Below are 72089 nucleotides of genomic sequence, written 5' to 3' on the forward strand. Positions count from 1 at the left end.
GGACTCATATCCACTTATTTCAGTGAGAGCGATTGGCCTACCAGGGTGCCACTTTCTGTTCTCATTTTCTGATGCCATCTGATTCACAAGGCAGAACTTACTCCTTAGGCTCTGCATGTAGAATGGTGATAGAAATGTAGCCGTGTTAGTCTGGTGTAGCTGAAACAAAATACAGGACTATGTAGCACTTTAAAGACTAACAAGATGGTTTATTAGATGATGAGCTTTCGTGGGCCAGACCCACTTCCTCAGATCAAGTAGTGGAAGAAAATAGTCACACTACTTGATCTGAGGAAGTGGGTCTGGCCCACAAAAGCTCATCATCTAATAAACCATCTTGTTAGTCTTTAAAGTGCTACATAGTCCTGTATTTTGTTCTTTAGGCTCTGTCTGCCAAACATGTTCCTAGTCTGTAAGACCCAAACAATATTTGTTTTCACTCCCAATGACTTGCATATCCTTCCAATTTTCCTGCCATTCTCCCTTCCCCCCCAAAATTGAGATATGTCAGGCTAGCATCCTACCATTGCTTCTCATATGGATACCAACTATTCTACTTTCTAGAGTTGTGGTACGAGATGCATATCTGATGCAAGAACATGAAATGACTTATTCAGCTGATAGCACAGGGGATAGCTGCCTAAGGGATAGCTGTGCTGGATGGAGAAATAATTTAAGAAATAAATTGCTTCAGCTCATATATTTTTACGAATCTCAGACTTTGTAGGGATTATGCACATACTGTAAACTCACTCGTTTTGTGTGGACTTTATTCCATCACATGTAAATGTAATAAAGTTCTAAATTCAACTTTTACTTTACATCCAAATGTTACTGCATTTTGTATGGTTAAGGGATCAGAGAGGTTACACTAAGATTCATCTCATTACAAAGGGGGGAATCTTGAAATAACTCCGTTCCTTATAATGCTTCAGGATTTTTTTTTGTACCAGTTTTGCTCCATTTCCTGCATTTAGGCTGAGCAAGCATTGAATTATCAGCACTTTTAAACAGCTTTGTAATGTAGGTACAAAGATCACCCCCTGACCTGCTCATTCAAAATTCCAGTGCTTAATACATTCGTTATGTGATTAGAGCTTTGTCATGCGAGCTTGTTTTGTGTCCAATTTTTAGACCTTTAATTTTTTGCTTGGAACGAGCATTTATCATGACCTTGAAAAGGCAACATCAGTTTTAAAACAAGGATGAAAATAATATTTCTAAAAAGTGTAAGACTAGAATAGTGTAAGAATTGTGAAAGGTTCACACTTATGCCCTGGAGACTCAGCTCTCACTCAGAAGAAAAGTGTGGGAGTCTGACAATTATTACTAAGGCAACCTCCAGGACAAAGCCATATATAGCCTTCTAAAAGTTTTCAGGTACTAGATACGCACAGATATGAATAGTAAATACTAGTTAGTCTGATTTTTCATATTTTGGAGTTGAGTTGATGCAGTGCCAGAATGTTCAGACAGAATGAAGAGTACATAGATTTCCTGAAGCTGGGTAAGCATTCCTGATCTCCTGTAGGGGTCAATTGCAGAAGAACTCTGTATGTGTGAAGTATAGGGCTGTAAGGCCTGCATTCTTTCCCCTTTCCCATTTACTCCTTCCCCCCCCCCCCCCCATTCCCTACTGATAAGCCAGAAGCAAGCCTCTAGGAACATATGCCATTGTAGCAAGGATGAATTGTAGATAAGGGAGGGAACATAACAATCTTGTTTACCTAAATGTCAAACAAAGTCAAAGGACAAGCAGTACAGCTGAGCCATACTATAACAAGCAATGAGTAACCCCTGGAAATTTCCAAACTGCCACAAACAAGGTAGAGACACAGTATTTAAAGCTGTACCAGAGCACAGCAATTTGGTTCTCACAGATGGGCTTTGGGTACAGGCGCCTTGGAAGCTGAGACAGTCTCCCACTTCATCCGCGGCTGAAATGGGTTCCCCGGCTATCAGAAGGGATGTAAGAAATGCCGCTTTTCCTATCATGTTGTTCTTTTAGTTAAGGGGCACAGCTGATAGCTGTCAGGAAATAAACTGCTTGTGTTTGACAGACACCTGTGTAGCATGTCTTTGTACTTTGAGAACCCAGTGCCGGACCTCAGACTTACTCTTGCCAGCAACACCTACTGCTGATTCTCCCAGGATCTATGGGGTTTGGAAGGAGAACAGCTATCTAAATGGTCTTGTGGAGGGGGACTAATATCCATGTGTAGACCAATCCATGGAAAACTCAGAAAAGGGGGAATATTGTGTTCCATCCATCCCCTATACTGTCTACCATGGTTATGGCTGCAAAATGGAGTGATCTGGGTCATAGACTAGTGCAGAGGGCTGAAAAAGTATAACCATGAACAAGAAGTAAAGTTGATGAGAGGCCAAGGCATAACATGTCAAATGGAGGAAGGATACACAGAGGCTGAAATTAGTGCTAGCTGTCAACTTCACTCTGGTAGGATGTATGTGGAAAAAAAAAGTAGGAGGTACTTCAGAGCATTGGAGGGCTCCAGAAGCAAAATACATTATGGAAAAAAATATTTAAGGTTTGATATTTGCAGACTGAGATATGTAATGCCCTGTGGCCAAGGTGGATGTGAGGTAAGTCAGTAGTCAAGTTTGTGTAGTATTCAAGTTTGTGGGGGGCAGTTTGGCTGCCAGCATGTCAATCCCTATCGAACACTGTCCAGGGCAATTCAGGAAGCTCCAATACAAGGTGCTGAGTCAGTAGATTGGGGAGATGAGGTCAGATAGAGTGACAAGTTGGGGTTAGGGAGGTAAAAAAGGTAGAGTCAGTCAAGATGGTCTGGGGAATACTGCAGACAGCTCTTTCTGTTGGGGGCTTTTGTATACTCAGGTACACAGTGAGAGTGCTGTCTATGTATCCAAGCAGGATTCTGGGGTGTAGCTGCTGTGGTCTCTGTCATTAAGGCTATCAGTCAAGGATGCCAGTTAAATGTATTGCTGTGGCTCATCAGCTAAAGCTACTGGTTGTGGGCCTGAGTTCAATACTGGAGTCCTGACATAGTGTCTGAAGATCATTGACTCTCTTAAGAGATTTTTTTCTTTAATGTCTGGAAAAAGGAATAAGAGCAGTATCTCCATTTTTATGTGGCTCATACCGTCTTAAATCTTTGTGTACTGCATGTGCTATCTAAAAATACAGAGAATAAGTATAGCTCAACTAAAAAATAATGAAGGGAACAGGAACATAATTATCAAGTATATATTTGTGGATCTACATACCAATGAAGGAGAGGACTAATTCCATCAAATATTCCATGCTGATCTCAGCAGTTGCTCATTTCCTCAAGTGCAATTTTACACTTGTATCATACTTTCCTGTATCACTTCCTGCTTTGTATCAGTCTTCATAAGATCACCAAAAAGTGAAAATAGATGGCACATCCTAATAGGATTTCTTCATCTCCTTGTCCATGCAGGCTTGTTCTATATAATATATCTTCGAGTTACTTAGTCTTGTTTCAAGTGAATGAAGAGAACAGGCTTCATCTACTTCCTCAGGGATACCAGATAATGTGGGAGATATCTCATCTCTATGTTATGAAGGAATAAATAGATGAAATTTGTTCTATCCTGCCATGAAGAAATTACCCATACTCTATAAAATTTACTCCCTACTTGGGGCTTTATTGATAACTTAAATAACAATAATAGAATATAAACCAAACTCATGTATTACTTGAGATTACAAGGATTATGAAAAAAGTTAACTGATGTTGCAATGATCTTGCATTTTCATATTGGAAGTATGATAATTGTACAAGAGTAGACACTGGCCTTGCATCATCCCTGATATACAGGATAACAGGTTTTCCCAATTGTTGCATTTTTTCACCATGCATACAATATTTCTATTTAATGTTTAAATGATCCTTGCACTGAATTCTAGGCTTAAACCCTTGCAGAGATAGGAACTCCATCCCACTATTAGACATAATGGTTGAGAAACAGTTTTTTGAGTCACTTTTATCTTCCCTTATGTTTTTCATTAAGTCCTGTTATTCTGTACACCATATGCTCAAAAAAATAGAGCCAAGCGTCTGTGCAGAATAAAACTCACCTTCAATGCAAATTAAAAATGTGACATCAAAGTTCAGCTCTGAAAGATTCATAAATGTAGAGGGAGTAGCAATTAACAATGTGACTGACATGGTTGGAATGCATCACTCACAAACAAATGGAAAATATGTTTTCCATAGTTTTGTACAATTGACTTCTTTTTATGGGTTTTCCCTCAAGGTGGTTCCTGTCTTCTTCAAACACTAAAGTTTAACTTCACAGAAAAAAAATATGTTTTGCTGTATTAGTGTTTTGTGTATTAGGATGTGTGTAGAAATGGTACATTAGCTCTAGGCCAGGGAGGTGGGGTAGGGGAGCAAGATAAGGCATGTGGTGGCCCATCTGGCCCACCAAGCCATTTGATCTGGCCTGTGGCCTGTCCTACTGCCCCCACACTCCTCAGGCCAGTCGAGACCAGGGGGTGGGGATAGCACGCAAAGTCTCCTCCCCTGCCAGGGTAGAGCGGCACCCGAGGGAACTGCCAGCTGTTCCAAACAGCTGGGGATTCCTGTGGTTGCTGTATGCGCCAAGCAGGGTGCAGCAGGGGTGAGAGATCTCACATGCTCCTCCCTGCCCCACGGAGGAGCACGCAACGTCTCCCCCCTCACAAGGGTCATGTGGTGCCTAGAAGGAACCACCCCTTCTGCTCAAGGCCCTGCCCCATACACATAAGACCCCACCCCTTCTGAGGCTGCTTTATGACCTCTATCAAAATTGGTGAAGTGGCCCCCCCTACAAAACTTATTACCCTCTACTACCCTAGGGCAAATATGTGAAAATGTCATCCTGAGCCAAACTAAAAAAATTCCGTTAAAATCAGAACAAAATCTCAGTTGTTGCATGTGAATATGCTGAAGGCCACAAATAATAGCATCATGCAGTTCCAGTGAAGGATTTCTCAAAAAGCAATTACTTACAATAAAAAATAGAAACAAAAGCACAATAAACTAGTACTTGCAATTGAAGATAGTTTGAACAGCTTCTCACTTATTCTAATCATTTTCAAATAACTATATGGAATAGTAAAAAAATGTTTTTAGAAAGATTTACCCTAAGCAGGAAAAACTTGCTGTTTATACATCTCCACTTCAGACCTGGCTAGTTTAATGTATCAAAAAATTCAAAGAAGAGCTCTGTGGTCAGCAGCTCTAAAATGTATGGGTGTATTCTTTTTGCCATTTTTTTCTGGGAGTGAAAGGAGGGGCCTGATGCTGACCTTGAACCAAGGATGAAGTTACTTCAAGTGTGAGATGAGAATCAGGGCCAGTGTCTTTTATTCCTCGATTGGCACAGGTTTTTTTTTTACTGCTAAAACATTCAGGTGTGTTTTTTGTTTGTTTGTTTTTTACTGTGGAATATGTTACAATCTGTTTAAATTTATTGTTAATACTGATACTGGCTTTTTTACTTGTGTGCACTTCAGAAATTTCAGATTATATGAACATGTGAAGATCTAACTTCATTTGCCAGGCTGTACAAAGTCAAATCCATGTGCTGTCTCTAGCTAAGCTAACAATAATAAGACATGTAATATAGTTTCTATAAAGGATCTCCATAGAGTTCCACATTCATAAGACTTTATGGTATAAATCTGCAAAATAATGGTCAAGTTGCTGGTTTCTTTTTATTGCAAACCTGCCTTTCTTATGTGGTGATTTGATATGGACTGCATTAGTTTTGACATTTTTACAAGATTTATGTCAATTGTCCCCTCTCTATTCTCTGTTTAGAGCACACATCTGGAGTATTGCAGAAGTTGGTACATGGAGCTGTGTCATAGCGCTTTCCCTCAGTAAATGTTCACTTGTGAACATTTGGAATCTCCTAGTATTTGAAAGAAAACAGTAGTTACCATTGAAAAGCATTGCCCATAGCTGCTGTGCCTTAGGGTACGTGTACATTGCAACACTATTTCGAAATAACTCATGCTATTCCAAAATAACTCCACATCTGTACAGCAGGCAGTTATTTTGAAATAGTGTCAAGATACTGTCAAGCTGGAAGACTTCTTATTCCAACTCCTGTAACCCACATTGTATGAAGAGTAAGGGAAGTCAGAGGAAGAGTGCTCTATTTCAAAATAAGTGCTTTGTAGACGCTCCCTATTTCAAAATAAGCTATTTTGAAATAAGATACGTAATTGATGTAGCTCAATTTGCGTAGCTTATTTTGAGTTAAGCCCTGCAGTGTAGTTGCACCCTAAAATACCACAATCTCTATGGGCTTAGAAAAGGACATGTATCTCATATTCCACTGCTGGTTGATGTTTTGATTGAAAATATTTACATAAAACCATCATAGGATTGCTCACTTACTTTGGGTGAAGGTCAGACCAACACAAGGCCTTTGAACAGAGGGTTAGTTTCACCTGCTGAACAAAAAATCTGGAAAATATCAGGAGCTTCTGCAAATCTGAAATCCCCTTTTTACCTGTATAAACTTTTTGACTCTGGAGACAGTATTTAAGATGGCAATCCTCATGTGGTCCCCCTCTTGTCATCCATTTACAGACAAACAGAGGCTAGGGACACCATTCCTACCCATCCAAGCTAACTAGTGGATTTTAGCTACATTTATAATACAGGCATTCAGAAAATATTTATGGGCCAGATTGCGCCTGGCTTTTATGTTGATATACAGGGAGGAGAATAACCTGGTATTATCTTGGCATTTGCATGGCCTGTGGAAGAGACAGGCTGTCTTTGCACTCAGGGGAACACTGGACCTGCTGCTTCCTGTTGCCAGGAGGCCGTCATACAATGTTAAGAAGATGCCATTCTCAGTACATGACCACATTGTTGAACCTACCAATTTATGAACAATGCTGCAAATTCTTGTGTTTCAGTAGATGGAGCTATTCATATTGACAGTCTCTATATATGGCTCTCTCTCTTTCTTTTTATATAGCACTGCTGCAACACCGAAGATTGGGAGAGGTCGGAGTGGGAAGGAAGCAGGGCCACAGAGCAGACCCAACACTTCAGCTGTGGTAAGGAACAACCATGCGCTTCCCCTATGTGTGGGGAGATCAGGGAGGATTTCAGGTTTTCAAGAGTAAGATGTGTTAATGTTGCCAACTCTCCAGGGTGTGTCCTGGAGTCTCCAGGAATTAAACATTATCATGTGATGAAATCTCCAGGAATACATCCAGCCTAAACTGGCAGCCCTAGGATGTCTCCCAGTACTCCACTTGAGGCAGCGCAACTCCAACCCTGCTCTGTGCTCTGAGCTGTGCCTATATAGCACAACTGAGCTGGAAATTATTGAATCCTACTTTTGAATCCTGGACAGCCCAGCCACATTGAGTACACAGCAATGCAAACTTTAATGTGATACTTGCAGAATGCTTTCATTCTGAACAACTGCAAGATTCTGGCATGGTGTCTGTGTTCAGAATTTGACAAGGAAAGACACTTTTTCAGATATTGATTACAATAATTCACTGTTGAGAACCTGGTACTGATGAACATCAATTCTATTGAAAGGCCTAATCCTCCAGGCCTGAGTTATATGAGAATTTTTCAGAGCAAGGAACTAAAAAATGGGCTCTTAGATTGTCAACATTTCAGGGCAGGGACTTTCATCTTCTTTGTGCTTTTACAAGCATACATTCATCAGTGAATTCATGTAATTTCTATATATTTCATTCTGAACCTTTTTTCATTCCTACGATCAGCTGTTTATTCATTCCAGGATTGTAGATGGGTCACATCAGCTTCTTTTAAGAAGCTGAAGTGCATGCACTGATGTCTGAATTAGCTGTCAGATCTAGATAAGAAGGTAATCCAGAGGAACATGACAGCAATTGATTTTAGATGCCTCTTTTTAATATACTATCCATGATACCTTACATCTACAGGTTCTCATTTTAAACCTTGAAGTTTAATCTCAGAGAGAGCTTTATTTAAGGCTCATTTTTTAAACTGAACAAGGTACTCTATTTTCCCTGAAGTTTAATGTGATAGTTGCTTTTTCCCCATATATTCCTGCTTCTCCACTGCATTTCAATGCTATATGTTCAGAAGCTTAATCCACAATAGCTATCGGTGCTATTCTCCCTACCCCCATATAACCTGTAGTTGTAGGTTTTTTTTTAGTTTTCTCTAATATTTTATTCAGTGTTATTGTGGACAGAACTCACTGCTGAGCAATAGTGACAGTGCTGAGGTCTTAGTTTCTGTCTTGAACTACTGCCTATTCTCCAGTGCCTGATGTGCTCGTTCAGCTATGTCTGTCAATGATGTGAATGAGGTAAGTGATGCAAAGTGCACTAATACATAAAAGCTTTGATGCTCAGTGCTTTTCCAGCATCTCACACTGTAATCATGTTATTACTTGGAATTATATTTTAATAATTATATTTTCACATTGTCAAAATGTGAAATGTAACTTGAGGGGAAAGATGGGATTTAATTTTTCCTTGTTAGTTGCCTTCAATTACACTGTATTGAAGTGCTTCTATCAATATTTTGTAGGCTTTGCTCCAGGAGTACATTTAGAATATTCTTGTGAGCACAAATAAAAATGAGCAATGGTAATTAAAATCCTCTTCTGGCCATGACATCTTTTATATATTTTCTCCAAGTTGATGCTTTAAATTCCTGTTAAGTTAAGAATGATTCAAAAAAAGCCTGTTTTCAATATGCTTTCAATTTTCACCTGTAATTGAGTCATCAATATTAGCAACCAGCTACAAAACCAATTTGGCTTATTGGGTTACTCATCTTCGCTCCTTATTTAATTATTGATTAATACTGCCACTGACAGTAAAAGGTTCTCTTCAAAGTGCAATTACTAGCTTGTAGCCATGTGTTACAATTGTCTTCAACATCATCTAAACCACAAATGTCGCTTATAATTAAAATGATAGGTTTGAGTGGGAGACTGACTTTGCAGAGAAGTAGGTGAAGCCTAATACATTAATATGTACGTAAAGGATCATTTGTATTGCAGACATTGTGATATTCTTTATTACTCCTAAAATGAACTCACCAGTTAAACTAATTACTTTGTTGCTTTTGCCATCTTCTGACCCTTTTTCATCATCTTCTCCATCCCTTGGGAAATATTGTTTCCTTTTCTAGAGCCCAGTGTTGCTAGAGTTTTAAGATCCCAGAATGGCTGTTTGACTTTTTTTCTTTGCAGTTTCTGCTATCATATTATATAGTTGTTTACATAAAATGAAGAAATTATGCAGTTCAAGGGACAGGAACATCTTATAATCAGATATCTTGTAGAGTGCAGAACTTTGGAAAGATAGATACTGGCTTTCAGTCTGGATAGAGGTCACATTCTTATATATAAAGAGGTACCAGCCACAAGCCAAACACTGTGAGCTGATAATAGACTGGTGTACTCCATGGTTTACTATTGAGAAAGCTCTGTTGTTTCCTGGAAAACTATCCTTTTGAGGGTTGGAAATTACTGCTTCCCTCACAGAAGGAGGAAAGTACTATATTGTAGGGAATGGAGTGACAGTTCTTGTTCCTCTCCACTATTTACATGGTCCTTTGAAATATAAGATCTTTTGCATCACAACCTACTTGGTCTTGTCAGTGATGACACCCATTTTGCCCTCTATCTGGGTCTCCTCTGGTTGATTACAGTCTTCCATGCTGCTTTTCAAAACAGAACACCCCCTCAAGCTGATCTATCATGCCACTGTCTTTTTATTCATATCCCACCTCATGACCTGTGTCTCCTACAAGAAAATAATCAATGAAAAATCACTGATAAGTGAGCATTTGGAGATAATTTACTCATACAAACCCTTTCCCTTATCCCAAAGAAACATCCTATTATGCTTCGCTTGGTATGTTTTTTTTTTTCAAATTATGAATCTTCAGGGATTATCTTCCTTCCTTCTGTACAAGACTTAGCACATTGTGCATGCTACTGCAATAATAATAATACTGCTGTTCAATTAGTAAGCAGTAACACTCCTGTGTAGGTCTCTTCAGTTTAATAGGAATGTTTTACCATTAAGAGAGAACAGTGGCATTCAGCAGAGGAATTAATGGCTTCTGGTGACTTTACGGGGCCTTGGTGTGAACTTGTGGGACCTGGAGAAAGGTATTTAAATTAGGCACTTTTAACTTTTTGTATTACCTCTTTTTTTATACATTCCTTTTCCTTCATCCACACCCTTTTTGTTTCTCCTTTTATACAGTCCCTCTTTCTCTGTCATGTATGCACACACACATTCACTTTCTCTTTTTTTGGAATCTCTTTTTCTAGCTTAAGTTCAGGGGTATTCTACTGAGGTAGTTTTACCAGACCTGTTTTACAATCATCTGCAAGTTGCTTGGTTTAGTTAGGTTTCACTGGATACTGCAGACTTCTCATTGAGGTGGCTATGTCATTTCAGAATTTTCACTTTCCATTTTCCCATAGTGAAATCTAAACAGCTATCCAGATCATCCAGTTGTCATTCAATGTCTTTGGTTTTACATTCTGCTGAGGTTAATATATTCAGCACGATATCATTGCACCACCTGTGGAACTCCTTGCTAGAGGATGTTGTGAAGGACAGGACTTTAACAGGGTTCAAAAAGAACTGGATAAATTCATGGAGCTCAGTGGTTATTGGCTAGGATGGGCAGGAACGGCGTCCATAGCCTCTGTTTGTCAGAAGATAGGAATGCATGACAGGGGGTGGGTCACTTGATGATTACCTGTTCTGTTCATTCCCTCTGGGACACCTGGCATTGGCTATTGTTAGAAGACAGGGCTAGATGGACCTTTAGTTTGACCCAGTATGGCCATTTTTATCTTTACAAATAATTTCCAACATTACTTTCACTAAGTGGTGAGGACAAAAATATGAGATGCATTTAGACCCATAAAACTACCTGGGTATGTCTACACTACCCCGCTAGTTCGAACTAGCGGGGTAATGTATGCATACCGCACTTGCTAATGAAGCCCGGGATTTGAATTTCCCGGGCTTCATTAGCATAAGCGGGGAGCCGCCATTTTTAAATCCCCGCTGCTTCGAACCCCGTGTAGCGCGGCTACACGGGGCTCGAACTAGGTAGTTCGGACTAGGGTCCTATTCCGAACTACCGTTACTCCTCGTGAAATGAGGTGTACCGGTAGTTCGGAATAGGCACCCTAGTCCGAACTACCTAGTTCGAGCCCCGTGTAGCCGCGCTACACGGGGTTCGAAGCAGCGGGGATTTAAAAATGGCGGCTCCCCGCTTATGCTAATGAAGCCCGGGAAATTCAAATCCCGGGCTTCATTAGCAAGTGCGGTATGCATACATTACCCTCCTAGTTCGAACTAGGAGGGTAGTGTAGACATACCCCCAGAGCTCCAAAGTGGGAGTAATGTATTTTAAAACCTTTTCTCTCTATTTTGTGATTTAATTAGACATGCTTCCTCTGCATGTAGGAATTTTGCTATATCAAATCAAACCAGTTCTGTACCTACCAATGGCCAGTAGTAGAAGCTTCAGAGGAAAGTACAAATTGCCCAAGAGGAATGATCGTGGAATACCATATTTAAAGGGAAGTTTCTTCCTAACTTCTGTCAGGGAAAGATTTATTTCTCTCCTGAAACATGAAGGTTAAATATCACTTTCTAACAGTGGATAATATTTTTGTTCATAGACCAAATGTGTTTCTGAATCTCATTCAGTTCTTGGTTTCTAATGTCTTGTGGCAATGAATTCCAGAAGTTAATTAAACATTGCCTATTTTTTTTAAAGTTACTTTAAATTAATTGGTTGTACAAATATAAGCATTCAGCTTGTCTTCTCTCTTCCATTCAGAACATCAGATCACTCTTTCTATTCTTATTTGTCTTTTTACCAAATAAGATAGAGATAATCTTTCTAACCTCTTGTCATTCAGGCAATGTCTAAACTACCAGAAGATTGACACTACTGCGGTCGATCCTCCAGGGTTCGATTTAGCAGGTCTAGTGAAGACCCGCTAATTTGAACTGAGAAGGCTCCCCCATTGGCACCGATAGTCCTATTCCTCATGAAGAGTAAGGGAAGCCAACAGGAGCATTTGCTCCTGTATACTTCTTGCTGAAAATGCAATTTAAGATAAATTGACTCCAGATATGTAATAAACATAGCTGGAGTTGCAGATCATAGAACATTAGAACTGGAAGGGACCTTGACAGGTCATCAAATCCAGTACCCTGCCCTAACAACAGAATCAACCAATGTCTAGACCATCCCTGATAAATGTCTATCAAACCTGCTCTTAAATATCTCCAGGGATGGAGATTCCACACCCTCCCTAGGCAATTTATTCCAGTGTTTAACCACCCTGACAGTTAGGAAGTTTTTCCTAATGTCCAACCTAAACCTCCCTTGCTGCAGTTTAAGCCCATTGCTTCTTGTCCTATCCTCAGAGGCCAAGGAGAACAATTTTTCTCCCTTCTCCTTGTGATATCATTTCAGGTACTTGAAAACTGCTATCATGTCCCTCTCAGTCTTCTCCTTTCCAAACTAAACAAGCCCAATTCTTTCAGTCTTCCTTTACAAGTCAAACTTCCCCATTAATGTAGACATGCATCAATAAGAAAGCTGAACTTTTTTGTTGTGACTGATTCTACTAGACTGGGAGTTTTCTTATGGATTTAATGCTGAGACCAATATAAAGTATCAAAACTGTGGGGAGAAAATGAAGGTTGCCCATTGTTTTATTTTCCTACTTTCATAATTGCTGTTGACTTTCTTTGAACAATTTCCATTAGGAACCCACATGCAGTTTTGCAGACAGATAACTGGAGCTCATAAAGGGCATATCTACACTAGGGCTACGTCTACACTGGCCCCATAAAACAGAATAGTCATGCAAAGCAGGTAAGTCAGAATAGGGAAATCCGCGGGGGATTTAAATATCCCCCGCGGATTTAAATAAACATGTCCGCCGCTTTTTTTCCGGCTTGGGGAAAAGCCGGAAAAAAGCATCTAGACTGGCGCGATTCTCTGGAATAAAGCCCTTTTCCGGAGGATCTCTTATTCCGGAGGACCGCGCCAGTCTAGACGCCTTTTTCCGGCTTTTCCCCAAGCCGGAAAAAAAGCGGTGGACATGTTTATTTAAATCCGCGGGGGATATTTAAATCCCCCGCGGATTTCCCTATTCTGACTTACCTGCTTTGCATGACTATTCCATTTTATGGGGCCAGTGTAGACGTAGCCTAGGAGTTTATTTCAAAATAACAATATTGGAAATAATAACTCCCGAAATAACAAGATCAAAATAGCATGTCCCCACTACGGGGGAGCCTTGAAATAAGTCCAAGGCAGGCTCCATTAACATGGACATGCTACCTCGACTTAGCATACTGGAGAGTAGCTAGTTCAAATTACACTGAGGAGTAGTTTTTTCAAAATAGCAGCAGCTGAGTGTCCACACTAAGGCTGTTTCAAAATAACTATTTTGAAATAAGTGTTATTCCCCAAAGAAAGCAGGAGTACAGATTTCAAAATAACCAGCCCTTTACTTTGAAATAACAGGCTTGGTAGTGTGGACGCTACACTTATTATTTTGAAATAACTTGCTACTGTAGAGCAGGACAGGGGGAGCTGGTGGAAAAGGTAGCTAGATTGGATATTTATGAGGGTGACGCAGTAGGCTATGGGAAGAGTCTTATTTTATAGCAGCACTCACCCAATACACAAAGCATTGTGTAATTGAATTTCAGCTCAGTCAGAATTCCCAGCATGTATGCAGACCAAGAAGGGAACTGTTCAGTCTCTCAATCTCCTAAGAAGCACGTCCTTTTCTACTTACAATGTCTAAGGAATTAAGTGCATTTTAACAGCGTGACTTCATCTGTATAATGCACTGTTATGGTATGGTCTTTAGAACAAATGAGAAGATTCATCTTAGGCAATCTTCAGGGTTCTTTACTGGCACGTTCACTTTTTTTTGTTTTTCAAACTGGAAACTGCCTTTGATATGAATGGGTTTATTTTTTTCTCATGAAACATTGAACTACCCTGAGAGACCATGGAGATTACAGTGGGTGAGAAGTGGGATATGAGTCAACAGAGTAACCTTGTAGCCAAGAAGGCTAACAGCATATTGGGGTGCATTAGTCAGAGCATTGCCAGCAGGTCTATGGAAGTGATTATTTCCCCATATTCAGCACTGGTGAGGCCACATCTGGAGTATTGTGTCCAGTTCTGGGCCCCCTGTTACAGAAAGGATGTGGACACATTAGAAAGAGTGCAGCGGAGGGCAACAAAAATGATTAGGGACCTGGAGCACTTGACTTATGAGGAGAAGCTGAGGGTTTTAGGCATATTTAGTCTATAGAACAGAAGACTGAGGAGGGATTAGATAGCATTCTACAACTACCTGAAAGGGGGTTCCAAAGAGGATGGAGAGAGACTGTTCTCAGTGGTGACAGATGACAGAATGAGGAGCAATGGTTTCAAGTTGCAGTGGGGGAAGGCTAGTTTGGATATTAGGAAAAACTGTTTCAGTAGGAGGGTGGTAAAGCAGTGGAATGGGTTACCTAGGGAGGTAGTGGAATCTCTATTCCTAGAAGTTTTAAGTCCCGGCTTGACAAAGCCCTGACTGGGATGATTTAGTTGGGATTGGTCCTAGCAGGGGGCTGGACTCAATGACCTCCTGAGGTCTCTTTCAACCCTATGATTCTATGATGTTATGTCAAAAGTGTTAACCTTAACTATACTATTTAAAATATTATATATTTTTTTTAAATCCAGAGTCCACCAACATGTAAGTGATTTGACTGAAAATATACATTTACCATAAGCCATTATTTTAAAGACCTGTGTGTAAAGGTACTGCAGTACAGGCAGTCCCCGGGTTACGTACAAGATAGGGACTGTAGGTTTGTTCTTAAGTTGAATTTGTATGTAAGTCGGAACTGGTACATATTGTAGGGGAAACTCTAGCCAAACATTTTTTTTAGTTTTGGATAGCATAGGGAAAGGTTAACTCCCCTCTAATGTTTGTTTTGCTGTCTGTTCCCCTGTTCAGAAGATTTCACATCTATTTCTGTCCCTGTGACAAACTCAGGACTAAAGGAGTAACTCATCAAATACCAAACAGCTCTGCACCATGCTTTGAGCTAATAGCTTTATTTCCACACACCACCCAGGGTTCCAGGAGGAGGGTCCTTTTTTTGCTAACACAATGAGGCCAGCACTTTGTTTGTTTTGGTGGAGTCTTTGTTTGCCCAGGGAGCCCAGCATGTATAGGGGGAGGAGGGGCGGAGAGGCTGCTTTTGTCTGCTGTTCTGCAGCCTGTTGCTCAGGGGAGGGGGCAGCCTGTTGCTGGCGGGGGGGGGGGGGGGAGGCGTGCAGGATGCGAGGCCGCGGGGGGGGGGGGGCAGCGGGCGTGGGGAGGCACTTTTCCTCTGCCCGCCAGCTCTGCGGGATCCCTGTCCCTGTGGCCAGCTGCTGCAGGCAGAGGCCAGTTGGAGCCGGCCGAAGAGGAGGAGGAGGTGGATTCTAGGACCCAGGTGAGCGAGCCCCGGGGACGCTGCTGCGCTCCGGGAGCCCGGCATCTATAGAGGGGAGGAGGGGCAGAGAGGCTGCTTTTGTCTGTTCGGCAGCCTGTTGCTCAGGGGAGGGGGCAGCCTGTTGCTGGCAGGGGGGTGGGGGTGGGGGGGGACAGCGGGCGTGGGGAGGCACTTTTCCTCTGCCCGGCAGCTCTGCGGGACCCCAGTCGGAGCCGGCCAGAGGAGGAGGAGGATCCTAGGACCCAGGTGAGCGAGCCCTGGGAATGCTGCTGCGCATGTGCGGGAGTTGCCTCACCCCGTTCGTATCTAGGGATCCGACATAAGTCGGATCCACGTAAGTCGGGGACTGCCTGTATACCCTCCCAAACTTGCTGAAATGAAGTATTTAATAGGATCATCTACCTGTTGAATACTCAATCATAAATACTTTCCATTGCTCTTGCTGACAAGACTAATTGGAGAGAGATGATTAATCTATACTTGGGGCACTGTTTCAGATCACAAGATTGGGAATTGAATACTCTCTAGAAAGAGAAAAGACTTCCATTCTATGATGCATGAAATGAATCATCCAACTATTTAAAATGGTGAGAAATAATGGAGCATAACTGGAGAACTTTTAAAGTAGAATTTCTGCTCTGTTGCACAGCAGCTGGTACGACTGGAAAAGTCTGGCAAACAAAAGATGCCATTGCTTTTTACAGCAGTAGGGTAACAAGCAATTGATATATGTATCTCCCAAGGGATCAGAAAAGCCAGTGCAGCCACTCTGGTACATGTAAGTGGGGATGTAATCATTAGAACTAGTAACTCTGAAAAAACACCAAAGACACAAAAGGGAAGGTAATTTCACATGGAACTACCTGCAAAGTGATGGCTAGTGAATGGTGACACAACTCTGGGTTAATGGAACAGTCATAACCTTTTCTTGGGTGCAAAATAGAGTAACAACAAATGACTCAGACGCTGAATTGAAGCCCCAAGTTGCTTTTATTTAAATTGTTGACACTGAAGTTATACAATAGGTGAGAAACAAAAGGACTTTCATCAGCTACTGTAAATTGTTGCAATTCTGCTAAAGATAGTCTAGAAGAGCTGGCTCTGGAAAGAGGGGTATATAGATTAAAGAGCAAATATAAGCCAGAAGTACAATTGTAGTATTCAGACAAATGCGTGCAGTGCCGCTGTATCTGTGCACACAAATGGGTGTGAGCAGCTGGAAAGTGGTCAATTGGATGCCTTCTATTTCCATGTTCAGTTACTGATTTGCACAAACAAGCCTGCATGATCTGCACATGTACATTTTGTGCCCATATTTGTACATATTGTCCCATTGGTGAAAATTTGGCTCATGTGATCACAAAAATGTAAAAACAAAACCAAACATGTAAGGAAAATACCCCACATCCATATTTTACTTTTCTAATGTTAGACACAACAAATTCTTTAAGTGATCAGATATGGAAATCATAAGCAAGCTGGGATATAGCGTCATAGGCAAAAACAAAGAAAACAACTCTCAGGGGGTAGCTATGTTTGCATGTATCTGCAAAAACAATGAGGATTTCTGTAGCACCTTAAAAACTAACTGGTTTTTTTGGGCATAAACTTTGCTGGGTAAAAACCATTTTGACAGATGATAGTGGTTTTTTACCCACCAACGCTTATGCCCAAATAAATCTGTTAGGGTACATCTACACAGCAGTGTTATTTTGGAATAACTGATGTTATTCTGAAATAACAGAGTATGTCTACACTATAAGACATTATTTTGTAATAATGGCAAGCTTGAGGACATCTTACTCCGACTCTGACTCATGGTAACCCTAATTTCATGAGGAGTAAGGGAAGTCAAAGGAAGAGTATTCTTCATTTGTAGCCCTTCTGCCGGGTAGGCCTGGCAGGAACCAGGGCTGGGTTCAATATCTTGGGGTCAATCTCACAAAGAACCGGCTCGAGCCCCCACCCAGTGATCTGGGAAATTCACGCACCCCTGGGCGCCTCTGAGAGGCAATGCTTCCCCACTCGCAAGCACTGAGTCTGAGTGTAGGAAAAGAACATTTAATGAAACAGAGGAAGAATTCATACGGCATTAGCTTGGGGAAAACACCACAAACAGAGTTCATAACCCAAACATGAGCCCCCACCCCGGCCAAGATTCGCCTGAAGTCCACCGACTCCCCAAAAGTCTCTGTCCCCACAAGTCTCTGTGCCACCCAGAGTCCCAAAGTTCACCCGCAGGGTTTCACCTCCCAACCTGGGTAGAAATGGGGGCGGGGAGATAGATAGGGGGCACCTTATACGAAAACTCCGCTACGCTTCACCAGCTGTCTCATCCCACACCTCTGGACGCTCCGCTGGGCACCTGTCGCCACTTCTCGCCTGCTGCCGCTCCACGCCACGCCACTGGTCGCCGCTCCTCGCCTGCCGCCGCTCCATGCCACGCCGCTAATGGCCGCTCCTCGCCTGCCGCCGCTCCACGCCACGCCGCTGATGGCTGCTCTTCACCTGCCACCGCTCCACGCCACGCCACTGATGGCTGCTCTTCACCTGCCGCCATGCCGCTAGTCGCCGCTCCTCGCTTGCTGCCACTCTACTGGCTGCAGTAGGTCTGGCTCTCAGCCAAACCAGTGATTTCAGCTTAGTGATTTCAACTCTCAGCCAAACCAGTGATTTCAGCTCTCAAATGAATCCAGCTTTCACTGGACTAGCAAACAAAAAGACTCCTCAGGGAGTCTGCTTTAGGTCTGTCCTTAAAACAAAGGGGGAAAGGTGCAGGCTGGGCCAGTCTTATAGCTCACACCTGGTAGGTGTGAAGCAGGCTGACTCAAGTCCTTTAACCCTTTCCCCCAGCTCTGTTCTCTCAACTCTGGAAGGGGGGAGGCTTGTTCTTCCGAGACCTCTTACCATGATGGTGGTGTCTCTCCTGCAAGCACTGGTGGCATGTTTTACAGTTCCCACATTTAGGGGTAGCATGATTAGTGACCCCCACAACAGTCCCAAATTATATACAATTCTCCACATTCCATTCCAACACTGACCCTCCATCAGCCCTGGCTGAATGGGATTTACATAGCTACGCCTTGGATTCTCTCCTGAGCAGTATTTACATGTCAACAGTTAACAGTTAATTACCTTGTAGAGCTAAACAACTGTAGTGGGCACACCCACCCCTCCTTTCAGCTGGCTGACAGCAAGCAGCAGTTCAGCCCCTGCTTACAATTTGACTTCCAGCTGTGGAGGCAGCGCCAAAGCCGAATTAAGCTATTTCGACTTCAGCTATGCAATTGATGTAGCTGAAGTTTCATAGCTTAATTCAACTTTAGCCCTGCTGTGTAGACATACTTTTAGTCTTTAAGGTGCCACAGGAATTGTCATTGTTTTTTACTAGGAAAACAGTTTACAAAGTCCTTTTTTTGAGATCTATATGTAATTACAGCTTGGTTTAACTAGATCACAGTATTTTCATTTTGAGTCAATTTAATATCCTTTCTAAAATATCCATGTTTTACTAAGGAACATGTTTTGTTACTGTGCTTCACAAGACATGGCTTTTGGTTAAAACAGAGATCTGTTGCCACTGGCTTTTTAACTCAATAGCTGAATATTTGTTCTTCTGACCTATTCAGTAGCTCTTGTTAAGTTTAGTTGAGTCTTGGGTACCTGACAGATTGCTGACAGAGTAATAACTGTTTTTAAAAAGTTTATGTACATTTGATTATCTCAGTCTAATCCCTGTCATCTATATTTGTATGAATGTGATTTATTTAATTATTAACATTTGTGCCTACAAGCTTTCTTTTAAGATTTTTTCCAAATCTCTTAAAAGCATGTTAGCAGTTTAACAAATTGTGCTCTGCAAGGAAAATCTTCAGGGAAGGATTAGGTCTGCTTTTCACAGTTTCTCACAAAGAACAAGTGCATTCAATCACAAAAGACAATTTTGTTTGAACTTTACATTTTACATTCTTTAAAAAGCATCTCCTTTCTGCTCCTGCATGCTGCTTTCTGTGATAGCAAGATTCAATTTTGCTACAATTCAGAACATGTAATATCTGTGGCAATAATACTCAAATTATCATGTTTAATATAAACCTTCATAGAGTGTAACTGTTTTCAGAAGCTCAACACTATAAATCCTAAGTGACAGTGACCTTAAATGGGGTAGAAGATGGGATTTCTGTCATTCTCTGAGGGGTGTTATAGCATTAATCTTAGTCGTCTTTGAAGCACATTCTTTTGTTTTGATGTGCTTAATACTAAACCTTTGTTGGCAAGGATTCATATGCATGTATTGTTATTTGATGTCTGCTAACATAACGAATATATACACCATCATTCTGTAAATAGTTTAAAAGGCTGTAGCCAAGTTGTGTTATTGTTATATATATATCAGAGAGTTTGTATGTCTGTCTGTCTGGCCATGAGTCCATCCGTGAGTCTGTCTGTTCAAGAATTCCTCCTAAAGGTTAAGAGCTATAGCCACCAAATATGGTATGCAGCTTTCTCTTACCCTAACGTAAAGAATGGTCAGGATTTGGTTGTTCCAGGAAAACAGGAAGTACCTGGAATAGGATTGTTTCTCATAACACAGAAAGGGAGGATACTGAGAACAGGGCAGTTATGCTCTGGAATGGCCATTTGGGGCAATGAGTGTTGGGACATACTACAGAATGACCACAGGGACCACAGAATGCACCAGGAAGAGAGTGGCCAGCTGGGGCCAAAGTTCTCAGTATTGCCAGGCACCGGCCATGAGTAAGTGCCCCTGGTTTCCCCAGAACCCTTACCTCCAGTCCTCCTGCCAGCAGCCCTCCCAGGAGCATTGCCAGGGCTGGCCAGCACAGCCCTGGTCCTTTCCTCTGAAGGAGCTGTGGGACAGAGGGGATTGGCAGTGTGCCCCCACCTCACAGAGGAGCCACAATTTGAGGCTGGGCAGCAGAGGAGCTGTGGGCCAGGATTGGGCACCACAGCCCCTGTTCTGGCCATGAGCTGCTGGTCAGGGCCAAACCCCATGGCCTCTGGGTTTACTTAGAAGGAGCTGCCATCTGGGCAGTATGGCCCTAGGCTCCCCAGGGAACCGCCATCACCAGCGTAACATCATCTTCGCTACCCCTAGTAGCTCTGGTGAGTCCCCCAGCCTTCTCAGCCCCCAGCCCTGACTCTTGCACTTCCCTCCCTCTGCCCTGAGGTGTCCTCCCTCCCCTAAAGGATCCCAGCAACACCGGGTAAATTCTCTAGTGACTATAAAATTTTCAAAAATGATTTTTTCTGAGAACAATTTGCTTGACTCTACTTGTGTGTTTAATTCTTTATTTTTGCCTTCATAATCAAATAAGAAGAGTGTCTGGATGCATGAGGTAATTTTTTTTACTGAACCAGTTTCTGTTGGGGAGAGAGAAAAGCTTCACGCCTACAACAACACTGACTGTTAAGTTATCACTCTGAAATCTGAATCTGCCTCTGAGAAGAATAGTTTGAAAAGGATGATTATCCTGTTCTTCTAAGTGAGATGTTAGTTACATGCCAGTTGATTATACTTTAATCATCAACATTGCCAACCGTCTCACTGCCCACAAAAAGATGTAAGGGAAGAGAAGGATTTTCATATGTCAATCTACATGATCTATGCAAGATGGTATTTTATTCTGCTGCCACAGTTGAGAGGCTTTGGAAAGTGTCATAACTTTTTCCCACTCCAGTCAGGATGAAATGAAGCACAAGATGCCTAATAGAGTGCAGAAAGGCATCTAGTCTCCAATATATATCAACCAAACCCAAGGAGCTTGGTAGGGCTAGTGAGTGCCACCAAGGCAAGCTGTGCCCAAAGACTCCCAGCAGAGCCCAGAGTAGGTATATGATTCTATTTTGAGCTTTAGAACCACGTACTGTGAATGGAATCACGTTTTAGTGTCTCAGACAACCCAGGTTATTTATGGCTGGACCTTGATTTGTGGATGGAACTCCACAATATTTTTTTTAATTTTTCATTTTATCTCTGAACTTCACACATTGTGTCATACCTTCCCACACTGACTTGTCTTTAACTCTCTGCTTTCTGGAAATAAATGGCTATGGATACTGAAAACTCTTTGTTTTGTTCTTTACTTCTTGTTTACTTCTTATCTTTCTGTTTTCCTAAGTCTCTCAAAGTTTACAACATTTCCTCAGGGCTTAGTTTCTTGGTAAAATGTAAAACTGAGCCTATTCATTAGTTCACATGGGGGAAGAAGGATAAGTTGCTACAATTAGTCTCCTCTGCCTCCCCCCCTTTAACAAAAAAGAGAACTGAATAGGTGGCCAGTGTTAATTTATTTTAGGCTTCAAAAGCAGAGAATATACTTTGCCCTTAAACTGTGTCAGGAAATGAAAACAGTTGGTTCTTGGGTTAACACAATCAAAGTCAAATCAATCCTTTCCTTTTTGAGGTTTTTTCCCTAACCAAGTCATGGACAGCTTTATTTTAACATCTCTGATGACATCAGTTTCCTTTCTCCACAAAGAAATGCCTATGGGCAATAACATTCTGAGATATAAAAGAGCAAAAAAAATTGTTTTTTAAGTATGCCAGCGTAATATACAAGGCAACTGACAGTGTGTGAAATGGTGGTTGTAAAAATCCAATACACTCCATATCACCAGATATACAGCCTGAGAAAAAGAGCAACATTACAGACTTGATACACTGACTCATGATTTCATTTTCTGTGCTTTCTAGGAAATTTTGCCATCACATTCCTGGCTGCAGTACAGCCCATGTCCCTATATATCTCATTGAGCATTCTTCTAGTAGACTTTTACAGAGATTTAAGGAGCTGTGCACAGAAGTATATCAAACAATCTTATCCATGCTGAGGGTCACCGTGTTTTTCATTATAACATATGTTGAACTAGTGGTCAGTTTACATTTGAGATAATCTTGCAGCCATGCAGCCGAATTGCACAATACACTTTTTGAAAAGATAACATCACATTCACCATATTGCAGAAATAGTAGAATGGGCTCTCCCTGATAACCAAGTTTCTCAATATTTACTGTTACAAAACATGAGATATCAATTCCCCAAATAAAAAAGGAACTGTTATGGAAGAATACAGAGTGGAATCAAGGCTGGAAGAAATAATAATGTTAGATCTCTGGCATTTTTTTTTAAGAATCATAAAAATGTAGAGCTGTAAGGAACCTCAAGAGATAATTTACTCTATCCCTCCCCTTACTGTGGCAGGATTAAATATATCTAGAACATCCCTAAAGACAAGGGGATGAGTTAATATCTTTTATTGGACCTGTTGGCAAGAGAGACACGCTTTCAAAGCTTACAGTGATCCCCTTTTCAGGATATCTGTGACAGATGTGTATATTAAAGAGAGGGTGAGGGATTTACAACATCAAACAATGATGCCAGAATGCACTTGCTACCACATAAAGGTGGCTATAGAAACAGAAGGATTGAGATTTTCAAAGGCAGCAAGGGGTGTTTAGCCACACATCTCCCATTCATTTTTGTAGCAGATGTGTAGCTAAGCTCCTGCACTGCTTTGAAAATCTTCACCAAGATCATATAAGCTTATGCTTATGAGATATGAAAGTTCTGCCTGATTACTGCAATTATGTAGGTAAATTCACGGTAGCATGTACAGCAATAGCCACTGGCAATTTGAGTAAAAATGAAGAAAGGATCCTACTAAATAATTCACCAGACAACTAGGAGGAAAAAGTTGTGCCCCATCATTGGCATCAGTTTCTCTGATCTGTGAACTTGCCTGCAGGCCAGTTCGCCATATCATAGGTGAATGAAGCCCAATCCATGAAAACACTTAAGCCATTGGTTTCATGGTTTACATGTTTAGTTGCAATTCTGTCTACTCTCCAGGCTCACTGAGTATCAGGCCTTGTGCCTTTACCTCTCCTGGACAAAATCATACCATTCTACTGCTCTGAGGCCAGGCACTGGCTACAGAGTCCTGGCTACCCACTCTGCTAACCACAGCAGGTCTTTGCGTTCAGCACATGAGGTTTTTTCTTTAGGTGTATGAGACCAGAGGGGAATCTAGTGACCAGACAGTCTTCTTAAACCAAAGTATAGCCTCATCTGAAGAGCAGGAATAAAACAGCATAAAAGAAAAAGGATTTTAAAATAGTCCATATGATTGTCTGTGTTACCAACAGTCTCATCATTCTGTGATGGTGACCCAGGCAGCCCTAGCTTTTTCTCACAGCCCTGCAATATCTGTGTGTTTCTCAATTTAAACTTCTTATGATAACTTCCTCATCTCTGTCTTTTTAAATTGTTTCTTGTCCATTTTTGGCCCCCAGCACTAACTAACCATAATTTGTAACTCGGCTGGAGCCTGGAGGTTCCATCTTCACAGTTAAGACATTGTTAACCACTTTGAAGAGTTTTCCACCAGGTGGCTCATCTGGAGTTATTTTGCATCCTGCTTCTTTTTTCACATACCATCCTATTATGCTAAGCCAATTCATTAATACAGTAAAACACATCCAAATAGCCACCTCATATACAATATTTATTAATTATACCACACATTCCAACATCCATCACAGAGTTTAATTTTAAGTATGTAAGTGCTTTATTGATAGGGGGCCCAAACAGCACATTTTGGAGCTTTGCATACTGCATATGTTTTGTGCTTTCTCATGAAGATTTATTGCTAGTTAATCTAAAATAAAAGACTGAATGTAGTTAGTTGCCCTGTGTATATGGTATACATAACCAAAATAATACTATTTTTCAGAAAGGGGACCACATTTATAGACTTAGAAGTGCCAAAAGTAATAAACCCCTTAACATTTCAGATATAGCCCCATATTTTAAGAACCCAAATCCCATTTGAAAATGACATTTAGGTTCCTAAATCTGCTAGTCACAATGCTGAGCTCAGCATGGCCTAAGTACCTTTAAAAATCTGGGCCATAGTCCCCAGTCAATGCATGGCAATAAGCAATGCTTTTACCTTTTGAACTTTCTGACAACTGCACTTGGAAAATATTGTTTTCTCATGGTTAACATACACTAAGTTAAGACATTTTGATGTAATCTTGCTAATTAGTATGTAAGTCACATAATAAATGCCTTTTACTAAAAATATTACATGCTTCTGATTGCATGTTGAAAAACTTGTACTTTTAGGATAGGTGTTAATCTCTATTTCTGCCATCCTGCCAGATTTGAATCTTTGAATCTTTTCATTACCATATATGTAAAAAAGCCAAAACACACATAGAGTATTAGAATCTGAGACAGAAACTATGTTTATTCATTTCTCGCCTACGGTACAAAATGATCTTTGATAGTTACCACTTTGGAGTGCTGTCTTTAATATCAAGGATGATTCAGCTAGTCCTAAGGTAAAAGAAAACCAACCCAAATAATAAACTCATTTGTAACATGGAAGTACATAATAAGTTACACTATATTCTGAAATTAAGCCCATTTAATCCATGAGCACAAATTAGGTGATCACTAAAATATGAGTATATTCCCTTTTTTCCTTTCCTCATGTGAAATAGAGATACAGTGATAGGAAGATATATAATGGGTATATAAATTATTGTAGTTACAGCCACAACATTAATTAGTTAAATATGTTTCAGGTCTCCTTATCACTTTATGCAAAATACAGCTCTGTGCTAAAACGTTGATCTCCACTGAAAGATCTTGGGACCTTTCAATGAGAAAGTGAAGGTGATGACAAAACTTTTATTGATTTCAATAGTTATAGGATTAGGTACTATGTTGTCATGTGTTAAGCAAAATAATTTATGTGAATCTTTTTATTGTTTGGAAAGAAACAAAACTCTTTTCATTGTAAACATGCAGTAGTTTCCACTCTCCTCCCCAAAAGGTGAGTTTTTCGCAGCAGCATAAAATGCCAAACACACTGTATATGGCTAAACATAATCATGTGTGAAATATTTAGTTTCTGGAAGAATGGAATTTTGCTATTTCTTGGAGCAGACTGGATTCACTGGCGTTGGAATGGAAAAATTACATGAACGCAAATTCATAGGATCTCACAAATACATTCCAAAACCACCTTCTTTTTATTTGAAAAAAGCTACTTAAGGACTTAAGAAGTTGTGCTGGTCCCCAGTACAGGACTGAATTTCATCCTGCTTTTCTAACTTACAAACAGAAGGGTGAAAAGTCTCTTTCCCTTTGGGTGCTGTCACAAGCTTGAACTTTAGGTTTCCTGGCAAGAAGGAAAGGAGGGATTGGGAGGTTTGTTAATGCCATACATCCAGCATCTGTTGGTGTTGATTTTGCTCCATTAACTGAAAAAGTATTTGAAACACAAAACCTACAGCTTGGTAAAACCATTCACATACTGTGTGACATGTGTAGTGGCGCAATGTTGAGCATGCCCTGGTGCTTTAGTTTGCATTTATTATATGTCAAGGAATATAAATTCAAACAATGTGTCTTTGGTACACTTCAGTGACTTTGGTCATTTTTTCATTTGAATAAACAGCACTGATACAATGGTAGTTATAGTTTTTTCTCATTCCAAATCTGATTCTTCATAACCTTTGGCATCTAGCTAGAACTCCCTGATATATGCAATGTGCACATAGAAACATGGCAAATTACTACATGTAAAACCTCTAAAATCCAGGATCAGGGATATTGCTGAAGCAGAGAGCCCCGGCTAGCCAGGTTCAGAAGCGCAGCCCGGGCTAAGCTGATAGTTGGGAATGCAGCCGGGGCTGGAGGCAGCAGAGCCAGTAGCTAGGAGTGCAGCTCCAACTGGAGCTGACAAGATGGGAAACACAGCCTTGGTCACGGCTGGCATGGTAGGGAGAACAAGGGGATGTAGTCCTGGTCAGGGCTGGCAGCGGGTGAGGCAGCTCCGTCCAGGGCTGGAGTCAATGGAGCTAGTAGCAAGATGCGCAGTCTGGGCTAATGCCGTGGAGGGCACAGCCCTGTTCGGAGCTAGAGGCAGCAGGTCTGGCCCCTGTCTAGAGCTAGTGTGGTGAAGGACACAGATTCTCTCCATCTGGAGTTCTCAAGCATCTTGGTCATTTCTCTCCTACTTTCCAGTGGTGAGCTCCCTAATTTCTACGGGTTTTAGACCATAGGGATTCTATTATAAAATGCAGGATGCCACAGATTATCCAAGTCAAAGATTGACACCTCCTGAGGAATGCAGAAAGGAGTTGATAATATAATATACAGAGAGAGAGAAAGTGACTGGAGCAATATTAAAAAAGCTAACAGGCGTTAGAAGAGGATTATTGTGTGTATCACTTTAAAAATTAGCATTTTATGCAATTTGGTATTTCATTTTACTATGCTATTTTTGGCATTCTTGAGACTTAGAGAGGGAACTAATGTAAATTCCATGGTAACTTCACTAACATGAAGAGTAAATAGTGATGCGTTAAAGGAGACTACTGCCAATATTCTAAATGGAGGTGGGAGGGCATGTGGAGATACCTTGCTACAGATGGACTGTCCTTCACAAGCAAATATTCCTATTTATATAGTACCTTCTTTCAAAGAGCTTTACTAATATTGACATCATTTTGAAGCAAATTGGAGCAAAAATGGGCTGCATCCAAACCAATCAGAGAATGGGGTCTGAAGTAACTGAATGTTAAAAAGGCTTTTAAGTGAAGAAGCCACTTTAAACAAATATGAATTCAAGGCAAATAAAATTTCTCAGTACAGATAATTTGGAGGTTGCTTTTCCAAACTGTTTGGTCTGTGCATAATACAAGTGAATGAGACTGAAACTTTTAAAAAAGGACCAGGATTATATGATCTTGTGGGCTCTAAATCAACATTATCAAACGCGCCTCCTTGTCCATGGAAAGAGAGTCTCGTGAAAGCCACTTGTATTACAGGACAGGAGTGATTTTTCAGCCCACTTGTCACTTCAACACGGTACATTAACAAAGTATTGCAATAAGTAGAGCTACTAAAGAAATGATTTATAGATACTTTAAGGCTTGTTAAAACAGGTTAATGTCAATACAATTAGCTCTTGGATCAAGTCAGTCGAGACTAAAGGGAAAGTTGACATAATGGTATTAAAGCCATGTTCCAACCCAGGAAGAAGTATCATTTGGCATTCAGACCTGGGGAAATACACAAAGTAACTAGCTTTAAAGAGTGGTCCAGAGAAGAGTCCCCTCTAATAAAAAAAGGCATATTTTGAAAGAACTGTTTTAAACAGTGAGATGAAGATTGATAGGATAATTATAGAGCAAATCAGTGGAAAAGACAGACAGACAAGAGGGCATATGAGACTCAGAAGGGAGACAAAGCAGAAAGGGAGCAATACTGCACAGTCAGCAAATGGCCAGGGGAAGAGGAGGTCAACATCACTTGCAAAATGTTAGATACTAATTATACTGATTAGAAAAATTCTGCTGGGAAAGTGAATAAATTCTTCATAATGTACTCAATTATGTAATGCCATTATAAATTAGCAGACAAGAATTTAGTTGAGTTGAGGTTGCAACTTACCACGAAAGTTAAAAAAAATGTCTACCAAGGAAATGTTCATATTAAAAAATATGCATTGAAAATGATGAAAATATGCCATTAAGGAAGGGAAGATAGTTAAATATTCTCACCTATTACACACTCACTTAAAGAAATATACATGTGTAAAAGATCATATTGCCTATTCAAAAACAAAGTGGGTACATGTTCAGTTTCAACCCATAGGCCTCATAGCTGCTCATAGCATCCATCTTTCATCATATCCATTGTGAATATAGGCTACAGACTTTGGCAAGCCTTTATTCATACCCACATAACATGTAGCTGGCAGCACGATGGCATTTCAAAATTGCTGGGAAATCTGGGAAAACCTCTTAATGAGCTGTATGAAAAGGGACTTTTTAGTGTGAGACGTTATAACAACATTTACAAAAAATCAGGAAATGTGGAGGTGTGTTTGCTTTGAATTGTTGTACTGAATTCTAATACCTTGGTGCTAATCATGAGTCTTTGTGAGGTTTTTTATGATGAAAGCCACAGCATGTGCATGTCAAAAGATGCTCAGCACAAAGCACGATGGAAGTGTAGCAGGCTGTGGCACTCTCTGACATTGGGCCATTTTTGAGCCATCTAAGACGTGCTTGGTGCATGTTTGTGGTGTGTTTGCTGGAAAAAGCAGTAAGCCAGGGCATCCTGGCACTGATCTAGTCTTTAGAGCTGTTCTAATTAGTGTTGTTTGGCAATGTCCCTCCCTCAGAAGCCAGTACACAAAGAATCAACCAGCTGCCTCAGACATGATACTTTTCTTTTGGTCCTTCATATAATGGAAGTCCTCTGGGGGCTAGCTAAACCAGATTCAGAGCACCACAGTGAGATTTTCACGTTCTATTGAGTTTCATAGTTCTATGAAATAGTTGCATTTTTATATACATTTCTATATGAAGAAACTGTACTTGTATGTTTGCCAAAAAGCTCACAGGAGGGCCCAGTGAACAATTTCAATGTTAATGGTAATGCATACATAACAGGAATGGAAGTGCAAACTAAGAAGAGGATTTTGCATAACTGTCTTGCATCTTTTGGGATCTACAATGAAACAGGAGCTATATTAACTATATTAAGTCGGGTTTGTGTATGGGATTGTAGCATGCCAATATTCTAATGTGCTCCTGAGCAGCTGGCTTTCATAAGATATATTATACCTTGAGCAGTGGTTCTCAAAGTGATTTTTGTCCCGTGGCCCACACCACTCAATGCAGACCTTTCTGAAGACCACTAGTCAATCACACATGATGACAAAATGGGTACAGAAATGGGCAGGAGGTGGGAGTCTCACTGGGAGGCTAGGTGCAGCAGAGGGATGAAGATGAGTGTGGGCCTCGATGGGAAGGTGGTTGAAGAAGGGGTAGGGACTTTGGGAGGGAGTAGAGTGCGGATGTGGGGTCTCAGCAGGAGGTGTGTGTGAAGGGGATTAGGGTGCAGGGTCTGAGCATGAGGTAGATGGGAGTGCTTACCTGGCTCTGTGCCTCCTGCCACTCCCAGACACTATGCTCTGCTGCTCCCATTGTCTGCAATTCCAGCCAATGGGAGCAGCAGTGAAAGCCTCAAAGAAAGCAGTTTCCTGTGCTGCTATACTCCCAGTCCACAGGAGAAGGAGTGGCAGTGCACAGAGCCACTTTCTTTCCTTGTGAACCAGAGCCAGCCCATAAATCTATCCCCACCCTGGTGCTGGCACATCAACCTCAAATGGGGGAGGGGTGGAGGAGAGAGCACGGGGAAAGAGCACCAATGCAGATTCCCTACTGCAGGGGAGGGGGTGAGGTCTGAGCCCAGGGCCCACCTGTAAGATGGTCACAAATCACATGTGGGCTGGGGACCACACTTTGACAACCACCGTTCTAGAGTGACACAGACATCTTGGATGGGAGACAGATGCACCTTGATGGCATGCTGATAGACAGACTGGCAGCAGCTGGTTGAAACACAATACTCTTGAATGCATAAGAGCTTCATCTTTGGTAATCCTACTTTTTAAATAAGATAATCCAGCAATCATCAGGATTTAAGTAATGCACATGAAGGAAGCTATTTGATGTTATCCCCATTTCATAGAAGGAGAAATAGAGGCTCACTATGTTTAATTGACCAGCTTTGCTGTCAAGTGTTCATCAAGAGGGTACTCTGGTCTTGTGTTTTAGGAATAGGATGTGAGTCTAGACTCCAGAAAGCTGAAGCTAAATTCATGCTTGGTTTTATTGCCACTTAATTAGGTGGTTTTACATGGGAAAATTTGCCTCTTGGGTTTCAATCCTAGTTTTGATTTTGACTTGCTGAGAGACTTTCACCTAGATTTAAGTCTCATTTTCTTGATCCTTGAAAAGGGGAGGATAAAAATGGTTACAGTGTTTTCTGAGTACAAGTGAAGATTATTAGAAAGCTAACTCAAGTGGGCTAAATGGGAATATAACTCAGAAACTCTTGGCTCCTGGCCTTGTACAAATCCCCTAGGTACTATTGCTCTTGATTCTTCATCATTAGTAGTCAGAAATGGGAATTTTCACTTCAAAGTAGCTTTCCAAAATGTCGCATTCATCACCATGAAAAATGTTCGCCCTCCTAAAAATTAACAAAAAGTCAGAACTTCAAGAATTCTAAATCATGCAGTCACCTGCAGAAAATGATAAATGCTTGTTGTCTATACTTTAATTACAGCTAAACTTTTCTTGATCCTGAGTCTCTTGTTTTGGCCTCCATGGGACTTTAAGTGCATCTGCTATGGATCTTTCACATCTGTCATCACTGGATTTTACATCATTCACCATAAACCTTTCAATATGCTCTCCAGGAAACTCTTCCAATAACTGCTACAGGCCTTTCACAATGATTCACTTGATATTAACATTTTATTAGCACTCTGATTGGCATGCAAACAGAAAGAGAGAGATGTGCTTTTCATTGCCAAAGTACAGTTTTTGTTACCTGAGCAAGAATCCAAAGGTCTGAGTAATTACATTTTTCTTTATGCATTACAATGGATAGTAATGACACTACCATGAACTCTTAATAGCCATATTTATTAAAATAAACACCCAGCAGCAAAGTTACAGTGTTGGAAAGGATAAATAAACCTGAATGTATCTCATACTTGTATGCCACACACTCACATCAACGGATGGGAGAAATGGATGGGGCTGGAGGTGATAGGTGAACAGTTCCAGTAGCAAGGAAGGGAGATGTTTGTCACCGGGCAATAGGTAGCACCTTCCTCCAAATGACTCTGGCATCCATTGGCCAACTGCAGGAGATAGGTGTGGTTTGCCAGAATATCTCAGCTCCCAGAATTCAGTGCACTGCAGGGGCCATGTGCTGCCTCTTTTGGCTCTGTTCCAGCAGCTCACTTCCCCTCCCTTACCTACACACTTATCGTGCTCCTGTCCAGTTGCTCGAGTCCATCCAGAAGAGAAACATACTGTTCTGTGTTAGTGCCAGTGGCAATGGCAACAGCATTCCACAAAGTCACAGGGGATGGCAGTGGCCTCATGTGCCTCCACATATGTGTGCTTATGCTGCTATGGAGGCTAGGCCCTCTTGCTGTGTGCATGCTAGCATAGGTGTGTCTCTTCAAGTTGTGGATTATACTTTCCAGCTGCAATGTCGATATATGCTGTACTGGACAGCAGAACTAACAGATGTATCAGGAAAGGCATTTAGAATATGCTTTGAGAGTGCTAAAACTGGTGCAGCTGCAGCATGCACTTTCTCAGAGCCTTTAAAGCAAAGCCTAGCTCCAAATATCTAATGCAGTTATTTCTTATTGATCAGCCAGTTAAATAGCCTCATAGCCTGAATAGTTTTAAATGCTCATTTTAATGTTGTCTTGAGTAAAAATGTAATAATAATGTAATGTGAAATAATGTAAAAACAATAAAAATAAAGCAGCAAAATGACAAGACACATGAAGCTAATAGTTAGAAATCAGCTCAGCTAAATTAGCTCCATGTGCCCCTCTTTAATATAAGAAGTGGGTTGTATATATTTTCATTCATAGATCCATAGGGAATACTGTATTTTGGATTATTCCAAATGGCCACTGGATGATACTGTTACTCTACCAAATTGGAGCTTCAAGCATATATTTTCTGGCAACAAGTCAAGTGAGTCTGAAAAGTGATTCTGGCCCATCTATGGTCATTTTCACTTGTTCTTACTTTTTCATAGGATGTGTTACCAATAACTTTATCAGTAAAAGGTATCCAGTACTGTATACATGTGTAGTATATTACTTACTTTAACTAAACTTACTTCAAGTATTATTCTTTGTCCTGGTTTTTTTTGGTCTTGTCTATGTGAGTACCTGGCCAGGGGAGGTGCTAAGGACTTACCAAGCACCTACCACTCCTTCTATAATCTAATCTTCTATTCTAGTCTAGCCATTCTTATCTCTACTGAAAGCAGTATTCCAACAGGAAATAGTCTGTAATTTCTCTTCATAACTATTGCCCTAATTTGTCAGTTTTAGTAATTGATATCATGTCTCATGTCTTTTCTAGTAGAAATTAACAAAACAAAATAAACCACACAGATTTAATCCGGAACCATTATTAGGCTCTTTTATGGAAAATCCTAGGTGTGTTTGTTGGGCAGAGGGCTGGTACTTAAGTTTTACACTAGCTTACACATAACTGACTAAGAATTATATCCCTGATCTAGGACTCTACAGATTGGTTTAAACATTCTATAGAATGATGTTCTATTACAATTCATATATAAGGTATTTTTATAAAGCAGATCTGTCTTTAAACCAATCACTCATGGGTTCAAATTCAACCTTCATTAGTTTCTGCATAGTTGTTGTACCTCTGTGGGATGCATGCCTTCACTCTGTATACCCCCATATAGTAAGAAGTTTGTTAGTGGTTGTTACATGATAGGGCTTGTCTAGACTCTAGACTTCCAATCTTACTTTCGAAAGCAGAGCTTTTGAAAGTGAAACTAGTTGGGACGCAGCTTTTTCAGCAACCCCCCCTCCTTTTTTCGAAAAGCCGCATAAACCTCGTTTTTTGAGGAAAAGTGGCTTTTTGAAAAAGGGGGGTTGACAAAAAAGCTGCGTCCTGATGACTTTCATTTTCAAAAGCTGTTTTTGAAAGTGAGATCGGAAGAAGATATACAAATTCCCACATAATTTGCATATCCTCTTCCGAATCTTCCGCATAGTCTAGACATAGCCATAGAGAGTTAATGTCACTTAGGGTACTTCTACACTGCACGTTTATTTTGAAATAAGCTATTTCAGAAGAAATACTCCAAAATAGTGTATTTCTAAATAGCACTTCTACACTACAGGGAAGCCTCAAAACTAGTCTGAGGCAGGCTTCACTAATGTGAACATGATACCTCAATTTAGAGCCCCAGGAGGCACTGGGGAATAATTGGTTTGAATGGCCCTAGGGAAAAGCTATTTTGAAATAGCAGCAGTGAAGCATCCACACTACTGCTATTCCGAAATAACTGTTTCAGAATAGGTGTTATTCCTCATGGAATGAGGTTTACAGATGTTGGAATAAGCTGTCCATTATTCTGGAATTATTTGGAGATAACGGAATTCCTGTGTAGACACTCACATTGTTATTTCAGAATAATGGCTGTGACTCTGAAATAATGCTGCTGTGCAGATGCACCTCTTTGATGGATAGTCTGGCTTTATTCCACAAGTACAACTTCACTGTGTACATTCGGCCTGCTTCCCTGCTACTTTGCACCATTTATCATTATTTGAACCTATACATAGTGAATGGAAAGTGCATGTAATATGTTAACAGTATTGTCTTGTAGCTTCACACTCCCTATGTACCTCTATAAATGAGCACTCATAAAGTGAATGTTTTAGACTGTAATTAAGTTTTTGAATTCTGCTAGAAAAGTGCCATCCTGCTCTCCTATTTGTGTGTGTGTTTCAGACTGAAAATTTCTCTCTTTCATTTTTCAGCACTCACTTTCCCAAAACTTCAGCTCCTGTCAGCATTTCTGTCCTGTTGTGTACAGATCACCTGGGTATGGTAACCAGATACCTTTTCATGTTTCTTTTCTTTCTGGGATTTCTCCCTCACTTTACCCCCTCACTGCAGCTATAGGGTACTTCTTGTCACCAGACCACCTGCTTGTTCCCTTTTTGTCTGGATTTGGCAGTTTCATGCTCTGCTGAGACATACAGCTGGGATAAGAGAAACTCCCTATAATTGCAGTTGAGACAGTTGGAAGCCAGAGCAAAGGTAGTAAAAACTCAGAAGTGGAACCTCAGTCTTTGGTAGTACATTGAGGGAAATGCAATTCTATTATTTAAACTATTCATTTTATGAACTATGTATTCCATTACCAGGTAAAAACAAAGTCCCTGCCTCAAAGGGCTTACAGCCAAAGGGAAGCTAGAACCTGAGAAGTGCTGAGTGCTTTTAATTCCTTTTAATAGCCACTGACTTTATAGGTGCTTAGTACTTTCTAAGAGAAGCGCAGCATTCTACAGAATGGGAACCTAACTGGCAATAATATAGGTTGAGTTGGTACCACTGCAGCTGGTTAAAGTTCCATTATCATGTTAGTTGCTTATAACTTTCCCAAAGTTAAACCATTAGGACAAGAAGCAATGAGCTTAAATTGCAGCAAGGTTGGACATTAGGAAAAACTTTCTAACTGTCAAGGTGGCTAAACACTGGAATAAATTGCCTAGGGAGGTTGTGGAATCTCCATTACTGGAGATATTTAAGAGCAGTTTGGATAGACATCTATCAGGGATGATCTAGATGGTGCTTGGTCCTGACATGAGAGTGGGAGAATGGACTTGATGATCTCTTGATGTCCTTTTCTGGTCTAGTATTCTATGATTCATTTGGGCTGAAATTTTCATTGGTGGGTGTTTTGCTCATCTTAAATTTTTCATTGTGAAGATCTAGTGTGTCTGTGCTTTGAAGCAGAATTTTCAAATTTGTCAAGGATAAATTAGACATGCCTTTTGCCATGCTTGTGAAAATTAGAAAATTAGTTTGTATGTGATTAGTAGAAACTCATGATAATATAGCAGCTAATTTCTCTGTTTTATCTATAGTGGACATGTTCCATGCCGTCACTGTTTCCACATGCAATCAAGAACGCAAATGCATCATCATCACAGAGTGACTGAGCTTGCTTCATCCCAGGTCTGTAGGGGTGCATCTACACTGCACTATTATTTCGAGATAACTAGCGTTATTTCAAAAGAAGGGACGGCTTATTCAGAAATCTGTAAAACTCATTCTACGAAGAATAATGCCTATTCTAAAATAGCCATCGTGAAATAAGGTGTGTGTAGACGCTCCACTTCGGCTATTTCGAAATAGCCCCTCACCAGGGCTATTCTAAGTTATTCCTCCCCAGTGCCTCCTCGGGCTGTAAATCAAGATAGCATGTCCACACTAGGGGAACCTGCCTTGGACTAATTGTGTGGCTTCCCTGCAGTATAGACGTGCTATTTTGAAATAAGCTATTTAGGAATAACTATTCTGAATAGCTTATTTCAAAATAAGTGTGCAGTGTAGATGTACTAGGAGTTGAATGTGATGTTCCGTGAAATAGTTCCTTCCATATACTAGGGACAGTGTGATACCAGGCAGAGGATTTGAGAGCAGAGAAAATAGAAACTGGAAAAATAATACCACCTAATTTCCCGAAGGAGTTGTGAAGATAAATGTATTAGTGTTTGTGAAACACATATAGTATTGCAAGACCAACATAGTAATACTCATGAGGAAATGAATAATTTTACATTCAGTGCCAGGGTTTGGCCGGAGTGTGAATGAATGTGGAACATAAAATGAAATGTTGAATAGCTACCCATTCCCTGAATGAAACAGGGTCTCTGGCACCAGGTGGAAAAAAAAGGTATATTATCAAGTAATTAAAGACTTTATCATAATGTGTAAAGGGAGCCAAATTAAAGTTGCATATGCTATTTTAATTCTTATATTTTGTAACTCTTCAGTGCTTGTTATTTTAATCTTAATGTTGTGCTAACATACTTTTTCTAGATGTATCATAGATTATAAGGGTGGGAAACTGGGTACAGATTAAAGTAGCATTGGCATGTGTTGTATAATTTACACAGCTATTGTAATTAAATATTTTATTTTCCATGTTTTATTTCTTAATGGGGAAAACAATTTAAATAAAACAATCTCGACAGAAACTCAGGAAGATCCAGCAGCTTTTTAAGTGAACTCCAGAAACCTAATACTGTCTCCAAATGACCAGAATACTTACTAATGTTATAAAATAGCAAAAATATTGAAAATTTTACCCTTTAAAAATATTTCAGGCACTGTTTTCTTGCATGAATAAGGTGAGACAGTAACATATTTTAGATCTGAGTTGCCAATTTTCTGTGATATTTGGTGAACCAACTGAAAATAAATAGATAATAAGTTTTGCTTTGAGAAGCCAAAGTCAAACATTTAAAAGTAACGCCTCAAATCTCCAGACATTTTAGAAAATAGATCTGATTTTGTATAAATAAGATCCAATAAGAACATGCTTTGTAGAAGATATACTTATAGCATCTTTGCTGCTATTCTCAAAAGAAAGTGCATTCAAATGTAGAGGACATTTTCTTAAGCAGAAAATTATTAATAATCAAATTCTGGTCAGACCCTGTTGTCTGTGCGCAGATATTTCTTGCCCATTCACTTTGTTTTACCAGTATCCCCAGAAAGAAGTGAAGCCTCTGTACAGGTTGAACTTCTCTAGTCCAGCACTCTCTGGTCGAGAAACATCCGTAGGCTGGCAAAATTTTAGTTAGCTTATCATGTTTGTGGCCAAGTTTTCTGTAGTCCCATAAAGCTTGTTGACGGTCACCTATCCTGGCGTTCAGTTTACTGTGCTACTATTTATGTAAGCGGGGGAATGGTCCCGCTCTTGTGGGGAACTTTCCTGGCTTCTATACACCCCGGTGAAATGAACCAGCGAAAGGATCTGAGTCCCCGCTCCCACTTCCTTTACCCCACGGCTCCCTGATCCTGAGGGCTCCCCCTCCACTCTCCTGAGTAGCAGAGCCCTTGAAACCCCAACAAGGCTGGGCCCAGGTTTCCTGGGGCTTAATCCCTGACCTTGTAGTCACTAGGGGCAGGAGCTAGGGTGTCCCCACTCCGAGGTGCTCTCTTTACACTGCAGGCCTTCTTGGCCCAGTGATCACTTCATAAGGTTCAAAGCAAATACAATTTATTAAACATCAACTGATTAAAGAGAATAGAATAAGAAACAATGAGAATGGTTAAATGAGAACACACAGCCCTGCTCTGTAGCACAGGGACATCAACACAGCAGTCTGCAGAGTGTAAGGACAGTTCGCAGTCTCTTCCTTAGAAGCCCTGGATGTGCTGCAAGGGGCTGCAGGCTGGACACGCTTGCACTGGCAGTGACCACACAGCCTCAGTCTCTAAGTGGCCAGACCCCTCTCCCAGTCCAGAGCCTTTCCCCACACTTTGCAGGTCCCAGTAGCTCACCACATCCAGCTGCAGGCTGTGCTGCTTGGCTGTTCCAGCTCCTTGTGTTGCTTCTCTGTTCCTTTTGGCTTTCTGAGCACTGCCAGTCTGCTGCTCAACACAGGGTCTGCACTGCTTGGCCTGTCTGTGTCTGGTTCTGTCGCTGCAGGACTTCTTCTTGTACTCCTCTTTCAGCTCTCTGTCTTTGCAGGACCTCTTCTGCACACAGCTTGTTTGTTCAGAGACAGAGCCAGAACAATCCCCACTTACAACCTGTCAGTCAGGCTGAGCTGGAGTGTTGACTGCTTTCCATTGTCTCTGGGGTCTGTCAGTCTCATGAACCCTTCCCCTTCTGAAGCTGGTAAACCAAAAAACTCCCACAGAGTTTTAGTAAGGGGTAACAGTCCCCTTACATTTAGCTCTAATTTAGCCCTAAATATCTTCTAAGAGCCCAGTAAGCCGAGGAAGTGTTGGTAATGCTGCTAGACAATATTGACCTCCTGTGGTTTGGTAAATTCTTTGGTTTGGCACTGGTCAGATCCTGCAGGTGCTGGACTAGAGGTTCAATGTGTACTTTCTAGAATGGCATGCTTCCACTGAAAATAAAGGCATAACTACTATTGTCTTCAATAAGAGCAGACCTGGATCAGCACTGAGTGCCTTTGTGTCCCAATATGATAAGCCCTTGAAAAGGATTGGAGTGAGGGCAAGGCTTGTTTCCAGCCAAAAGTATCTGCAGAGATGGTACTGGCGGCGGGAGCCTACTTCCCCAAGAGGTGCACACACAGGATATGTCTACACTACAGCACTAATTCGAACTATCTTAATTCGAATTAGTTAATTCAAACTAAGCTAATTCGAACTAGTGCATTTAGACCTAAAAACTAGTTCGAATTAGCGTTTTGCTCAGGCTAGCCGAGGGCTGTGCTTAAAGGGACTCGACCTCCACCCCAGACAGACAGTTCTCAGGGGCTCTTCACTTGCAAAGCAGTCCTGGCTTGGAGTGCCCTGAGTGCCCACACTCGGCACATCACAGCACTCGGCCATCAGTCCGGCTGCACTTGCTGCAGGCTGCCATCCGGGGGGGGGGGGGTCAATCGGGGGGCTGCAGGAGAGCTTCCACTCCGAGGAGCCCGCTGAGCCAGCCCAGTCCTCTCCATTGGGGGCTCGTACCCCATTCCTCCCTCACCTCCTTCCACTTACTCCTCCCTAGCCCCCCCTTCCTGATGTACAAAATAAAGGACCCATGTGTTCAAAAATAGAAACTCTCTTTATTGAACAAAACTCGGGGAGACTGGGAAAAGGAGGTGGGAGAGGGGAAGAGAGAGGATGGGCGAGGGGAGGGCAACTAAAATGATCAGGGGTTTGGAATAGGTCCCATATGAAGAGAGGCTAAAGAGACTGGGACTTTTCAGCTTAGAAAAGAGGAGACTGAGGGGGGATATGATAGAGGTCAACCTGTGGAACACCTTGCTGCAGGAGGCTGTGAAGGCTAGAACTATAACAGAGTTTAAAGAGAAGTTAGATAAATTCATGGAGGTTGGGTCCATGGAGTGCTATTAGCCAGGGGGTAGAAATGGTGTCCCTGGCCTCTGTTTGTGGAAGGCTGAAGAGGGATGGCACGAGACAAATGGCTTGGTCATTGTCTTCGGTCCATCCCCTCCAGGGTCCCTAGTGTTGGCCGCTGTTGGCAGACAGGCTACTGGGCTAGATGGACCTTTGGTCTGACCCAGTATGGCAATTCGAAGCTCAGGGCTCAGGGTCGGGGGTCTCACTGGACCACCCTGATTTTCATGCAAACCTGCTCCTGGGTGGCCAGGCTGGCAGCTCTCCTGCCCTAGACGGCCACTTTCCTGTGCCTAGTGCAGAGGTCGTGGATGAGGTCCACGATCTCCGCACTAGACCAGGTGGGTGCCCGCCTCTTGTGGACCCGGGCAGGCTCCTGGGAGCCACCAGCCTGGTCCCGGGAAGAGGCAGAGGGCTGGGTGGCAGCGGGTGGCTGGTTCGTGCCGTGCCATGTGCAGGGTCTGCTGGCTGGGTGCTGGCAGGCTTGCACCTAGCACGGGCACAGTAGCCAGCCCGTGCCCCTTTAAGGGCTCCGGGGCCGGGAGGGGGGCAGACGAGTTTCCCTAGTGGTTCCCAGAGTGGCCACCAGGGCAAGCTGGGGAGGGCTAGCCTCCCACTAGTTCGAATTAAGTGGCTACACAGCCCTTAATTCGAACTAGGCGTTAGTCCTTGTAGAATGAGGTTTACCTAGTTCGAATTAAGCACTCCGCTAGTTCGAATTAAGTTCGAAATAGCGGTTTTCCTGTGTAGCACCTATCAAAGTTAATTCGAACTAACTTTTGTTAGTTCGAATTAACTTTGTAGTGTAGACATACTCACAGAGACATGCTTGTCCCAGAAACGAGCCGCTTTGAGCATCATGTGGGACTGAACCAGGCAGGCAGTCTGCCTGACTGCTCCACTGGCCCTCAGGACATTTGCAGCTTGGAGAGTCATGGGAAGCTGGATCCCAATGTTTCATGGGTCAGAGGCAGCCCGTGGACCATATTTTGCCCTCTACTGCTATAGAGAGAGGTTATGTGTTTGCTTCCTGTGCCAAAAATCATGATGATCTTAGAGCCTCATAACTAAATAGGATACTTCAAAGCTAACAACAGACAACCATGTCTGTTTTTCCAGGATCAACTTAGCTCTGCTTTGTTTTTAGCCTATACAAAATTTGCTTTGTTCTTCTGATACCCACTAAGAATGCAGTGGGGCAACTTCACAGTTAAATCTGACTCTAGATCAGCAAGGGAGAATAAATCCCTTATCATGTCTGGGGAAACAATACTAAGTGTATCAAATTCCACATTCATTTTCAGCATGTGAACCGATTTACATCAGTGGGGCTGCATGGCTTATAAGTCAGTGCAAAATCTGATCCATTGTCCAAGAGCAAGTTGATGATTATTTTAGTCTCCCTAATGTGTCAAGAGGGAAAATACATTATTAGATTGCTAAATGTTATTTTATTCTTTATTCAAAGCCCAGCCAGAATTGTGTTTGTTTAATAAGGAAACATTTAATGGTATCCACTGCTGTCTGTGTTCTCCTAGGAATTTGCATTGAGCTGAAGATCGTAAGGCATTTAAGTTAACGGAACAGAACAGCACACCCAGACTAACTCTTAGAAATAAAGTTTAAAGTACATAGCTTGAGACTGAGTTGTGCAGATCAATTTGATTATTGTAACTTAACTTAAGGAGCGTGTGTTTTCCTTGAAACAAGATAATGCAGACAAAGCATGGAAGGGATTTACTGTGTACTTCTTGATCAGTGTCTGTATGCAGCTAGAGAAAAAGCATTGGCTCCATCAAGTTATTTAAGTAAATAGTTCATCTATCTCTCTTGCAATGACTATTTCTGGATGATAAATGTTCATCTAATTTATATTTAAATAAACTGAAAGAAATATTTTAAATGGAAAAAGAATATTTCCTCAGAATATTTTTCTCCTTGTAGATCTCTTCCATAATAAGAAATGTTTAAACTTTATAGAATATATTTCTAAAAATTATTAAAAACATATAGTAGTCAAATCCATGTAACAAAAAATAAGTAAAATGCTAGAAAGGGGAATCCTTTGGGACCCATCTGTATTCTCTGACCATGGCCTAACTGTGGGAAGATCAGAGACTGCACACTTTTGTATCTAGAAAACTGATTTTGCTCTTGGTAAAAATTTTGCTTCCTGCAAATGCATGGTTGAAATATGAACATTAAGTCACCAGTTTTCTAAGACAACTATTGAGATTCCAAATTATGCAATATAGCCACTTGCAATTAGGTTCACTTCTTCATTAGCAGGTCACTTAGTGTATATCTCACTAGGAAATAATTTTAAAAGAAGTAAAAACAAAAGAATAATTCCCAACCTAACGAAATCAAAATAGCACATCCCTATTATGGGGGAGAATCAAAATAAGTCAGAATGATTTTGAAATAGCGTGTCCTCACTGATTGGAGCCTGCCTCGGACTTACAGTCCTTAGAAGCACTCTGGGTAGGGCCCAAGGAGGGCAGACACTTTGTATGGCTTCTTGGTCAGGCAAGCTGGGACACATGCTTTCGGGGGCTCCTCTCTTATGGCCGCGTCTCTCACACCACTCCTCCACTGCCTGCCCCCTCGTGGAACACAAAAAACACTCAATGTGCTCTGGTTGCCCTTGTGGATGCCACAGTACTTACAACATGGAGCAGAAGCTCCTGCAAAGTAGTGCCAGGTTCATGGACTTCGTGCCTCGCCTTGTGGTGCAGTTCAAACAGACTGCCCACATGCTGCTCCAGCAGGATGATGACCAGCCTGGACCAGAGGCCCTGCTCTCTGAGGTCCTGCTGCTGCAAATGCCCCTCAATCCCCTGGACATCCTCAAATGCTACTTCTGGTGGAGAGAGACCAGTTTGGACTGGTAGGATGACAAGCAGTGGCAGCAGAACTTCTGCATGCAGAAGGCCACCTTTCCTGAGCTCTGCGCGTGGCTCACCCCTGCCTTCAAGTGACAGGACATTTTCCTGGGGCCCCCCAAACAGTGTGTCGCCATCACATGGGACAGCTACCACTCAGTCGGGAACCAGTTTGGTGTGGGGAAATCCTGCTCTTGCAATTGGCCAAGACCATAAACCATGTGCTGCTATGGAGGGTCATCATTCTGGGGACTGTGGAGAGCATCATGGTTGGCTTTCCCGCCATCGACTTCCCTGACTGCATGGGCGGGGGATGGCATTCACATCCCCATCCTGGCTCCAACCACTGTGCCTCAGACTACATCAACAGGAAGGGATATTTCTCCATGGTGCTGCAGGCCCTCATGGACCACAAGGGATACTTCACCAACATCAATGTCAGGTGGTCAGGGAAGGCGCACAATGCCTGCATCTTCCAGAATTCATGCCTGTTCTGAAAGATGCACACTGGTACTTTTTTCACAGACTGCACCATCAGAGTACAGGATGTGGACATGCACATCTGCATCCTGGGCAATACAGCCTATCGGTTGCTCCCCTGGCTAATGAAGCCCAACATGGGCTGCCTAGACCTCTCCATGGAGCACTTCAACATCAGGCTTAGCAGGTGCCACATAGTGGTGGAGCATGAGTTGAGCTGCATAAATGGGAGGTTCTAGAGTCTCCTCATCTGCCTGGACCTCAGTGAGCACGACATCTCCTTCATGTTGTGGAGCCTGATGTATGCTCTACAACCTCTGTGAGAGCAATGGGGAAACTTTCCTCTCAGGGTGGGGAGCAGAGGCTGAATGACTGGCTAGGCATTTGAGCATACAGACACCAGTGCCATTTGATGAGCACATCAAGGGGCAGTGCTCATCAGAGAGACCTTGAGGGAGAATTTCGGTAAAGGGCAGCTAGGAGACTCTCCCCTGTGCCTCTCCACAGGGGGCTCCTGCATTCCCTCTGTGTGACTTTCCTCCCCCATCCCTCTATTTCCCTGACCACCTTTCCAACTTTCCCCCTGCCGCTGCAGAGCAAAAAACCCCCCAAACCCTTCTTTTATGAAATAACAGGACTAGGGAATAGGTGGATATACAATAAAGGAGGAACTGGGGAAAGAACCTGGAATGGGGGAGGGGAGTAGGGCTCTGGGATGGTGCTGGGACTGGCAACTGCCTCGGTTACCTTGAGAACCTTTGGTTGCCTGAGAGGTACCACTGCCCTGTTTTCTGGAGCCCTGGAGGCCTACTGGGGGCAGCGGATAGGAAGGTAAGCCACGGGGGAATGGAACAGGGACGTGGCTGGTGGACCACTCCACGCACTAGGCAATGCACTCCATCACTGAGCTCCTGGATGAGGGACTGGAGGCAGGTCATCTGCCCCCTCATTAGGTCTTCCTGGGTGTATTTCCTCCTGTAGATCCTGTGGAGTCAGGAAGATGCGTGGGAGGTGGTGGACATGCTACACTCTCAGCTGGCCCAGTGTGAAGAAAAGTTACAAGGGCAATCATCCCAGGAGAGACTGTGTAGGAAACCTAGCCCTAGTCTCTGAGATGACATCGAAGGTCTTGGTTTAGGCCATGGGAATGTATTTTGAGAAAGGCAATATGTTGCCTTGACAGTGGGCACTTTCCTGCAGGGACATGGACATCCCAGGGGACCATTGCTACGTCCATGGCCTGAGGACAAACAGACGTGGGAAGTTGCTGGCTAGGCCAGGAGCCTGTGACTGGGAGAGGAGAATGGGGGGGGGGGAGTGTAGAGTCAACATCTTTCCATGTCCTGCGTATGCCAGGTTCGGCACTGATGGTGTCCCACAGAGAGAGAAATTCTATCCCTGCCCACTGGAGGAGGGGGGTCGGGTGTTGGGGGATGTATGTGTGAGTGGCAGAAGCCTCTTGCCAGACAGAGTGCTACTGGGTTCCCTTCTTCTTTCCCTCCCTGGCAGGTTCCCATGGATGGGATCAGTCTCTTACGCTTTGCTGCGCTTGACTGGGAGTGGATGCTGCCTGAGTGTGTGCATGACCCTGTGCTGTGTGCAGCACTGCTATGTGTTTCCATGACCCCAGCCTCTTTAGTGGTGGCTTGTCGTGGGAAGGTGTCCACCCCAGAGGCTGGAGTAAGGCAGGCCTCTCCAGGAACCTTGTGCAAAGGACTGAGGGGCTCCTGAGTGACAGTGTCATGGGGCTGAGTACTCCGAACTGGTGATCAATTTACATCCACATACACAGGCTGTTGTGCAACCGCCAGGCTGAGTAGGCTGAACGAAGAGCATGCAACCCATTGCAGCCTGACGCCTGCTCCAGCATGTGTATAGGGAAAGTTATAGAACTCCACTGAAGTGCCTGGGTGACATCCTGCGGGAGAGTGGGGGGCACTGGCTCCAGGGTTAGCAGCAGGTCCTGGCTGGCAGGTATGGTCACCTGGCTGGCCTCCTCCTCCTCTTCATCCCTCACGGAGGCTGACACTGGACTCGATGACAATGGGGGGAGGTAATTGGCCTCCCTCCCAGGATTGCATCAAGCTGTTCATAATAGTGGCAAATGTGTGGTGCCACCCCAGAGTGCTCACTCTGCTCCTTTGTTGTAGACCTGCCGGCGCTCTTTTATTTTCATCCAGACAGGGTTGAGTGTCCGGGTGTGGCCTTTGTTAGCCATACACGTCAGCATTCCTCTTTCTGGTCCAGAGATTCTGGAGATTGGTCTGCTCACCCCAGACTTCAGTGAGGTCCAAGATCTCTGTACCAGTCTAAGCCGGTGCTCTCCTGCAACTCTGGCCAGTGGCAGCTGAGGGTGCTACGGGAGTGCTGGCAGTGATGGTGCTGGGGTTGCTCATGGCTCCATTGGCTAATGCAGTTTGGCATGAGGCTTGCCAAACTGGCCACGTACCACATGCCACAAGCCCTTCTCCAGCTCCCCTTCTCCTGTTTTAAGCACCGCAGAAGGGGAGCAATGGAGTTGGCAGGTGTGGCCAGAGAGGCCACAAGTGCAGTTTTGAGAGGCTTCTGGAGGCCAACTATTTCAAATTAGCAGCACTGGATTGTCCACACTAATGCTATTTTAAAATACCAAAACTTGAAATAAGCATTATTTCCTAAGGAAAGCAGGAGTACAGATTTTGAAATGGCCAGCCCATTATTTTGAAATGGTTTTGTACAGCACCAAACATATGAGTATTCTAGTTTTGCCTGGGATCTTTGCTTTGCTAGCTTTGTATAAGTGATTGTAAATGTGCCCCCCTACACTCCCAGGGGTGGATGTTTGTCCTTCCAGTTTCTTCCCCTAGTCCCGTGAATCCATCACCCTAAAGATCGCCTCTCGGCGTCCCAGTTAACTGTACTATTAGTTTCCCAGATCTCCTTCGAGATGTCAGTTGGTTTGTCTCCCACGATGGGGAGAGGGGGATCCGGGCCCACCCCCTCTCACGGACCCCAGCCCAGGGCCCTAAGGACTCAGACGTCAGGCTTGTCCGGTCCGGCTGGTGGGGCCTTAGCCGAAACACGCCAGCCCAAAGGCTCCCTTTGCCCACCCTGGGCTGCTTCCTCTCCCCACCTGGGGTTGACCCGCCGAGTCGGGGCTTACCTCCTTGGCTTGGGGCCCATCCATCGTCCTCTCCCAGGGAAGGACGCTCTCAGCACTCCTCCCCTCCCCCCACGTCGCTCCCAGCTGGGGTTTAAATCCCCGTGCTGCGGCCCGCCGGCGAGGCCCCGCCCGGCCCGGCGTCGGCTTGTTTCTGGCCCGGTGCAATGGCTACGGGGTGACATAACCAGCCTGGTGACGTCACTAGGAATCCCCAGCTCTGCCGGCCGCCTCGCCCCCGCCACCGCCCGCGAACAGCTGGCGCACCGCCCCGTGGTTTGTTGGGGAGCCACTCAGGCAGCCGTTCGCGGGCTGCCCTGCTCGGGGCCTCCCAGCCTCCCCCTGAGAGCCACTAAACATGCAGCCATCGGGCGGCCCCCAGTGCGGGGCATCTCTGCCCCGTCACAGTAATAAAGAAAATAGTGAATAACTCTGTGTTAAGGTGAGCATGCCCAGATGTTTTAGGAGTATGACACCTTTGTTCATTCAGTTCAAAAGATTGCTCTCAAACTAACCTGCTTTCTGACTGTTTGTTAAATGTTACCTTTATTCTTTTATGTTCAGGAGATTACAATTCACATAATTCAAAACAAAAAAAATAAAATAAATATTTTTTTTCAACCATCTTTGCAAGATTTTCAGTTGATACTAAGTTAGGATGAGGATAGCAGATGAAATAATGTGTAAGAAAATATTTGTCATTCTGTCTCAGCAGTGGAGAAACCTACATTAACACAAACAATCCATAGAGTCAGTTCTCCTCATATTTTACCAACAGAAGTATCTAAGTAAGTGTAGTTGAATTTTTTCCATATCTGTCAGCTGCAATTCTCCACACCACACTTGCAGATGAGTATAGTAAAAAATAAATTATTAGAGGCAAGGTGAACAGAACGTTGAGTTAGTATAATGAATTTCATTGCATTGCCTTTACAGCACACAGCACATAATAGGAATAATACCCACGGATAAAAAGAAAAGGCAAAATAACACTTTGCTTTATCTAGGAGTTTCTGTAATACCTTTTCCTGTGGAAGAGACATTTCAGAAGTCTTGATTTAGAAATCCATCCCTGAATACCAAAACACATAAGTAACTTATTAGGGGCCACAAGGGGGGGGGGGCAGTGGAATGCAGGATCCTGATTCCTCCTTCAGAAAGTTAACTTTGGTTATTCTGAAGAATAACTTTTATCATCAAGACATTCTTGAAAATTGTATATGGATCTGTAGCGATTAGAGATCTAAAGATACCGGAAACAGAAAGCCTGGATCTGAACACTCCAGAACTCTGGAGAAGTTCTCATCCAGATACCAATTTCACCCTTTTGAAACCACACACTATAAGGAGCTGAAAAGAAACTCTAGATTTGAAACATTGTTGGATATAATAGCTCTGGCCTGTTACTAGCAATGACTGACAAAAGTAATTTTTTCATTTGTCTGGAGTGGAGATTTAGTGAAAAAGAACTGACATGAGATCGGGGCTATGGTCTGTTTTTTGTTTGCTTGTTTTTCTAAATTGGTTTCTTCAGAAGGCCTGTGCAAAGAAGAAAAGTAGGTTGAGTTTCTTGAGTATTCAACAGATCCCTAAATTGATGGCTGCTGAAGTTTTAATGACATAATTCTTAAAAGTCTTGAAATTATATATTTCTGAGTGCTGTTTCTATTGTAAGCATTGAGAGAGCTCTGATTATGAGATTCATTCGTATGAATTTCATGTTTCATATACTAAAACAGTGACTTTCATATATAGTGTTAATTAGACCAGGCCAGACTTATTTACCGTTAACCCCCTCCATTTATTTCAACCTAAAAACTGGGGGAGGGGGGATAATCTTTGATAGGTTAGACTTCCACTGTGAAAATTTTGCATCATTCTATTTGAATGGATTTTAATACTTTAGGCACCTTCTTTGTGTACATTTGATAACTGAACAGCTCTCTGCAAAGTGTTGAGTGAAGCTACCCATACTGTTTGTATAATGAGTGTGAGGAGAAATGCTATGCTTTTTGATTATTTCAAGTTCTCTACAATATAATGAATAACCCAGGAGGGATTCTAATATTTTTTATGAGAAGAACAAAAGGAATGTTTGAAATCATTTGCCTGCTCAAGTTCTGTTTCTGTGCACTTTGAAGTGTAATATGATTGAGATAGCATGGGATAAATTTTAAGAGTTACGCATGAAAAATAAGCAGATACATTTTGATTGAAAATGAAGGAGTTTGAGTATGTCTTTTACTATGGATTGCTTGGAAAGTTTACTCTTTTATAAGTTCATATGCTACAGTGAAGAAGAGCCCTCAGGGTCAGTCAAAAACCATTTTGAAGGATTTATATGACTTGTTCATTTTAATTCACCATGGGCCTGATGCAAAACCTATTAAGTTAATGGAAGTCTTTAGAGCTCAGAGATGATGGAGAATATAAGCACTAGAGTTGACTCTCTAGGCATCACCATGAAATTAGACATCTATATGGTATGCTATAAGGTTTGTGATCTGTATACTATGCCAATTTATAATGCATGCCTAATAATTGTGCACAGGAAAGCAAAATGAAGCATAACATATGATTTTTACAAATTGCTACTTGATATTATCCATGTTTCCAAGTAAAAATTAAAAACAAAGATTTGAGGTCATATTTGATATTATTGGAAGTAATCAAAATACTGGTGGAAATATTTTTCCTCATTGATAGCTTATACATTAACCCTCCATATTTACAGAGTCATTGTGCTGAAAAAACATTTTTCTTTATGATCAAGGAAATCAAGCTTGCTCACTGTGATTAAGAAATTGCTGATAGGTATCAGAGAGTGAAAATACTGGTTGCTTGCTTCATTTCTTTATCTAATCACAAAAACCTCATATTTTATGGAAATATGGAAGAGATGGAAAAGATAAAACCTGTTGGATCATAATCACTTTGGGAAAGAAAGCGTTCAGAGATTCCCCAGGGATAGCACATGGGGTACATGAGGATGGTACACACAGATCCCCAAGATATGATCTGGAAAAGGTCTCCAATGTTTTTAATTAAATAAGTACTACTGAGAATTGTATAATTTATATTCTCCAAATATAAATTATAGGAGAATTGCTACAAATAATAGTAGGGCTCAGATTTTCCTGGAAAAAGGAAACTGTGATAGCTGACCAATTTCTTTACCAAAAAGTCACTGAACCAACAAAAGGTGATGCTACAACTACATCGGAGTGCCAGATAACCTCAATCCAAGAGTGATAAAGGAACTGAAATATGAAATTGAAAGCTCATGAGGAAGAATTTTTAATGAATCTGTAAAGCTGTGGGCCACACCCTATAACCAGAGAATTGCTAGTATAATGCCTATTTTTAAAAAATGGAAAAAAGTGTATGTAAAGTCTTGGATGAAATTTTAAAAGAGAAAGTAATTAAAGACAAAGAGGTAAACAGTTATTAGGATAAAATACAACCTGGTTTTATAATAGGTAGCTCATGCCTGACCAAAGTGATCTCCTTCAGAGAGGTATACTGATTTTTTTTTTCTTTTAGACAAAGGAAATGCAGTAGATCTAATCTGCCTGCATTTCAGTAAGGCATTTGATACAGTTCCACATGGGGAGTTATTGGTTAAATTAGAGAAGATGGAGATTAATTCGAGCATGGTAAAGTAGATAAGGAACTGGTTTACTGGATTATAATAGGCCATACTGAAGTGAACTGTCAGGTTACTAGTGAAGGATATTAGCATTGAGACCTAATTTATTTAACATTTTTGGCACAAAAAGGAGTGTTAATAAAATTTGCGGATGACAAAAATGGGAGGTATTGCCAATATAGAGGAGAACCAGAATATCATACAAAGAAGATGTGGGTGACCTTGGAAAATGAAATAATAGAAATGTGATGAAATTTAATAGTGCAAACTTCAAGGTCATGTACTCAAGGACTAATAACAAGAAGTTTTGCTGTAAGTTTGGAAATGAGGAGGAAGACACTGGTGTAGGGATGAACCTCCCTGGTCTGGCACCTTCAGGACATGAGTAGTCCCGAATCACAGAGTTTGCCAGACCAGGGGAGGTCAAGGTTCCTCTGAGGGCTGTGGGCATCCCTGGAGCCTGGGCTTCCCTCCCCACTGCTGACCCCATGCCAGGGCTCCCGGGGTCACCTTCCTCGAACTAGGATTCTCCCCAGCCACTGCCGGCCCCTCTCCATTAGGGTTCACAGCTGGGCCAGGGCTTCCTGCTGACCCTGCTGCTGCTGCTGCTGGGGGTCCAGACAGGGCTGAGGGATTCCCTCTGCCTGCCATCAACCCCACTCCTGCTGGGGATCCTTTCCAGCCACCGCTGTCCCCACTTCCATTGGGAATCCCACCGCTGGCCACCACTGGTCCCGTGTCCACCGGGGATCCTGGCTGAGGATTCCTCACACCTGCTGCCAGATCACCTGCTGCCTGGGTTCCCAGCCAGAGCTTGAAGATTCCTCTCAGCTGGTGCCAGCCCTGCTGTTGCTGGGGGTCCTGGCGGGACTGAAGATTCCTTTCAGCTGCCACAGGGGCTCCCCGGCCTAGGGATGGACCTGCCAGCCCAGATGGGGCTCCCCAGCACCTACAGGACTCCCAGCTGACTCCTCACCTCCAGGGCTCTCTTCCTTCTGGACTATGAATGTTGATGAGCCAAAGAGTCCTGGATTTGGGAGGTTCAACCTGTATTAGTTTCTCACCAGATGACTATGAGTTGCTGAAGTGAAGCAGCCTTGAAAAAGGTTAACATTGGCTTGGGGTGCATCAGGAGAAGCATTTCTAGTGGATACAGGGAAGTGTGAGCACTGTTTTACAAAGCACGGATGAGACCTTATCTAGAATATTGCATGCAATTCTGGTCTCCCATGTTAAGAAAGATTAATTCAAACTGAAACAGGTGTAGAAAATGGCTCCTTGGATGATCAGAAGACTGTAAAACCTACCATCTGAGAGGAGTCTCAAAGAACTTTGTTCAGTCGAATCAAAAGAAGGCTGAGGGGAGATATTGTGGCTCTCCATAAATACATCAGAAGGATAAATAACAGGGTAGGGGAGGAATTACTTAAATTAAATGCCAACGCTGACACAAGAAACAATTGATGTAAACTGTCCATCAAGAAGTATGGACTTGAAATTAGGTGGGTTTTAATCATCAGAGGATTGAAGTTCTGGAACAGCCTTCCATGGGGAATAGTTGGGCCAAGAATCCTAACTGGCTGCAAGGCTGAGTTTGATAAGTTTATGAAGAGGGATAATGTGATGGAACTGCCCACAATGGCATGGATCTGATCTGCGACTGCTAATGGCAAATATCTCCAATGGCTTGTGATGGGACACAAGAAGGGGCGGTCTCTGAATTACTTCAGAGATTATTTTCCCCAGATGTCTGGCTGTTGGGTCTTTTTCTGGGTCTCACTACTCACCATATTTGGAGCCATGAAGGACTTTTCCCCTGTGGCAGACAGCCTGGGTCTCCTCGCCCACAACACGGGGCACAAGTTACTTGCAGGTTTAAACTAGAGTACATGGTGAAGTCTCTGTATCTGGAGATCTTTAAATAATGATTTGAGGCTGTCAGTAACTCAGCCAGAGGTTAGGAGTCTATTACAGAAGTGGGTGGGCAAGGTTCTGTGACCTTCAATGTGTAGGAGGTCAGGCTAGATGATTATGATGCACCCTTTTGGCCTTACTGTCTATGACGTGTATTGAAGGAACATTCATTATTCCCAAATGTTTCTATATGATAGTATGTTTACAACCTTTCCATGGCAATTTAATAGTGTTAATGATGATTGCCACAGGAATAGTATCTCTATCATTATTAGAGTCTAATAAAGCCAAGCCACTTTAGTTTTTCCTCCGAAGGCATTATGATTTTATCTACTTTGTATTAAAGAACAGGAATTTGCTTTATTAAATCTTTTTGGTATGTTATAGTGGGTAGCTAAATTGTACCCCTGAACTCAGCAAAGAAAGCAACAGTACAGTAGTAACAACAGACTTTGTTTATAGTTAGAGCAGACTGTAAATTTAGGGTGTGCCTAGAGTGCACCTTTCTGTCAGAATAAACTACACAAAACCCTTAACCCTCATGGAATGAGAGTTACAGGGATGCTGGAATAGTGTGCCCACTATTTTGGGATGCACTATTAAAGATACAGCGTTGCTATTTTGGGATACTTCTGGTATCCCGAAAGAGTAAGGGTGTGTCTAGACTACAGAGTTTTGTCGACAAAAGTGGACTTTTGTCGACAAAACTATACCTGCGTCTACACTACCGCAGTTTTGTCGATGCTGGTAAACCTCATTTTACGAGGCATAACGCCTTTTGTTGACAGAGTTCTGTCGACAGAAGGTGTTATTGCATCTAGGGTTGTTTCTAGACTACAGGGTTTTGTTGACAAAGCAGTTTGCTTTGTCGACAGAACTGAATGTAGACTAGACACTCTTTGTTGACAGAAGCTTTGTCGACTGTATCTGTCGACAAAACTTCTGTCAACAAAAGCCTGTATTCTAGACGTACCCTAATGCAGTTTAGTCATACCCCTAGATACCCAAGAATATGAGACTATTCAGATTACTGGATTTAAAATGTTAACACAAACTACAGAAAACTATTGGTCATTGAATGCATTGACTCTGGCAAATAATAACAAAGCTTAAAGAAGGATTGACTAATTGGAAAATAAGTGGAATAATTAATAGTGTCATTTATGTAACAAATGTAGCTATAACTGGCTGGACACTATTAATTGTGAATACATTCTGCCAATTAACTCTTTGTGAATTGCTCATGAACAGATCCTTATTTGAAAGCTCCTTTTCTCTTTAAGAATTATGATTTTCTCATTTATGTTTAATATAATTTGCAAGATAGATTGTATTAAGAGCTCTTAGTCTGTACATTGCTTATAAAATAATTAATTGTAAATATCCACAATGGGTTGGTTTTAAGTAAAGTCAGCTTAGTTGTAAACACAACAAAGAGTCCTGATGCACCTTAAAGACTAACCTATTTATTTATGACACCATCTACTGATATCCTTTTGGTTTGAGATTAAGAAAGGTTCTAGGACTTTTAACATTCAATAAGTTGATTTATGTTTGGCATTGAACCAACAGATCTTAGTGATGGCTCATTTTTACACTTGAAATAAACAACTAAATAAGAGAGGTTACTTGTGTGTACCATAAATCCTTTCATGTTAAGATAATAACAAAGTATGAGAAACTGATGACTATGTTTCTGCAATATCTGGATATCTCTGCTTCAAAAAGAAACATGGTGCTCAACTTTACACAATTTCACACTTTGCCTTTGCAATTAGAAAATATTACTTTAAATTACATGTATTTAGACAATAAGAACATAAGAATAGCAGTACTGGATCAGACCAATGTTCCATTCACTCAGTGTTCTGTGCTCTCAGAGTTGCAGGTGCCAGATGTTTCAGAGTGAATGAACAGAGCGGGGAAATTATCAAATGATTCACCACATGTCATTCATTCCCAGCATCTGGCAGTCAGAGGCTTATGGATATACCAACCATGTTGCATCACTGAAAATGTTGGCTATTAGCCATTGATGGACCTATTTTCCATGAATTTATCTAATTCTTGTTTTATATCAGTTATACTTGACTATACATTTGTATGAAGAAGTACTTCCCTAAATTTGTTTTAAAGCTATTGTTTATTGATGTCATTGAGTGTTCCTGGTATTTCTGTTATATGCAGAGGTAAATAAAACTTCTTTTTTCACTTTCTCCATATCATTCATGATTGTATAGAATTCTATCATATCCCCCTTTAATCATCTCTTCTAAGTTGAATACTGCCAGTCTTCTTAATATGTCTTCATATAGAAAGCATCCTACACTGCTCATCATATTGTTGCTCTTCTTTGTACCTTTTTCAATTCTAATTTTTAGGTGATGCAGCAAGACGTGATATTTAAGATGCAGGCATACCATGAATTTATATACTGGCATTGTGGTATTTTCTAGACCTTTCCAAGTGGCTCTGAACATTATCTTTTCTTGATTGGTGCTGCATATTACATGGATGTTTTTAGGGAACTATCTATGATGACTCCAAGCTCTTTTTGAGTGGTAACAGCTAATTTAGAACCCAGCTTTTGTATATATAATAGTGATCTTTTCAAAGTGTACGATCCCTTTGTTAATCTTCACAGTGAGCTTTTGACTTAACCCATATGAGTAAATTTGTGTCATCAACAAACTTGGTTAACTTATTCTTTATTCCTTTTTCCAGATGATGTCTGAATACGTGAACAGAACAAATCATAGTACAGCTTCTTGGGGGGACCCCACTGTTTAGCTCTGTTCCCTATGACAACTGAGCACTTATTTGTATGCATTTTTAATGAGTTACTGAACCACGAGAGGATTGTCCCTCTTACCTTATGATAGCTTACGCTGCCTAAAACCCTCTGGTGTGGGTCATTGTAAAAGGCTGTGTGAAATTCCCAGTACACAATAACAACAATAAACCACATGCTAATTGGCACCCTTAAAGAATTTGAGCATAATTTGACATAATTGTAAGGAAAGTGTGATAGGGTGGTCTAGGCCCTGATGCTCCCAGCTAGCAGTCTTACCACCCTCCACCCCCAGAGAGAAGAGCAAAAGAGAGGTCCTCCAAGCAGGGGAGTGACCAACAGCTTAATATCTGGTTGGTGGTTGGTTTCAAGCAGAGTGGCCCAAGGATCAGTTATAGAGCTGGGTTTGTTCAACATCTTTACTAATGCCCTGGATGAGGGGATGGTTTGCACCCTCAGCAAATTTGCAGATGAAACTAAGCTGGGGGAGAGAGAGACACATTGGAGGATAGGGTCCAGAGTGACTTAGACAATTGTAGGATTGGGCAAAAAGAAATCTGATGAGGTTCAACAAGGACAAGTTCAGAGTCCTGCACTTGAAATGGAAGAATCACCACCACTGCTACAGGCTGGGGACTAACTGGCTAAGCAGTACAGCAGAAAACGACCTGGGGATTACAGTAGATGAGAAGCTGGATAAGAGTCAACAGCGTGCCCTTGTAGCCAAAAAGGCTAATGGCATACTAGGGTGCATTAGGAGGAGCAATTCCAGCAGATCTAGAAAAGTTATTATTTCCCTTTATTTGGCACTGGTGAGGCCACATCAAGAGTACTGGTGTCCAGTTCTGAGCCCCTCACTATAGAAAGGATGTGGATGCATTGGAGGATATGTTTTGAAAGAGGGATGTAAATTAGACATATCAAAATTGCAAATGAAGCCAGGATTTGAATTTCCTGTGCTTTATTTGCATAAATGCGTCTCGGCCATTTTAAAAAATGCTATTTCAAAAGTGAAACCACAGCCTAGATGCAGTTTTTTCCAAAAGAAAAGCCTTTTTCAAAAGATCCTGTACTCCTCAAAAAATGAGGTCTACAGGATCTTTCGAAAAAGCCTTTTCTTTTAGAAAGAACTACATCTAGACTGGTTTCGCTTTCGAAATAGCATTTTTGGAAAAAACGCCATGACACAATTATGCTAATGAAGCATGGAAAATTTAAATCCCAGCTTCATTTGCAACTTCAATATGTCTAATTTACATCCCTCTTTTGAAAGAAGGATGTAGTCTAGACATAGCCAGAGAGGGTCCAGCGGAGGGAAACCAAAATGATTAGGGGGCTGGAGCACATGACCTGCTAAGGGAGGCTAAGAATTTTGGGCTTATTTAGTCTGCGGAAGAGAGGAGTAAGGGGGGTGTGATGGGGCGAACAGGCCCCGCACTGCAGGGCTGGGAGTAGCCCAGGCCCAGATGGCTGAGAGGGCCCCGCCCTTCCGGCCCTGCTGGGCATGCTCCCAGCAGAGGCCAGGTATAAAGGCAGAGGGAGCCCAGCAGGCGAGAGAACAGCTGGGGGAGGGAGGAGACCAAGCCAGGCCAGTGTTTTTGCAGCCGCTGGGACCAGAGCCGCTGCCTGTGCTGGACCCTGACACCAAGGAAGCGGACCCTGACTCCAGGAGGCCGGAACGTACCCACAACCCCAGCAGGTACTGCCTCAGAGGCCAATGGGCCCCTGGGGAACTGGGGCGTGGTAGGAAGCAGCCCAGGGCAAGGGAGACAACGTTTGGCTTGGCGTGTATCGGCTGGATTCCCCGCCGAGCCGGCAGGAACCACAGACCCTGCCTAAAGGGCCCTGGGCTGGGACCCGGTGGAGAGGGAGGGCCCGGGTCCCCCTACCACACAGGCCCCCCCCGGATAACCAGGCCTGGGGCCGGGAGAGGCTCCTCAGAGGGACTAGGCCTTGGATACCGTATATCCCCTGATAGAGGGGCCTGGACTTTGTGTTGAGACATTGAGGCCGTATACCCCCTGATAGAGGGGCCGGGAGTTTGTGTTAAGACATTGATACTGTATATCCCCTGATAGAGGGGCCGGAACTTCTGGGGACTTTGGGGTGCGGTATGGGCCTGGACTGAGACACGGGTCAGTATAAGGGGGTCAGCAGCCCCCGTCAGGGGCGTACCCCCTGACAGGGGGATTTGATAGCAGCCTTCAACTTCCTAAAGGGAGGTTCCAAAGAGGATGGAGAAGGGGCAGTTCTCAGTGGTGATGGATGGCAGAACAAGGAGCAATGGTCTCAAGTAGGTTGGATAAGAAGAAAATCTATTTTACTAGAAGGGTGGTAGAGTACTGGAATAGGTTACCTAGGGAGGAGGTGGAATCTCCATCCCTAGAAGTTTTTAAGTCCTGGCTTGACAAAGCCCTGGCTGGGATGATTTTTAGTTGGGGTTGATCCTGCTTTGGTCAGGGGGTTGGACTTGTTAATCTCCTGAGGTCTCTTCCAGTCCTAGGAGTCTATGATTCTATCATAGAGGGGCTGTCTCTGCTATGGCCAATCAGGGCTCACCAGACTGATATAAAAGAAGCTGCTGGGATGGGGGTCATACCACTTTCTTACAGGAGGATAGCTCAGTGGTTTGAGCATTGGCTCGCTAAACCCAGGGTTGTGAGCTCAATCCTTGAGGGGGCCATTTATGAATTTGGGGTGAATCAAATCGGTCAGGGATGGTACTTGCTCCTGCTGTGAGGGTAGGGGAGTAGACTCTATGACATCTCAAGGTCCCTTCCAGTTCTAACGTTCTATGATAGGAACTTAATCCAGACAGATCTATGGACTGACTGGAAGAACAGCAGCACCGTGGACAGCTCCAAATGTGAGCTGAACTTTAGGCCTGGGTGCGAGGGAAGACTAGCCACAGGTGATTGATTACAAGACTTTATAGCACCCTGAACAGCATGCATTGAGAGCCTAACATCAGAACCCAGAGACAACTGAATGGAGTAGCATCCTGGAAAAGTGGCCTAGGGAGCAAGGTAGTAGCAGACAGAGGAGACTTGTATAGGGTCCCTGAACCATGACCATGACCAAGAGGCACGGGCAGAACTGGATTCCCCCATACCCTCAGCAGCCACAGAAAGGGGGAGGGGGAGGGGGAGGGGAAGAAGCCTGGACATTTCCTCTCCTGCAGACAGCTGGGCAGAGAAATTACAAGATACACCCTCAGCCACAGAGGAGCACTCACAAGAGGGAGGACCTCTTCACAAGAAGCATAATTTCCCTTTGCAAAAGCCATGTTAACTCTCCCCCCTCATACTGTGTTCACCTATGTGTTTGGTAATTCTGTTATTTATTATGAGTATGGCACTGAAGTTAGGCTTACTGGCCTGTAATTACTAGGATCACTTTTTTTTAATGGTGTTACATTAACTATCCTCCACTCATTAGTTACAGAGACTGAGTTAAGTGATAAATTACATACCACAGTTAGTTCTGCAGTTACTTATGTGGGTTCTTTTGGAACTCCTGGGTGAATGCCATCTAATGACTTATCACTATTGAATTTATCAGTTTGTTCCAAAACCTCTCCTATTTACACCTCAACCTCGAGCAGTTCATCAGATTTGTCATCTAAAAAGAATGGTTCAGGTGTGGGAATGTCCCTCAAAGCCTCTGCAGTGAAGGCTGATGCAAAGAATTCATTTAGCACAGGGGATACTTAGGAATGCTACAGATTCGGAGGTAACACTTTTAATGAACTCAGGCAGTTGAAACATGTTTAAAGGTGACTGCTGTTAACTTTTACAGTAGATATTTTGGGAGCACTGACATAATGGAATGGCTCATGAACAGCTAATTAGGTATTGTCAAATTACAACACTGCTGCAGAACAAAAAGCAGCTTTGGCATTTTATATAGTTCTCAGAATTGGTCTGCATGAGTGATTCACTGAAAATAAAAAGGGTATCAGCTCCACATAGCCTTAAAAGGATTATGATGATTTGAGTTTCTTGCTCTCCTATGACCTGATCTAAAAGCCTATGTCAATAGCAAATCTCCTGTTGACTTCACTGGATTTTGGATCAGGCACCAAAGAAGGTGCAGACTACAGGGTAAAGATGTCATTAATATTGACTTTTTTTCTTATTGTACCTTGTTGTGGAATGTTAATCCAATGGATATCCAAATTCTCAGTTCATCAGGTGTTTGGCAAATTTCAAAGGTGTTTCTAGTAGCTTTATAGGTTCATCTGACACGAACTTTCCAACTTCCTTAGGAGAAATTGCAAAAAAGTTCCTGGGAACTTCGGGATATATTTTAGACAAATCAGTGCAAATTCTCTTCAAGATAATTAGTACTTTGATTATCAAATGTACTAGATGTGCAGAAGCATATTCTTTTGCTTTACCTTGTTGGGTTTTTTTCTGTCTGGAAATCTGGACAAAAATGCCTTTATATTCTTAGAGTTCAGTCTCTTAAGCCTAAGTACTGTGTGCCATTTGGGATGTGGATTTAGGTCTGAATAACTCATCTGAAATAGATACTCCTCGCTGTTCCCTGAGGGATTTATTGGCAAAACTAGCCATCTATTAACATTATCTTGGGACTCTGCACAGTGAGAATAGGTACTATAAATCTTAGTTGTATGAAAACCCAGAAGCTATAACGTTTTACTGGAAAGCAAATAGAAAACTCCAATAAATTCAGACGTGTTTATTTTATTTTGAGTGAAAGAACATTTGAAGTGAAGCTGGCTTGGAAATGATTTTAAAGATAGATATCTTACCCATACAGACTACATATACCATGCAGCATGACTGCTGTTTCACACTTGTATTCATACTGTTTGGAATGCATGTTTGCACTGGTGATTCAAAATTAGAGAACCTTGTGTTAGTAATTAGTGTGCTAATGTCTTTGGTCTTGCATGAGATTAAAATCATCAAGGAAAGATAAAATTGATACTATTTAATTATCTCTATTATTAGGGAGTCTAGAATTCAACTACTGGGTACTCTTTACTTACTACTACTCTTAAGGTTATATCTATAATGCTGAATGAGTATTAGCTCATTTAAGCCAAATCTACACTAAAGGGGAAAGTCAACTTATGATACGCCACTCCAGTTATGTTAATTACATAGCTGGAATTGATGTATTTTAAATTGCATTTTCCCGCCATCCACACAGCAGAAGGTCGATGGGAGCAAATGGTCCCATTGGCTACCCTTACTCCTTATAAGGAGTAGGATGACCAGTGCTGATGGAGGTGCCCTCTCAGTTCACATTAGTGGGTCTTCAATAGACCTACTATATTGAACCCCGGAAGATCGACTGGCAGTGTTGATCTTCCGCGTAGTGTAGACATGGCCTTATATACCAGATATACTTAGTTTTGCCTCCATGAAGGAGGATTGATTACATGAACCTCTTTGGGTTCCCTTTGCCCTACATTTCTAAGATTCTGTACTGAACTACAATGCTACTCCCCTCCCTCTGGAAAGTGGTATTGTACCTCCAAAAATCACTTTACCAGCTACCCAGCAATAACTAGCCTGCATCTTCAGCCCTAGCTGTGAACATGTTCTTTCAAAGTCATTCTTCTCAGTAACAATGTCAAACACATGCTAGTGTTAACTACTCTTTAAAAGAGGAACAATTAACAAAATCTCCTTGATATACACAGGTCTCTGAACATACATGTGGGGAGATGTAGTGCCAGATTTCTTCTGAATCTGTTCACCTCATTTCTATTATGTTTTTATTGGAAATGACGTCTGCTGTCTGAGCACTATATTGCTTGAGATCCATACAATTCCAGTTTCCCATTGATATCAAATGTAGTGCATGATGGACCGAATGTAGATTGGGGCTTAGATACGAGGTAGTTGTCTCACTGCTTCACTAGTCTGGTTGCAGCACCACAGGATAATTTTCAAAATCCCATCAGATGTGGGAATTTTCTATGAACTGATGAAGCCTGCAGATAATGAACTACATTTTTTCAGTAACTGACAATGCAGATAAGGGTGCACTGTCAAATTTCTCTCAATCCTATTTACCCTTCCTTTCTTTTTTCTTCATATGTGGTTGACTGTTATCAGCCTTCCCAGAGCAATCCTTCAAGTTAAAAAGGAGTAGAACTGTATATTTTTGATCAATACATTATTGACAACTCATCACCAAAGCAAAAATTTCCCTTCTGTTTAGCTTATAATTCACATGTGGTATTATATTTGTCGTGCTATTACTTTGCTTTATTCTTATTTTTGTTTTACCAGGGAACCATCTTCTCCCAAAAGAGCCAGTAACATACTGTCTCTCATCATATTTCATAATGACCCAGAATTCAACTGACACTTCTCATTCTGTGAACATAAGAACATACGAAGGGCCATAGTGGTCCATCTAACCCAGTATCCTCTCTTTCAACAGTGGCCAATGCCAGGTTCCCCAGAGGGAATGAACAGAACAGGCAATCATCAAGTGATTCATTCACTGTTACCCATTCTAAGCTACTGATGGATTTATCCTCCATGAATTTATCTATCTTTTTTTTTTACCCTGTTATAGTCTTGGATTTCACAACATGCTTTGGCAAGGAGTTCCATAGGTTGACTTTGTATTGTATAAATAAGTACTTCCTTTTAAACATGTTACCCATCAATTTCATTTGATGACCTCCTAGTTCTTGTGTTATGGAAGGAGTAAATATCATTTCTTTAATCATTTTTCCATACAACTTACTATTTTATAGACCTTTATCTTAGTCACTCCTTTTGAAGCTCTTCACAGTCTGCTTTGGACTCAACTTTCTTGACCAGTTTTGTATCACCTGCAGATTTAGCCATCTCACTGTTTACCCCTTTCTCCAGATCATTTATGAATATGTTGAATAGAATTGGTCCCAGTACAGACCCCTGCAAGACACCACTATTCACTTCTCTCTATTTTGAAAACCGACATTTATTCCTACCCCTTTCATCCTATTTTTGAAGCAGTTATCAATCCTTGACAGGACCTGCCCTCTTATCCCATGACAGTTTAGGTTGCTTAAGAGACTTTAGTGAGGGACCAACGGCTTTCTGGAAATCTAAAAACACTATATTCACTGGATCCCCCTTTTCCACATGCTTGTCAACCTCCTCAAAGAATTCTAGTAGACTAAAATCTAGTGCAGTGATGTGCAACCTAGTATAGTAAATGGGCTTTAAGACTGTCATAACCAGGGTGGTCTCCCCGAATAGGATAGTTTCGCTAGCTGTGCTTGCATACTTAGAATCTGTGGGTTGTTCCAATTGAACCATAAATGTGCTTTGATTGGATACAGTGGGAGTGCACAGCTCTCACAGTCAAAGTTGTTTGCAATCAGCATGCATATCACTTCACGTGCCCTTGCTTTACATGCTTCACACTTTAGTAACACTAGTAGGAAAAAAATATACAGACGGAAACCAGCAGAATCTGACAATGATATGCCTGGGCAATAATAAAAAAATGTTTTCCGGGCCACACATAAAACGCTAATGGGCTGCATATGGCCCTGGGGCCACACATTGCCCGCCACTGATCTAATGACTAGCACTGCAGCTAAAAGGCCATTATTGTTATATTTAGCCTCTTTGTATTCATGCTTTTATATGGGCATGAATATATATATACAGTTGATATGGGCAACCCTCAATCAGGGCAATAAAAATCTTGTGCTGTGTACTGGCAGCAGGAGATGCTCAGAGACTGAATGTCCATAACTCAGACCCTCAAACTGCTGTGTATCATCTCTCTGATATTGAGCTCCACCCACTCAGGAAGAAATTTCCCCTGAGGCCACTTCTGAAGCTGGGTGTTGGCTGGATTCGATATGTTGCCAAGACAATGCTGGGATAGCAGCAGTATTGCTAATATTATCTGTGTGTCTCATCAGCTAGCTAGATACATTCAGTATGGATTGGATTCTGTAGCAATCCCATCTCTTTTTAAAAAGTGCTTTAATTAGCACACAAACACATAGAATGTCTGTTTGAAATTCATGCTGAATCTTTCTATCCGCTGAGCTTCATTTCAAATTTGAATGCTCTTTCATCTCTGCACTGTGCTGTACCACTTCACACACAAGTCTTGGAGAAGTACCCCTCCTCATCTTACTTTAAAATCTTTAGTCCCTGCATGGACCTGTCTGCCATGTGAACCAGGCAAAATATTTCATGGCTTTTTTCCCCCTTGATTCTTTATTGGATGATTAATGATTCCTAATGAACAAAGAGGATGTGGAGGTTAACTAATCCTCAAAAAAAAAAAAGTTCTGATGATTGCCCTAAATCTGCATCATTAGAATCACAACAGAAAAGAGAAAGTGAAAAAGAGGAAGTTAATTTATTTAATTTGGAGGATTTCTCCTCACTTTAAAGCTGCAAAGATAAAACAATACAAACATTATTTAATTTTATTTAATTTTATTACAGGTGTGAAGAGAAATGGTTTGAAATCTCTTCCCTAGTAAGTGTATTTGAGGTTTGTTTAAAAACTTGTCTTTGGAGACATTTTGGGTTCTGATCTTACAATGCTCATTCATATCAGTGGCTTTACTCACAGTGGTACCCTTGACTTCAACAGAAGATGGATGGAACTATTTATTTAAGTAAGGACTACTCCTGCATAGCTGGTCCCTGGATCTGTCAGTTCTTTGCCTGGCACACAACCTTTACAAATCTTTAGTGTTGACTGTAAACTACACTGAAGAATATTAAAAACACTTGAAATTATTTTTATTTTCTTATAAAGAGACTTATTTTGTATTTAGTGCATAGAGAAATGGAAAATCTTTAATTATACAGAGACAATGATTTCCTTAAACCATCATACTGAATTTAATTAACGTCTGGTTTTGCAGTAGCAGAAATATTCATGCCTCTTAGTCCTCCGAGGTGTTCCTTTGCTATTCAAAAGAGAACTCTACTGATAGAAGATGGTTGCTTATAAAAATCCCATGCACATGTGCTCTATTTCTGATTGGGCAGAATAAGAAGCTGAATGTCAGTCAATGGAGAATCCACAGTTTGTTTTTTTTCATTAGTACTTACCTCTGTGCTCACCTCCATGGCTCAAAAAATGGATCATGGTCCAATCAGACACATTGAAAGATGGATTAGCTGGGCAGAGTTGCATCACTGAAAGAGACAAGGAAAAACTGGGCACTAGATGGAGGATCTTCAGAAACAGTGAAGAAACAGGAAGCAAAATTCACATGTGATGCATACCGCCCACAACTCCTGTCATGCTTTCTTTTTCATTGTTCTAATTTTTCCACTTCCTATGGCTTTTTAATATTTATAACTGATCATCTATTTAATTCTCCCTAATGTACAGAATAAAAGGTATCCAAATATAACACAAAAGCACAAGTGTAATTCTTGCTGCATGTGTTCTGGACAGCCCTCACAATCCTGTTTTCATCTCCCCATCAGTTGTGTTTCTATAAGGTTTGCTTTCAGCCTTTACATAGCTTCTCTGTAGTTTATTAATATTGCCTACAATCTTGTAATGTGTGGTTTATTATGCCCATTTTCAATTTGCTGAATGCAAAAGCAGAAGCAACAAAATAACTATTACGAAGTGAAGAATTCGAAGTGAATCAAGCAGTAAATGTTTTAAAGATAAAAAGCTGTTTAGATGCTCTGAACCAGGCACACTGTACTTTGTCTTTCAGTTTAATGTACTCTCTCTGGTTTATTAAACCTTTGGAGGTACGAAAAATATTTTCAGGGTCAATAAGCAGTGGGAATTTTTGCAGTGGATCAGTACAAAGTTTTTCAGCAGTTTCTATAATTTTAATGCAATGAAGGAATTGAAAGTGCTCAATGACCCTCCAGCACCAAATTCCACCTGAAGATTGTGATGTTAGTGTTATTTCAGTGGTGTATAAAATTAAGCATCCAAATCACAGACTGCCTATCGGCGTATATGCTTTTTGTTGCCTTCCCTGTGTTTCTTTATTTAGCTTCCTATGTTTAGTTCCTGCTTCTTTTTTTTTAAAAAGGTATTTTTTTAAAAAGGGCAAAGTATACTTAGAGCTAGAAACTCAGGCATCTTCTTCAGACATAGGGCACAACCCACATGTTCATGGGTTGCTGAGGCTATGTCTAGACTTCAGGCTTCTTTCGGAATAAGTTTTTCCAGATGATCCCTTCCGGATAAGTTTATTTCAAAAGAGAGCATCCACATTGCAGAAGTGCAACAAAAAAGCAAGGTGCTATTTCAAAAGGTAGCATCTGCACTGATTGGATACTATTTTGCATTTAAGGCCACCTGGAATCAGTCCAGGCAGGGTATTAGGTCAGCAGTTGCTTCTGGGTACTGTTGCCTAAGGCTAGCTGAGACGCGTGAGGGAGCAGGGGGCTCAGGGCTGGGCAGGGCTGGCTCTAGGTTTTTTTGCTGCCCCAAGCAAAAAAATGTTTGACCGCCCCCCCCCCCCCTTTTTTTGTCTGGGGAGGGTGCACGTGCAAATGCAGCTTGCATGGCTTGCTGGGGGTACGCACGCAAATGCAGCTTGTGCGGCTTTCTGGGGGGTGAGATGTGCGCTTCAGGGGGAGCCCAAACCCCGGGGCATTTTCATCTCCTAGAAGAGCACCAGGGACTCCCTACGTGAGGACAATGGGAGGGCAGGTTCATCCACAGCAAGTCAGTTAAAGACTTCTAAAGCATGCAGCTGTTCACATCACCTAGTGCTGGAGTCCCGGTCCCTTATTTTAAGAGGAATAAGGGATCTTTCAGAAAAGGCTTTATTTTCCAAAAGATCCCCGTCTAGACTGGCGCTTTTTTCCGGCAAAGCCCCGAGCCAGAAAAAAGCGGCAGCCATGTTTATGCAAATGGAGCGGGGGAGATTTAAATCCCCCACTTCATTTGCAATTGTGCTGTGTCTAATTTGCATTCCTTTTACGGAAAAGGGATGCAGTCTAGACACAGCCATTGACGTTAAGGTCAGAAGGGACCATTATGATCATCTAGTCTGACCCCCTGCACAATGCAGGCCACAGAATCTCACCCACCCACTACTCACCTATATCTCAGATACTGAAGTCCTCAAACGATGGTTTAAAGACTCCAAGATGCAGAGAATCCTCCCGCAAGTGACCCATGCCCCATGCTACAGAGGAAGGCAAAAAACCTCCAGGGCCTCTGCCAATCTACCCTGGAGGAAAATTCCTTTCCGACCCCAAATATGGCAATCGGCTGAACCCTGAGCATGTGGTTAAGACTCACCAACCAGACACCCAGAAAAAAGTTCTCTATAGTAACTCCTATCTTCCCACCATTGGCCTATTTACCACTGATAGTGAAAGGTCAAATAATTGCCAAGAGCCGGCCCTGGGGCTCGGAGTGGCACATGGTGTGGCTGGAAGTGCTGCCTCGGGCCTGGGGAGCTTAGCGACCTTCGGAGTGGGTGGGACCTGGGACAACTGCAGGGTAGGCAGAAGGGGGCGCTGGAGTGGGGTCAGACATGGAAGGAGAAAGGGACATACGCATGGCAGGGGGTGGGGGCTTAGACACGTCAGGGGCGATGTGGGGACAGGAGTAAAGATAGGAGCCGAGTGTGCCATCATCTTATGGATGGTGGCACACATGTTTTGGTTCTGTGGCACCAGCTCAGCCCACATTTGGGTCCACCATTAGGCAACCTCCTGGATCTTCTGGGCCAGGGTCTGTTGCATGTCCCAGAGGACAACCACGTGCTCACTCATGAGGTTCTTATGAACCCTGCAGTTCCCCTGCAGCTGGGCGGCTCCCTTGGCTGTTGGTGATCGCCCCTCAACAACGACTGGTTCCGGTTGTGGAGAATAAAGGGGGAGAGGCCATCAGTCATTTATACTGACACTGTCCCTGAGGCCGTGTCCTCCTCTGTGAGCTGCGAGCAACAGTCCTTGGACCACAGGCTGGTGATGCCTCAGGATCAAGGCCATGTGTGCCTGCACAGTGGGCCCTGCCTCATAGGGGCCCCGAGGTGCGCATGGGACTATGCTTCCAGCCCTCCAGCCCCCTGTCCTAAGGACAAGCAGGCAAGGGAAGTGTCCATCCACACTGGAATCTCTTGGGCGGGAGAGGAGCCTGAAGCAGCCTGGCCTTCCATGGGGGTTTCCCCACACACCTGTATCTGGTATTACTGTCCATGGGAGGTGCCTCACATGTGCAGGCATGCCCGCGTGCTGTGTGCGGCACTCCTGAGTCTGTGTGCAGCCATGCATATACCCTTATCCCCAGCCTGCTTCCAGCAGTGGATGGTGGTGGGAGGGTGTCCCCCCCCCAGGGGGTCAGACATGTGTGTGGCCTCCCCAGAGCCTATGAGCAGGACTGCCTCCTGGGCCACGTGGAGCAGACTGGTGCTGTACGTGCTTCCACATGCACGGAGTGCAGCATGATGTCCAGGCTGAGTGATGATTGTATCCCAGTCCCTTGGCGCCTGCCTCTCCTATTCGTGTGTGTGAAAAGCTGAGAGCACTCACCTGATGATCCTCTCCACCCTTGGAAGATGCCTGCAAGACGTCCAGGCCCTGGGGTACCGGCTCTAGGCTAAGGATGACTGTGCTGGCCACCTTGTCCTCCTCCAGCTGGTCATTGTCCTCCTCCTCCTCTTGGCCTGGGAGCCCCAGGTGGGCAATGACAGGCTTCTTCCACCCTGAGTTGATGACTAGGGGTGGGGAAGCAGCTGAACTATCCCCCAGGATGCAGTGGAGCTCTGTGTAGTATGGGCAGGAGTGGGGTCCTGCCCTGGAATGAGAGCTACACTCTCTGGCCCTGGTGTAGCCCTGATAGAGCTCCTTCACCTTGATCCACACCTGTTCAAGGCTCGTGGGGTGGTGCCCCCTCATGGCCAGAGCCTTGGCCATCCAGCCATAGATATCTGAATTGTACTGTTGGAAGCAGAGATCCTGGAGAGTCTACTTCTCACCCCACACTTCCAGGAGGGCCAAGATCTCCACCCTAGATCACAATGGCACACGCCTCTTCTGGCCCCTGGGATCTCTGGTCATGTACCCTGTGAGGGCTGGGGGGATCTCAGGGAGCTTGTGGCTGGGTCATGTGTCTCAAAGACTGTGGCAGGGTGAGCCACATAGTGAGGTGCAGCTCCCAGGTCCGGCTTCCTGCCACAAGGCTTGTCCCAGGTGTCTTCAGTTTTAAGAGCTGGTGGGACACAGGAACTATAGAGTTGTGATGAGTTTGGATGGAGTGGCCACCAGGGCACCTGTGTTATTTCCTGGAGGCCTCTTTTTTTGGAAGAACTCCCTCTTCTGCATTCACACATGCCTTTTTCCAAAAAAGCTCTTTCCGAAAAGGTGTTATTCCTCGTAGCAAGAGATTTACTGCCACCGGGAAAAAACCTCCGTTCTTTTGACTTTTTGTCGAAAGAATGCAATAGTAGTGTGGACAAAAGTATTGTTTTTCTGGAATAATGACCGTTATTCCAGAAAAATGCTGCCATGTAGACATACCCTGAGCCACTTCTTAAGTGACTGCCGCTTAGTTTCTCTAGATTGTAATTCTATTTCTTTATCCTCCCACACCAATAGTTATTTAGAAATAGTGTAAATGTGGATAATCCACTGCTGCTATTTTGAAATAACGTCTCACCAGAGTCATTCAAAGTAACTGTCACAGGTCACCCTGTAGGGCAGCTAGTGTGACTGTAGATACCGCCTTCTGGGCGGAGTGGGGGTCCGGGCCCACCCTCTCTCCAGACCCGAGTCCAGGGCCCTGATGCCAAGCGCGAGGCTCTCGGCGGTAGCAGGCGGGGAGATTCCCCCAAATGCGCCTGTGTAACAGGGCGCCTGCCCTGCACTGGGCCTTTAAGCCCCAGGCTCAGGCCCCGAGCCTGAGGGAAGCTGGAAGACCAGCTGAGATGGTTAGGCTAATGAGCCCAGCTGCCAGCTATAAAAGGAGAGGCCCAGTTGCTGGAAGGAAGGCAGGGCTGACTGCAGAGGCAGCAAGAGCTCCTGGGAGGGGTACAGCTGCAGGAGACGGACTGGAGAGGGAAGCTCTCCCTCAGCAGTTGCCGGGGACGCCAGGAGAGGCCTGGAGGAAGGCAGAGGCGAGTTGGTGTCACCTGGAGACTACCTGCCGAGGGGACGCCGGCCTGGAGATCGCAGCCAGCTGGGCAAGGCCAGGTAGGAAGTGGCCCAGGGCAGGAGCGGGAGGCGCCCCTCTCGGCCCGAGAGCCTCGGTGGGTTTCGGCTAGCTAGCCCCACCGAGGGAGTGACCCTATACCCGGTCGCTCACAGGGCCCTGGGCCGGGACCCGGTGGAGTAGGGTGGGCCCGGGTCCCCCTAGCGGGGGAGTGCCCAGCTACGACGAGAATCCGTGTGTAGATTCGGCCTGTTTAAAGGGCCAGTATAAACTGCTGTGAAGCCAATGATGAGCAACCCATACAGACTGTAACTCGCCCTGAGATGGGCCATGTGAAGACAGTCAGGGGGCACTGAGGCTACTGGGGGGCGTGCGCCCCCTGACAGCCTGCTATCGGGTTTCACGGCCCGCCCTGGGCCTTGGTCACTCCGCCCTCAGTCATGGTCGGGAGCATGCTCTCCCCTCTTCTCCTCCTGCTTGCCGCCCGACCACCACCCCCTGGCTAACTCGCCGGTGGCTTTTAAACCTGGCCCTTCTGGGTCGCCCTCCCCTCTGACGCACCCGGGCGCGCCCATGCCGTCAGCGGCCGGCTCGGGCGCGCTCGTGACGCAAGCACCCTGTTCTGGCGCCTGCTGATGCAGCGTTACCCCGCTGTCGTGTTGCACACCTGGGGCGGTTTGGGTCCCGGTGCTGTTTTCTACCCCTCTTTGTCTTGCCCTAGTGGGGGGTGGCGGGGTTGCTCCACCCCGTCACATGCCTCCCCCCTTTTTTCTAAGTCTCCCCTCCCCTCCTGCTCATTACCCGGCAGCCGTGAGAGGCAGTCTGCGTTCTGGTGGTCTTTACCTGCTTTGTGTTTTACTTCAAACACAAAGGGTTGCATACTTAAGTACCAGCGGAGTATCCGTGTGTTGGAGTCTTTCATGGTTTGTATCCATTTCAATGGTGCATGGTCCGTCACCAGGGTAAAGGGGTTACCTACAAGGAAATAGCGTAGAGAGTCCACTGCCCATTTGATGGCTAATGCCTCCTTTTCTATTGTGGCGTAGCCCTTCTCCCATGGAAACAGTTTTCTGCTCAAATATACCACCGGGTACTCGACTCCCCCCTCCTCTTGGGCCAACACCGCCTCAAGCCCCACCTCGGATGCGTCCGTTTGTAGTAGGAACGGTTTTTCGAAGTCGGGTGGTCGTAGTACCGGCCCCGACATCAGGCATCTACACAATGTCTCGAATGCCTGTACCCCCGGGGGCGTCCAGACCACCCTCTGGGGTTGGTTTTTCTTTGTTAACTCGGTTAAGGGGGCCGCTAATGAGGCGAAGTGTTTTATAAATCGCCTGTAATACCCCGCCAGCCCTAGGAACTGGCGTATTTGCTTTTTCGTGGTGGGGCATGGGTATTCCCGGATGGCCTGTACCTTGTCCAACAATGGCTTCAGCCGTCCATTCCCCATGGTGTACCCCAGGTACGATACTTCCCTCCTGCCGAACTGGCATTTCTTTGGGTTCGCGGTGAGCCCTGCCCATTGGAGTGTCTACAAGACGGCTTCCAGGTGCCGCAGATGGTCCTCCCAGGAATCACTGTAGATGATAATATCGTCTATATACACGGTCGCATAGCCCTGGTGGGCTTCCAGGACCTCGTCCATCAGCCGCTGAAAGGTGGCGGCTGCTCCATGTAACCCGAAGGGCATGGTGACGAAGTGGAACAGCCCAAACAGAGTAGCGAACGCCGTCTTCTCTTTTGATGACAATGACAGGGGAATCTGCCAGTACCTCTTTGTGAGGGCAATCGTCGATAAATACTTTGCCTGCCCTAGCCGTTCTAAGAGCTCGTCGACCCTGGGCATGGGGTACGCGTCGAATTTAGATATTGCGTTGACTTTGCGAAAGTCAATGCCGAAGCGGACGGTCCCGTCCTTCTTCGGGACCAACACAATCGGGCTCTGCCACTCGCTCCATGACTTTTCCACTACGCCCCATCGTATCATGTCCCATAGATCCTGTTGTACCGTCGCCCACAACTTCCGTGGGATGGGGCGTACCGAATCCCTCACCTTCTGCCCAGGGTCTGTGTGGATCTCATGGCTTACTCGGGTTGTCTTCCCCGGTCTGTTTGTCAGGCCGGCCACTGCTCATCACAGTATCCCCTGCAGCTGTTCCTGTTGGTCACAGTTTAAGTCGGCTCCCAAGGGGCTAGCTGCCCAGGTGACCTCCTCCTCCCCCCATGGTCCAAACTCAATCTCCGTGCTGAGGGCCTCCACCCGTGGGTGATCCCGGGGCACCCATCGTTTTAGCATATTGACATGGTACACTTGGATCCTCCGTCGTTTGCCCCCTACTAGTACCTCATAGTCCACCTCCCCGATCTTTCGCACCACCTGGTACGGGCCTTGCCACCTGGTGAAGAGTTTGGATTCCCCGGCCGGCAGCAGTACTAATACCGGGTCACCCGGGTTAAAAGTTCTCGTACGCGCCCCTGCATTGTAATGGCGGGCTTGCGTCTCTTGCGCCCTCTGTAAGTTCTCATGGGCCCACCGCCCTACCGCTTGCATCCGATTTCGCAACTTAACGACATACTGGACGGCGCCTAACACCGTCGTGGCCTGTTCTTCCCACCCCTCCCGTACCAAATCCAATATCCCCCGCGGCCGCCATCCGTATAATAACTCGAACGGCGAATACCCCGTTGAAGATTGGGTAACTTCCCAGACAGCGAAGAGTAGTGGGGGTAATAACTTATCCCAATCGCGGGGTTCATCCTGCGCCAGCTTTCTTAGCATCGCCTTCAGGGTCTGGTTGAAACGCTCGACAAGTCCATCCGTCTGCGGGTGGTAGGCTGCGGTGCGAACCTTCTTAATCTGTAGCCACTTGCACAGCTCCGACATTAGGCGTGACACCAAATTCGGGCCCTGATCGGTCAGGATCTCTTTCGGGAGACCGACCCGTGCAAACATTTTCACCAGCTCATCCGCTATCGCAGTGGCGTTAGTTTTGCGCAAGAGTACAGCCTCCGGGTACCGGGTCGCGTAGTCGACTATCACCAGGATATACTGGTGCCCTCTCCGTGTGCATTCGAGGGGGCCCTCCAAGTCCATGCCCACCCAGAGTTCGAATGGCTCTGTCACTAGGGGCATGGGTACTAGTGTCGCCCGAGGCACCCTCGCCCCCGCGGTTCGTTGGCATTGTGGGCACGATATACAAAAATTCTTAACTTCCTGGTATAGGCCGGGCCAGTAAAATCGTTGTAGCACTCACTGCTGAGTTTTTTCTACCCCGAGGTGCCCGGCCCAGGGGTTGTTATGGGCCAACTCCATTACCCGCCACCTATAGGCCCGTGGTACGACCAATTGAGTTTCTCCTCCTTCAGGCCCTTCACTCCCCGTAACCCGGTATAATTTGTCCCCCTGCACCTCAAAGTAGGGGCCTTGTCTGCACCCTTTTTCTGCTCTCTCCCCGCCCTCTGTGGGTGCTTGTGCATTCTCCCATGCGTGCTGTAGTGTTGGGCCCTCCCGTTGTAGGACCAAAAAGTCACCCACGTCTATCTCTAAAGCTGCCAACGGTCCCTGTGTCCCTTCCGCACCCCCTTCTTGTCCGGTTTGCCCTGCGTCGCCCTCCCTTTGGGCTGCCCAGACTTCCTGTATTTCTTTCCGGCTAGCTGGCCCTGCCTCTTGCAGGAGCTGCCTAAACCTGGGCCAGTCTCGACCCAGCAACACCGGGTAGAGTAGCCGCGGCACTATTGCCACTCGTAGTGCGCTGCCCCAATGTCCGTCGTGCAAGACCACCTGGGCTGTCGAGTATGGCCGCGTGTCTCCGTGCACACATTTGAGCCAGACTCGGGACTGCGCATGTATTCCCTTTCCGAGGGCGTCCGCCCTAACCAGTGTTTGGCCACACCCTGAGTCCAACACCACCTCCACCATGGCCCCGTTCAGGCGTACCCGTCTCGTAATTCGGGCCCGGCTTACCTCTGGCTGTGGGCCCCTCCTCTGGGCGGGTTGCCTGTAGGTGCAGTCCATCAGGGAACAATCCCTACG

At 43.5% G+C, this 72089-nt stretch overlaps 1 long non-coding RNA gene across 1 annotated transcript; it reads left to right on the forward strand.

The window, feature by feature from the left end:
- The first annotated feature begins 1823 nt into the window (after positions 1-1823).
- Positions 1824-39344, forward strand: LOC142829182 (uncharacterized). The gene is made up of 4 exons (XR_012903577.2): positions 1824-1969; positions 6994-7075; positions 34007-34071; positions 35120-39344. It is a non-coding gene; the product is annotated as an uncharacterized LOC142829182 (long non-coding RNA).
- Positions 39345-72089: the final 32745 nt, after the last annotated feature.

This window comes from Pelodiscus sinensis, chromosome 1, assembly GCF_052426305.1.
Source record: "Pelodiscus sinensis isolate ZL-2025 chromosome 1, ASM5242630v1, whole genome shotgun sequence".
Taxonomy (NCBI): domain Eukaryota; kingdom Metazoa; phylum Chordata; order Testudines; family Trionychidae; genus Pelodiscus; species Pelodiscus sinensis.